The 72,089-nt window shown below is 42.4% G+C and overlaps 1 protein-coding gene across 1 annotated transcript; it reads left to right on the top strand.

Moving 5' to 3' along the window:
* The first annotated feature begins 24,241 nt into the window (after positions 1-24,241).
* Positions 24,242-70,706, top strand: pdia4 (protein disulfide isomerase family A, member 4). The gene is made up of 10 exons (XM_041185098.1): positions 24,242-24,489; positions 39,954-40,119; positions 42,222-42,427; positions 48,017-48,155; positions 48,442-48,647; positions 53,133-53,291; positions 59,165-59,316; positions 59,692-59,848; positions 62,867-63,100; positions 70,011-70,706. The coding sequence occupies exons 1-10, from the start codon at positions 24,402-24,404 to the stop codon at positions 70,424-70,426; spliced, it is 1,923 nt and encodes a 640-aa protein (XP_041041032.1). The 5' UTR covers positions 24,242-24,401; the 3' UTR covers positions 70,427-70,706.
* Positions 70,707-72,089: the final 1,383 nt, after the last annotated feature.

Genomic DNA, 72,089 nt, shown 5'->3' with positions numbered 1-72,089 from the left:
AAGATACATGGGTGAAGTCATACATGTGCAGGACATAAAGAAGGCTGTGAATGAAATAGGCACATTTCAAAATTAAATCCTCTTTGGTCGGAGAAGCTTGTTCTGGGATGGGAGAGGGAGTGGTGGAGAGAGATGTCTGTTCACGGTAAAACTGGAGGCAAAGGGCACACCAAGGCCAAGACTCACTCCTCCAGAGCTGGTCTCCAGTTCCCTGTTGGCCATATCCACTGGTTCCTGCACACAGGTCACTATGCCGAGCATGTAGGGGCAAGAGCCCCCGTCTAATTGGCAGTCGTCGTCGAGTACTTGATGGCCGAGATCCTTGAGTTGGCCGGCAACGCGGTCCAGGACAACAAGAAGACCCGCATCATTCCCCACCACCTGCAGATTGCCATCCACAATGATGAGGAGCTCAACAAACTGCAGGGAGGTGTCACAATAGCCCAGGGTGGGGTCCTGCCCAACATCCAGGCTGTGCTGATCCCCAAAGAAACCAGCCACCCCAGCAAGGTTTATGCCTGATGGGGTGAGATCAGAAAAAGATCTCCACAAGAGGTTGACAAATAATCATGGCCAGAATTGGAGTCTGTTGTGCAGCCTTTTCAGTATTCTTCTGTTTTTACTGATGATCCACATTCTCCACCCAAGTGTCTTCCTCCTCTTAGACTCCTTAATCGCAGAATCACAGAATTACTGCACGGTGTTAGGAAATAGAGATAGTTTAAGTAAGTTATATTGGTATTTGTATGTGTTCTAAATGAGTTTTAGCTTTAAAGTTTGATTTGTATTTCTGTATCTGTTTGTTAAGAAAGGTCACATTGAGTTTTAGTTTCACTTTAAAAGGGTGTTTGCATTTCTAATGAAGTTTTTTTTACAACTGTTGCAGCTAGATTAAGCAAACAAGATCAGAAGAATTGGGCTGTTGCCTAGCAACAGAGGGCCTGAGAGGCAGGTCCCTCCCACAGACACACACAGAAGAAGGACAGCAGTTTGTTTTGGAAGCTGTTTGAGTTCAGATGGTTTTAAAAGTAGCTGTCAAGAGAAGCTGGAGCAAAGGGGACAGATAGCCAGTCCCAACCTAAAGAAAAACTCCAAAATCCAGGGAAGAGGAAGAGGCAAAAGTCCAAACTTTCTAGTCAAAGAAAGAACAGGAACCTGGAAAAGGTCCTGTTAAGTGAAGTTAAGGGTGAGGAGCAGAGAGAAAGGCTCCAAAAGAGACAAAAGCTCCAGAAAGCAGAGTTAAAGCGAGAACAGTTTTCAAGAGGCAAAAAGGTCGAAAGAGACAACTGAAGATCTGTAACTCTTTGCTATGTGCACGTGACGCAGTGGTGTACTCTTGACAGCTGAGTCGGTTTTGGAGAAGAATCCAAGGCGAGTTCTTGGAAAGTGGGGATTGGAAACCCTCATGTAAAAGACAGAGTTCGGTGAGACTGGTTGGCTCACATTGTGACAAGCATCTGGGAGGAGTTGAGGAGAGATCTATAGCATCTGTTACTTAGTTTCAGAGTGATGTGCCTATTGGTACATGGACTGTGTACTTACTGTGGACATTAAAGTAAAAGATAGCTTTTGTAAATGGTGTTATCCTTACAACTCTGTATATATCTGTAAATGTATAGTTGTGGGTAAAGGAGTATTGTAATATAATTCATCTTTTCTTGTTTGATAAATGTTTTATTCTTTTGTTAAAAGTGCATTCGTTGACTCCAGTGACTCTGTTCAGTAGCCCTATCCATGTTTTTAAACAAACAAATAAAAGTTAGAATCTGTCAGGCTGGGATCAGGCTTGTCCAGGGGTAATCTCAGCTGGGGATCATAACAGCAGAAGAAGGCCACTCTGAATCAGCAATTTCCTTAGTGCCATTCTCCAGCCTTCTCCCCGTAACCCAGCATATTCTTCCTTTTCAAATAATAGTCTCATTCCTTTTTAATGCTTTAATTGAACCTGCCCCAACACACACTCAGGCAGTTCATTGCAGACCTGAACCACTTGCTGTGTGAAAACGTTTTTTCTCATTTGATTTTGCTTCTTTTGCCAATTAATTTAAATCTGTGCCCTCTCATTCTTGATCCTTTCATGAGTGGGAATAGTTTCTTCCTATCTACTCTGTCAAGACCCTTCATTTTCAATACCTCTATGAAATCTACTCTCAACCTTCTTTTCTCCAAGGAAAAGAGTCCTACCTTTTCCAATCTATTATGATACTTATTTGCAGAAAAAAAGTGTACAACTTGGAAAGTTTTTACAAGCATATTAACAGAAAGTTGGTGGCTAAGGTTAATGTGGACCAATGCAACTGATACTATAATTGAAAATCAGGAAATGACATACTTGCTAAATATTCACTTTGTACTAGCCTTCAGATTAGAAGATAACGTTGTAGTATCAGAGACAGGAGGCAGTGGTGTAGTGGTAATGTCACTGGCATTACCTGGGTCCAGCAACCCAGGCTGATGCTGTGGGGATATGGGATCAAATCCAACAGCTGGTGGAATTTAAATTCAATTAATAAATCTGGAATTAAAAGCTAGTCTAATGGTGACCGTGAAACCATTGTCAATTGTTGTTCACTAATGCCCCTTTAGGGAAGGATATGTGCTATTCTGGCCTATATGTGATTCCAGACTCACAGCAATGTAATTGCCAACAAGCCACTCAGCTGTATCAAACATGGGAGAAGTCAGATAGGCCCATGTCTGCCTCCTGGAGAGTGAATTGAGGGAGGGTGAGAATGACCAAGTGCAGTGAGGTGGTAGGGTGAGGGTTTGATAGAAGTGAGTGTGGTTGGTGGGGACCCTGGAGATGGGAAGGGGGTGAATGGGAATGTGGATGTGGGTGGGATTTTTAGGAAAGGCACATTCACCTGAACATCCCCAAAAGTAAAGGGTTGTGGCTGGTCAGTAATGGAGGGGAGGTGGAAGGTGATGCCATGCGGTTCAACTGTGATGAGGAGAGGAAATGGATGATGGGGGGAGGGTAAAAGATGGGGGAGCACACACTGTGGTGAAACCAGACCATGCTTGCTAAAGTGAAATGAGAGTCATGGTGGGTGAGATCATATGCTGCATGTGAATGTGATCAATGGGTGGAGATGCAGGTCAGCTCAACTGGACAACTGAAAGCAAACCCCAGTAGGCAGCGTTCAAAATGCTCAGGACATTGAGATGAATGTGAAGGTTACAGGTGCATGGAAGAGAGCTTGCATGAAGCTCCATAAGGGCCTACCACACACACAGTTTTCCCTCCAGAATCACTTGTGGGCAGGCTGTTCCCTCTGCGGTGACAGGTCTTCTGAGCTACTTATTTCCACCTCTTCACCCCTTGCCTGCAGATAAGGACATGGATGGAATTGAAGGAATGGCTAGCTGAGGGTGTTGGTCACTAGGCAGAGCTCCCTGTGAACCAATGTAGAGGTAAATAGTGCATGGCGCCAGATTCAAAAGCAGGAGAGAGAACATCCACAGTTGCGTTGAGAGAGGGATGATGTGGTGCGGGATCCTCACGAGAGTGTTCACCATCGCCACAGGCAGAGTCCACATCCTCACCAGTCAGCATGATGGCACGGTCCTCAAAGTGAGTGTGGGACCTAATGTGGGCCACTCTACCCCCAGTCTGGGACCTCTCCCTGCTGATGTGAGCAGGCTTCTCCTGCATGAAAACAGATGGAGAGAGTGTGAGCAGAACACATGGCACTGCATGGAATGTTTATGTGGTGAGCAGAGAAACGGACAGGAATGAGGATATGAGCCTGATGGAGATGTGAGGGTTGTGTAAGAGTTAGTGGTATTGACCTTTGAGGTGCAAGATCCCAGTGGATTTGTGTTGGGTTTGTGACTGTGTGAGTTGAGAGTGATGAGGAGAGAGTTACCCTGGTGGAATGGATGAGACCATTCATCCTGTAGTGGCACTGATTGGCTGTCCTCTTTTGCAGGACGTTGGCGCTGACCGCTGCTGCCATCACCTCCCGAGCCTGGTTAGTAACGCCGCTGCCCATCCTGCGGCCAGAGTGGGAGGTAGAGGATACCGCAGCGGGCCTCTACGGCACCTAAATGACATTCCAGTGATGCATCACTAAACCTCAGACTGCAGTCTTCTTGCCTTTTGTGGACATCTTCCCTGCAGTAATTGTGGCCTGGAAGCACTGAGATGTGTACACGCAGTTGGACTTTAAATATGGTGCCCAGCATGATGAAGTGGCAAAGTGATGGCGGACAGGTGAATGACAGCCCGCCCTCCGTGGAAACAGCATGTTTCCTGGGAATGTATAAATAATTTGGTGGGATTGCAACGATACGCCGTGAAAACCCGCCATCGCAGCCTACACCCGCCTGCTAATGCACTTAGTGCAAAATTGGGATGATTCCATCCAATGTCTCAGATGCCACCATCACCAGAAGTGGCAGCACAGTGGTAAACAGTCAGGAGGGAGTTGCCCTGTGAGTCCTCAAGAACGACTCTGGAATCCATAAAGATCCCAATTTTATTCTTTTGGTGTTAATTTTATGACAAAACAAAAAAAATCGCAGGAAGGTCTTTTGATTTGCTGCAAAACTATACTAACTACCCTAACGTAAAAGTAAAATATTGCCGATGCTGGAAATCTGAAACAAAAACAGAAAATGCTGGAAAAACTCAGCAGGTCTAACAGCATCTTGGAGAGAAAGAGAGTTAGCAGCATCTGTGGAGAGAAAGACAGACTTAGCATTTTGAGTCCATATGACTATTCTTCAGAGCTAAAGGGAAGTGAAAATGTGGTGAAATTTATACTGTTTCAGGGGGGTGGAGCAGGTGAAGCTGGATAGAAGGACAATGATAGGTGGAGGCAAAGGAAAGATTGACAAAAATGTCATGAACAAAAGGACAAAAGGGTGTTAATGGTAGTGGTACTATCTAAACGAGATGCTGATGGTGGCATAGGTCAGAAAGCAGAATGTGGTAATAGCAGGACAAGGGTAAGCACTCTGGACAGAACAGCATGAACAAGTGACAGATGGCCCTAGTGGGGTTTGGGTGGGGGAAGGGGACGGTGGTGGGAAAAAAGATCAAAAATAGGATAAAAGGTGGGGTTAAGACAATGAATAAAAATGGAAATAAATAAAGATAAATAAAAATAAGTGGATAAAAATGAAAAAATAAAAATGAATATTGCAAAAAGGGGATTGAAAAGGGGGTCTCCTCTATATTGGAGAGACCAAACACAGACTGGGTGATCACTTTGCAGTCTGTCCGCAAGCATGACCCAGACCTTCCTGTCACTTGTCATTTCAACACACCACCCTGCTCTCATGCCCACATGTCCGTCCTTGGCCTGCTATAATGTTCCAGTGAAGCTCAATGCGAACTGGTGGAACAGCACCTCATCTTGCGATTAGGCACTTTACAGCCTTCCAGACTTAACATTGAGTTCAACAACTTCAGACCATGAACTCTCTCCTCTGTACTAATCCCTTTTTGATCCCCCTTTTTTCAATATTAATTTTTATTTTTTTTATTTTTATTTTTTATCCACTAATTTTTATATATCTTTATTTATTTCCATTTTTATTCATTGTTTTATCCCCACATTTTATCCTATTTTCGATCTTTTTTCCCACCACCTTCCCCTCCCCCACCCCATTCCCACTCAGGCTATCTGTCACTTGTTCATGTTGTTCTTTCCAGAATGACCCTTGTCCTTCTATTACCACATTCTTCTTTCTGACCTTAATGCTGCCATCAGCACCTCCTTTAGCCTGTGCCACTATCATTAACACCCCTTTGTCCTTTTGTTCATGAAGTCTTTGTCAATCCCTGCTTTGCCTCCACCTATCACTGGCCTTCTATCCAGCTTCACCTGCTCCATCACCCCACCTTAAACAATATAAGTTTCATCACATTTTTACTTCTCTTTAGCTCTGAAGAAGTGTCATACGGTCTCAAAATATTAACTCTGTCTTCTCTCCACAGATGCTGTTAGACCTGCTGAGTTTTTCCAGCATTTTCTGTTTTTGTATACTAACTACCCTTCCTGCAGGGCCACATCGATGCAGAGCATTCTCAAGCTCCACCACACGTAGGGCAAAGATGCAGGCCCCGAATCTACCCCAGCCAAAACAGGGATCAAACCCCATGCTGTTGGCACCAATCGGAACCACACCAACCATCCAGCCAACTGAGCCAACCTGTCCCCCAAGGGGTTGGAGTTGCTGTGGCAACATACACCTTTACATGCATGGATAGTGACCTATGGATAGTGATGATAGAGGCTCAAATTTCTTTCAATCACATGGCTGAGCAGGAATCTCTTCCATTCTTACTGCCTGCTATTGTGTATGTTGGAAGCATTTACAAGATGATACCTGTTTGGCTTTATGAACGCATCTTTCTTGGTTATCAAGTCCTGGATTGGAACTTGAACCTGGAGCTACTGGCATAGAGGCAGGGACACTGCCCACTGTGCCACAAGATCTCCTACGGCAGTAACTCTCCTGAATAAAATAAAAGCTTAGAACACCTGGAGTTTCAGGAGGATTAGCTTACATGGTTCTCTCCCCATGTAAGTTTCTGCTGACATTTTCATTAAGTGAGGTCTCAGAGAAGTATTGATATCCTGGCATTTTCATTGGGAAATCGTCTTTTTATCAACATGCCCCTTTAAAATTTACATATAGTTTTACAACACAGAAATAGGCCAATTGGCCCAACAGGTCTATCTTGGTGCTTATACTCCACATGAGCTTCCTTCCACCTTACTGCACCTTGTCCCACCAACCTATGGAGTATGGGCATTTATTGCAAAGTAGGTCTGGAAAGTGTTTTTTGTCAAGATTCATCCTGAGCAGCTTCATAACATAGGACTCTGTGCTCCAAGGGTTGTTTCCAAGGACGCACACCAAGACAAACATCAGCTGCTACTGGAAGACTATCAACTTGGCGCAAGATGTTCTTTGACTGCCCAAAATTTGTTGGTCTTCCAACTGTCCACTACCTAGTACCGAGCTGTCCACAACAAAATGTGGCAAACTGGCATATCCCAAGATCTTAGAACAAGTGCTGAGAGATGTACCAAAGCTTGGAGCAACTGCCGCAAAGACTCAGGAGGGAAAGGCTCCAAGGCCTGCCCGCCATATTACATGTAGTATTAAGGTGTTCAGAATTGAAAGGATTAATGTGAGGGACTGGAAAAACAGTACCGCCCACATAATGATGTAAGAGACACATGACCAAGAGTTGAGTGGGAGAATGCTCATGACTTAGACTGAGTAATACCTAGGCCAGAATTCTCCAGCCCCTCATGCAGGTGGGATCTTCCAGTCCGGCCAATGTGAATGGAGATTTTAATGACTTGCTGGCCCAGCGGCGGGGGAACCCGCTACAGGGGGGCTGGAAAATTCCAGCCCTACGCCGGAATGCTCCAGCCCTCATGCCCGCAGGATCTTCCATCCCTGCTGATACAAATGGAGATTTCAATGGCTCGTTGGCCCCACTGCGGGGGTGCTGGAAAATTCAAGCCCTAGTTTTGTATATCTGTATATTGCTATGTTTATGCAATAAACCAGTTATTGTTCAGACGTACCTTTGTCTCACCAATTATTCTTTAGCCAGCCACAACCAACCTATAACAGTACACCAAAGAGCTGGACCGGATGCACCAGAGAATGTTTTACATGAAATGTATATTGTAAATTTAACCTGTAATTGTAAGTGTGGTGAGGCATCTCAGAGTGCCGCACACTGTATTGAAAGAAGTTGAATTGCAATGCGTTTTATGTAAGGTCAAAATTGTTCTGTTATCCAAAGTACTCTAAAAATTTTATGAACAAAGTATATCTTTTTGGGAAAAAATCCTATCCTAGTTGCCATAATGTTTAATTTTACAGTGGAATGATTTTCTAGACTTTTTCAGGAAACTGACATGTAAGTTTTGTAGGTTTACATCATTTAGGGCAATTCTATGAAGGACAATATTGAACCAGTTGGACTTTTAAGGCAGTTTATATAGTCATTTTTCTGGTGACAGTATAAAAACTACCAGATTTATTGAATTCAGAATCAAAAATTATTGTTGTAGATTGGACTGTTACGTACAGAGAAGTTCTGCAAGAAAATCAAAAGACATCTCTTTTCTCATTACATTGTACCTTTTTAAAAAGATAGAAAAACTAACTTTTAAAGAATAACATTATTATTTATTTAAATGGCAAAATGTTTATAACAGTAAAATATGGAGGAGATTTGACCCCCTAACATTTGGGTTATAATTGAGTGCCATTACCACTGTACTATCATATCCATAAATATGACCATCCAGAATTGCTACAGTCTTATTCATTAACATATATGTTTATAAAATATTCTGTCTCATGACCTCAAGAACTTGTATCGTGTTAAGTTTTACATATATTCCTTTTGGTTTTTTTCTTATTATCATGTAGGTATTCAGGCACTCGTGGAAAATGCAACAATACCACTGTTGCTAAAGTCATTAATACTAGTAGAATGGTTCTCATCAGGAAAAACTCCCAGCATTTGATTTTTTTGAAGAAGAGGTAGATCAATGGAGAGATGCAAGGAAGGTCGGCTGTATCAGGTATACTAACTGATGGTGCGCTAGCACAGAAGTGCATTAACCTCCACTTATTAGAGGGGCAAAGCACATCTGGGATGTTACTGAATTCTGCATGTGCTTTTAAGGGATCGTCAGACAAACTCATTGATACCAATTGTCAAAGTTACAACAGCCCTTAACTTTCTCACAATCATTGTAAGGTGTTACTCGGGATACCTTCAATATGATTAAATCCACAGTCAACTTAGTAGTGGCACTGTTAACTTTGAGTCAGAGGTTTGTGGGTTCCAAATCCCTGGGGGACACTATGTGTCACATCTAGCCAATTGGACCCAAATACCCACTATCCGTCATCTCTATTTCTTACCTCATAACATAACCCTACCCATGTCAATAGGTCGCCTCCAATTTCATGCACTTATTTTGTTAACAGTCTCTTATGCAGAACCTAACCAGTAACTTCTGGGAGTCCACATAAATAACATCCATAGGCAGTGATTTATCTACCACATTAATTATTTCTTCAAAAAATTCAATCAAGTTGATTAAACATGACTTAAGTCAATGCTGCTATCTCTGATCAGTTCATGTCCGAGTGCTCAGTCATGCTGGCTCTAATAACAAATGCTAGTAGAAAAGTAAAATGCTGTGGATGCTAAAGATCTGAAATAAAAACAGAAAGTGCTGGAAAAATTCAGCAGATCTGGCAGCGTCTCTAGAGAGAGAAACAAAGTTAAGGTTTCAAGCCCAAAATGACTCTTCTTTAGAGCAGATTCAAGTAACTTCCCCATATTAGACTAATAGACCTATAATTTCCTATATAATCTCTCCCTCACTTCTTAAACAATGGTGTAAAGCATCTACAATTTCCTTACCTATGTCTTTTAATTCCCTGAGTTTGAAACCATCCAGGTCCAGGAGATTTATCTATCCATAGTTGCATTATTTTCTCCTTTACCAGTGTTTTACGTATATTATGTCTAGTAAGTTTTTTTATATACATTCATGGGATGTGGGGTTTGCTGGCTAGGCCAGCATTTATTGCCCATCCTTAATAACCCTTGAGAAGGTGGCGGTGAGCTGCTTTCTTGAACCACTGCAATCCACGTGGTGTTGGTACCAAACACGTCTTCCCTTCACCCCCCCTCCCCCCCCCCAGTGGCATTCCGCAGAGATCATTCCCTCCGGTACACCCTGGTCAACTCCTCCATCACCCTCTACACCTCAACCCCCTCCCACTGCACCTTCCCATGCAACCGCAGAAGGTGCAACGCCTGCCCCTTTACTTCCCCTCTCCTCACCGTCCAAGGGCCCAAGCACTCCTTTCAAGTGAAGCAGCATTTCACTTGCACTTCCCTCAATTTAGTCTACTACATTCGTTGCTCCCAATGCGGTTTCCTCTACATTAGAGAGACCAAACGCAGAATAGGTGACCGCTTTGCAGAACACTTTTGGTCCACAAGCATTACCCAGACCTCCCTGTCACTTGCCATTTCAACACTCCACCTTGCTCTCATGCCCACATGTCCGTCCTTGGCCTGCTGCATTGTTCCAGTGAAGCTCAACGCAAACTGGAGGAACAGCACCTCATCTTCCAACTATGCACTTTACAACCTTCTGGACTGAATATTACATTCAACAATTTTAGATCATGAACTCTCTCCTCCATCCCCAACCCCTTTCCGACCCCTCCCTTTTTTTTCCAATAATTTATATAGATTTTTCTTTTCCCACCTATTTCCATTATTTTTAAATGTATTTCCATCCATTGTTTCATCTCTACCTTTTAGCCTTTTTTGATTCCTTCACCCCACTCCACCCCCACTAGGGCTATCTGTACCTCACTTGTCCTGCTTTCTACCCTTAATTAGCACGTTCCTTAGATAATATCACCACCTTCAACACCTTTTTGTCCTTTTGTTTGTGATATATTTTGGTTATCTCCACCTATCACTGGCCCTCTATCCAGCTCTACCTGTCCCCACCCCCCCACCCCCCAAACCCCGTACTTAAACCAGCTTATATTTCACCTCTCTTCTATTTTTACTTAGTTCTGCTGAAGGGTCATACGGACTCGAAATGTTAACTGTGTTCCTCTCCGCAGATGCTGCCAGATCTGCTGAGTTTTTCCAGGTATTTTTGTTTTTGTTTTGGATTTCTAGCATCCACAGTTTTTTGCTTTTATCTTAGTTGTTGAGTAGGGTTGCTTTTTGCAGATATGTAAATGCCAAAGACTGGGTGTGATTTTTTTCATTTGTTATTTCAATTCTTATTGCTTTGAAAATGACACCTATGTTTGAATTGTTCTGATTATATTGTTTCAGTGAATTTGAATAGATTATATAATGAGAGGCAATCAATTTGAGAGAGGCCAGTACAGTGAGAAGGCAGCTGAATGAGGGAGGGACTTTGGTCTCAACTAGAATATGGGTTTGACATGTAGGTGGTATGAAATTACTTTATTTGAGTTTCTGAGTTCTTTACTTTGGTTTATTTGCAGGACAGCGGAAACCAGTGTTGTGCAGAACTTGTATAATGTTTGCATGACAACCATAGATTTGAGAAGTGCTTCCAAGTGGACTGATTTAGCTTAAAAACAAAAAGATAAAAACAAAAAACTGCGGATGCTGGAAATCCAAAACAAAAACAGAATTACCTGGAAAAACTCAGCAGGTCTGGCAGCATCAGCGGAGAAGAAAAGAGTTGACGTTTCGAGTCCTCATGACCCTTCAACAGAACAGAACTTGTTTGACAAGGTGTTTACTAAAACCCACTTTCACAGCCATATCTCCTTTCTCAGTGACTGTCTCCGTCTCCGACTTACCCCACGTGGATTTCAACTGAAATTCCATCCCTCTTGTTTCGAACCCACCCAGGATTATAGATATCTCCGGGACATAAAACGTTTCTCGGACATAAAATGTTCCGTCACATTCTGAGATCCACACTCAGTGCTATGCACCGCCATATGAACACACTCGACCTCTCCCTCCAGCAGCACCGCCGCACCCTTTATCAAAGCTGCGCGTGCCCCCAGTTTCATTTTATTCTTCGTCTCATCCGACGCCTCAACAAGAAACTTTTTCTCTTTCTCTCAAGTGCTAAGGAACACAAGCTCCAACAACTCATCAACACCAACACCCATCTAGGACCGTCCACCCCTGCTTGTCCCTCCGTCCCCACCCCATCTTCCAATCCCAGCCCCAGCCATGTATTCACTATACCCCCTGACCTTCCCCTCTCCGACGCTGAACATTCAGTGCTCAGCAAAGGACTTAGTTTCATACCCTTACGCCCTCATCTCAATGAATTTCGGGCTCGGCACGATGCTGAATTTTTCTTCCTCCGTCTTCGTCTCCGTGCTCATTTCTTTGGGCAGGAGTACTCTACCCGTTCAACGGATCCTTTCACCCACCTCCAATATTCTCCCTCCACCTGGACACCTCCCTCTGGATTCTTACCTTCTCTTGATCTTTTCATTGAGAACTGTCGGCGCAACATTAGTTGCCTCAATTTCTCTGCTCCTCTCACCCATTCTGATCTGTCTCTTTCTGAACTTACTGCACTCCGTTCTCTCAGGTCCAACCCTGACATTGTCATCAAACCCGCTGACAAGGATGGTGCTGTTGTTGTCTGGCGCAATGACCTCTACCTCGCGGAGGCTGAGCGTCAACACGCAGACACTTCCTCCTACATATCCCTGGACCATGACCCCACCACTGAACATCAGGCCATTGTTTCCAGGACTGTCACTGACCTCATCTCCTCTGGAGATCTCCCTCCCACAGCTTCGAACCTGATAGTCGCCCAACCTCGGACGGCCCGCTTCTATCTCCTATCCAAAATCCACAAACAGAACTGTCCCGGTAGACCGATCGTGTCAGCTTGCTCCTGCCCCACGGAACTCATTTTTCATTATCTTGACTCCCTTCTCTTTCCCCTTGTCCAGTCCCTTCCCACCTACGTCTGTGATTCCTCTGACACCTTACGTCACATCAACAATTTCCAGTTCCCTGGCCCCAACCACTTCCTCTTCACCATGGACGTCCAATCCCTCTACACCTCCAGCCCCCACCAGGATGGTCTGAGGGCCCTTAGCTTCTTCCTCGAACAGAGGCCAGAACAATCCCCATCCACTACTCTCCTCCGTCTGGCTGAACTTGTTCTCACACTGAACAATTTCTCCTTCAACTCCTCTCACTTCCTCCAAATAAAAGGTGTGGCTATAGGTACCCGCATGGGCCCCAGCTATGCCTGTCTCTTTATGGGGTATGTGGAACATTCCTTGTTCCAGTCCTACTCCGGCCCCTTTCCATAACTCTTTCTCCGGTACATCGATGATTATTTCGGTGCTGCTTCATACTCTCTTCGGGACTTGGAAAAACTTACTAATTTTGCTTCCAATCTCCACCCCTCCATCATTTTCACATGGTCGTTCTCTGACACTTCCCTTCCCTTCCTTGACCTCTCTGTCTCAATCTCTGGTGATAGACTGTCCACCAATATCCATTGCAAGCCTACCGACTCCCACAGCTACCTCGACTACAGCTCCTCACACCCCGCTTCCTGTAAGGACTCCATCCCATTCTCTCAGTTCCTTCGCCTCCGTCGCATCTGTTCTGATGATGCTACCTTCAAAAACAGTTCCTCTGACATGTCCTCCTTCTTCCTTAACCGAGGTTTTCCACCCACGGTCGTTGCCAGGGCCCTCAACCGTGTCCGGCCCATCTCCCGCGCATCCGTCCTCACGCCTTCTCCCCCCTCCCAGAAACATGATGGGGTCCCCCTTGTCCTCACTTATCACCCCACCAGCCTCCGTATTCAAAGGATCATCCTCCGCCATTTCCGCCAACTCCAGCATGATGCCACCACCAAACACATCTTCCCTTCACCCCCCCGGCGGCATTCCTCCAGGACACCCTGGTCCACTCCTCCATCACCCGCTACTCCACAACCCCGACCTATGGCACCTCCCCATGCCCACGCAAAAGATGCAACACCTGCCCCTTCACTTTCTCTCTCCTCACCGTCCAAGGGCCCAAACACTCCTTTCAAGTAAAGCAGCATTTCACTTGCATTTCCCCCAACTTAGTCTACTGCATTCATTGTTTCCAATGCAGTCTCCTCTACATTGGAGAGACCAAACATAAACTGGGTGACCGCTCTGCAGAACACCTGCGGTCTGTCCGCAAGAATGACCCAAACCTCCCTGTCACTTGCCATTTTAACACTCCACCCTGCTCTCTTGCCCACATGTCTGTCCTTGGCTTGCTGCATTGTTCCAGTGAAGCCCAACGCAAACTGGAAGAACAGCACCTCATCTTCCGACTAGGCACTTTACAGCCTTCCGGATTGAATATTAAATTCAACAACTTTAGATCTTGAACTCCCTCCTCCATCCCCAACCCCTTTCTGATTTAGCTTAAGTTACTGAGTTTTAGAAAGAGCTGGATCCACTATAAGAGGCATAAGTATTCCTTTTTTTGTCTGTTCTCAAAATATAGGCAACTGGCAAAGTTACATTACTGTTTATCTCTAAGATGGTGGTGAGCTTTTGCCTTAAAAAGCTGTTTGCATTGTGATGCTGGTGCTCCCACAATGGTGTTAAGTAGGAAATTCCAGAATGTTGATATAGTGATAATAGAAGAAAGGCAATGTGTATTTAAGTTATGCTGTTGGATGATTTGGAAGAGCAGATGGGATGGTGATATCCTCATAATATTTCAACTTTTGTCCTTCTCGGTGGCAAAGGTTGCAATGGAGAGAGCTGCCAGTTGAGTTGGTGCAGTGCATCCGCAGACCATTAGTGACAGTGTGGAGGTAGGTATCAGGTTTTTGGTGTCTCAAGCAATCAAGGGATTTCGGGAGTAGGTGGGAAAATGGAGTTGAAGCTCAAGATAAACAATAATCATGTTGAATGGCAGAGCAGGTATGGTCTTCTCCTGCTTCTTCTGTTATTTAAATCTTGTTTAAATAAACAGGAGCAATGATCAAAACAATTCATTTTTAGAAGGTTTTGAGCTCTTTGTGTGTTGCTGCACCCATCCTCACAAATGGAGTTTTTCAATACACTCCTAAATTGAGCCATGGGAATGTTTTGAGAAGTAAGGAGGTGAGCCATTTGTCAGAGGGTAATCAGCCTCTGCTCTGCACTTAGCCACAATATTGGTATGGCTGGTTAAACTTCTAGTTAATTATGGCTCACACCACATTAATGGTGGATAACGCTGCATTTGTGGTGCAGTTGAAAGTCAAGAGAAAATGGTTAAGTTTTTACTTATTGGAAATGGTCATTAGGTGGCTCTTACAGAGTGCAAATAGTACCTGCCCCCTGTCAGCCAAGGCTGATTGTGCTTCATTCAGAGAAGTTGTGAATGTCGGATGTCTGGAATCGTCAGCAAACAGCCCCACTCTGACCTTATGATTGGGGGAAAATCATTGAGGGAGCAGCTGAAAATTGTTAGGTCAAGACACTTCCTTGCGGAACTCCCAGTGATGTATCAGGCTTGTGATAACTGGCCTCTTACAACTACATTGTTCTTTTAGTCAAGTATGACAATCTCCGGAGCGTTTCCCTCTCACTCACATTTTCAGGTTCACTAGGGCTCTTTAATGTCATAGCTAGTGGAATAGTGCTTTGGGGAGAGCAGCTTGTTAAGTGTGTGGTTTCTTTGTGGTTGTGATACTGGACTAACGGCTCAGAAAGCTTGAGTACGCAAGCCACTGTGGCAAATTGTGAACTTGAGTTCAATAAAACTAGTAATTTGCGAGCTACCTTCTGAAAAGTAATGATGAAAGCTTCAGACAGCTGTAAAAACCAAATGATTCACTGATATCTTTCAGAGAAGGAAGCTTGTCATCCCAACCATTCTAGCTTCAATGTGATTCCAGCCCCACACTCCATCCTGCCAGAGCAATATAGCTAGACAGTCACTGTGAAGTGGTTAGGGAACACACTTCCTCCAGTTCACTAGTTTTTGCAAGGCAGGGAAGGAGGTAATCTTCTATTAGGTGGGAAGGAGATCCCAGGTATAGGCAGTGCAGAAAATGCCTGTGGATCTGAAGACAATACAAGGTTGTAAGAACAAGCAATCTTAAAATGGTATTTTAATAATGGTCTTAAATAAAATTGATTGTAAATGTTAAATTGAGGAAAAGTGGTGCTATGTATGAATTAGTAAATTCCAACAGTGCTCTTGGAACAATAGCCATTTACAAATGATCAGATAGCCCAAATTACTGACTGTCATGACCAAGAACAAACAGTTCCACTGCCTGGAACAGATCTACAAGATCAGGAAGTACTCAAACTCTTTTATCTGGAGTGGTCTGGAATTGTTATTTAAAGCCAAGAAAATGAAGGAGTTGTTATGTAATAAGAAGGCCTTCTTCTTATCTTGCAACTAAGATTTGCTTATCACCAAAATCCTAGAACTTCCATTAAACGCCATTATGTGTGTACCTACATGTTTTTAGAAAGCCCTGGACAACGTTCAGGCTCAGGCTGATAAGTGGCAATTAACATTCATGCCACACAAGTGCAAAGAAATGACCATCTTCAATAAGAGAGAATCTAACCATCTACCCTTGACATTCAATGGCATCACCATTGCTAAATCTCCCCTATCTACATCCGAGAGGTTACCATTGACTAGAAATTGAACTGGGTCAGCCATATAAATACCGTGACTACAAGAGCAGGTTAGAGGCTGGGAATTCCGCAGAGAGAAACTCACTTCCTCACTCTCCAAAGCCTGTCCACCATCTACAAGGCACAAGTCAGAAGTATGATGGAATACTCTCCACTTGCCTGGATGAGTGCGGCTTCAAAAACACACAAGAAGCTTGACACCATCAGGACAAAGCAGCCCACTTGATTGGCACCCCATCCGTCATCTTTAACATCTACTACATCCACCACCGATGCACATTGGCAGTGTGTACCATCCATAAGATGCAGCAACTGACCAAAGTTCCTACAACAGCAACTTTCTTTATTAATTCATTCACAGGATGTGGGCTTCGCTGGCTGGGCCAGCATTTATTGTCCATCCCTAGTTGCACTTGAGAAGGTGGTGGTAAACTGCCTTCTTGAACCGCTGCAGTCCATGTGGTGTAGGTACACCCACAGTACTGTTAGGGAGTTCCAGGATTTTAACCCAGCGACAGTGAAGGAACGGCAATATATTTCCAAGTTAGGATGATGAGTGACTTGGAGGAGAACTTCCAGGTGGTGGTATTCCCATCTATCTGCTGCCCTTGTCTTCTAAGTGGTAGTGGTCGTAGGTTTGGAAGGTGCTGTCTAAGGAGCCTTGGTGAATTCCTGCAGTGCATCTTTGTAGATTCTTAACACTGCTGCTACTGTGCGTCGGTGGTGGAGGGAGTGAATGTTTGTGGACATGGTGCCAATCAAGCAGGCGTCCTGGATGGTTTCAAGTTTCCTGAGTGTTGTGGGAGCTGCACTCTTCCAGGCAAGTGGGGAGTATTCCATCACACTCTTGACTTGTGCCTTGTATATGATGGACAGGCTTTGGGGAGACAGGAGGCGAGATACTCATCACACAATTTCTAACTTCTGACTTGATTTTGTAGCCACAGTATTTATATGGCTAGTCCAATTCAGTTTGCCCTGGGCTATGAACCAGCAAATGGATGACACTTATTTTATTTAGCTGAAATGGGCACAATATGTGTAGATGTTCTTTCTGTTTGCAAAGCACAGGGCCCTATCTATTAATATATGCAGCTTCCAGTACACACAAATGTGCCACAACATATGCCCAACTGACAATCCTATTTAGGATTATTTCGCAAATGTTGTCCAATCGCAGAATCACATTTCATAGAGATAAAAACAAAAAAACTGCGGATGCTGGAAATCCAAAACTAAAACAGAATTACCTGGAAAAACTCAGCAGGTCTGGCAGCATCGGTGGAGAAGAAAAGAGTTGACGTTTCGAGTCCTCATGACCCTTCGACAGAACTTGAGTGAGTCCAAGAAAGAGTTGAAATATAAGCTGGTTTAAGGTGTGTGTGGGGGGGAGAGAGAGAGAGAGAGAAGTGGAGGGGGTTGGTGTGGTTGTAGGGACAAACAAGCAGTGATAGAAGCAGATCATCAAAAGATGTCACAAACAACAAAACAAAAGAACTCATAGGTGTTAAAGTTGGTGATATTATCTAAACGAATGTGCTAATTAAGAATGGATGGTAGGGCACTCAAGGTATAACTCTAGTGGGGGTGGGGGGAGCATAAAAGATTTAAAAATATTTTAAAATAATGGAAATAGGTGGGAAAAGAAAAATCTATATAATTTATTGGAAAAAAACAAAAGGAAGGGGGAAACGGAAAGGGGGTGGGGATGGAGAAGGGAGTTCAAGACCTAAAGTTGTTGAATTCAATATTCAGTCCGGAAGGCTGTGAAGTGCCTAGTCGGAAGATGAGGTGTTGTTCCTCCAGTTTGCGTTGGGCTTCACTGGAACAATGCAACAAGCCGATGACAGACATGTGGGCAAGAGAGCAGGGTGGAGTGTTAAAATGGCAGGCGACAGGGAGGTTTGGGTCATTCTTGCGGACAGACCACAGGTGTTCTGCAAAGCGGTCGCCCAGTTTACGTTTGGTCTCTCCAATGTAGAGGAGACCACATTGGAAGCAACGGATGCAGTAGACTGAGTTGGGGGAAATGCAAGTGAAATGCTGCTTCACTTGAAAGGAGTGTTTGGGCCCTTGGACGGTGAGGAGAGAGGAAGTGAAGGGGCAGGTGTTGCATCTTTTGCGTGGGCATGGGGTGGTGCCATAGGAGGGGGTTGAGGAGTAGGGGGTGATGGAGGAGTGGACCAGGGTGTCCCGGAGGGAATGATCCCTACGGAATGCCGACAGGGGGCTGAAGGGAAGATGTGTTTGGTGGTGGCATCATGCTGGAGTTGGCGGAAATGGCGGAGGATGATCCTTTGAATGTGGAGGCTGGTGGGGTGATAAGTGAGGACAAGGGGGACCCTATCATGTTTCTGAGAGGAAGGAGAAGGCGTGAGGACGGATGCGCGGGAGATGGGCCGGACACGGTTGAGGGCCCTGTCAACGACCGTGGGTGGAAAACCTTGGTTAAGGAAGAAGGAGGACATGTCAGAGGAACTGTTTTTGAAGGTAGCATCATCGGAACAGATGCGACGGAGGCGAAGGAACTGAGAGAATGGGATGGATTCCTTACAGGAAGCAGGGTGTGAGGAGCTGTAGTCGAGGTAGCTGTGGGAGTCGGTGGGTTCGTAATGGATATTGGTGGACAGTCTGTCACCAGAGATTGAGACAGAGAGGTCAAGGAAGGGAAGGGAAGTGTCAGAGATGGACCACGTGAAAATGATGGAGGGGTGATGATTGGAAACAAAATTAATAAATTTTTCCAAGTCCCGAAGAGAGCATGAAGCAGCACCGAAGTAATCATCGATGTACCGGAGAAAGAGTTGTGGAAGGGGGCCTGATTAGGACTGGAACAAGGAATGTTCCACATACCCCATAAAGAGAAAGGCATAGCTGGGGCCCATGCGGGTACCTATAGCCACACCTTTTATTTGGAGTTGAAGGAGAAATTGTTCAGTGTGAGAACAAGTTCAGCCAGACGGAGGAGAGTAGTGGTGGATGGGGATTGTTCGGGCCTCTGTTCGAGGAAGAAGCTAAGGGCCCTCAGACCATCCTGGTGGGGGATGGAGGTGTAGAGGGATTGGACATCCATGGTGAAGAGGAAGCGGTCGGGGCCAGGGAACTGGAAATTGTTGATGTGACGTAAGGTGTCAGAGGAATCACGGATGTAGGTGGGAAGGGACTGGACAAGGGGAGAGAGAAGGAAGTCAAAATAATGAGAAATCAGTTCTGTGGGGCAGGAGCAAGCTGAGACGATTGGTCTACCGGGACAGTTCTGTTTGTGGATTTTGGATAGGAGATAGAAGCGGGCCGTCCGAGGTTGGACGACTATCAGGTTGGAAGCTGTGGGAGGGAGATCCCCAGAGGAGATGAGGTCAGTGACAGTCCTGGCTTGATGTTCAGTGATGGGGTCATGGTCCAGGGAGAGGTAGGAACAAGTGTCTGCAAGTTGACGCTCAGCCTCCGCGAGGTAGAGGTCAGTGCGCCAGACAACAACAGCACCACCCTTGTCAGCGGGTTTGATGACAATGTCAGGGTTGGACTTTCTGTTTCCCCCTTCCTTTTGTTTTTTTCCAATAAATTATATAGATTTTTCTTTTCCCACCTATTTCCATTATTTTAAAATATTTTTAAATCTTTTATGCTCCCCCCACCCCCACTGGAGCTATACCTTGAGTGCCCTATCATCCATTCTTAATTAGCACATTCGTTCAGATAATATCACCAACTTTAACACCTGTGTTCTTTTGATCTGTTGTTTGTGACATCTTTTGATGATCTGCTTCTATCACTGCCTGTTTGTCCCTACAACCACACCAACCCCCTCCACTTCTCTCTCCCCCCCCCCACCCACCCCCCCACCCCCCCCCCCCCCCCACCCCCCCAACCACCCCACCCCACCCAAACACCTTAAACCAGCTTATATTTCAACTCTTTCTTGGACTCACTCAAGTTCTGTCGAAGGGTCATGAGGACTCGAAACGTCAACTCTTTTCTTCTCCGCCGATGCTGCCAGACCTGCTGAGTTTTTCCAGGTAATTCTGTTTTAGTTTTGGATTTCCAGCATCCGCAGTTTTTTTGTTTTTATCTCTGTGTTTAATTGACTGCCACTGCTCTTCAAGAAATGCCTACCTCCTTGAAGAAGTTCTGTTCGTCTCTGCGACAAGATTTCCGTATCTCTCTTTTGCCTTACTCACCTTCATTGCTTTCCATTTCTCTCCTGGTGTTTGACAAGGTGTTTACTAAAACCCACTTTCACAGCCATATCTCCTTTCTCAGTGACTGTCTCCGTCTCCGACTTACCCCACATGGATTTCAACTGAAATTCCATCCCTCTTGTTTCGAACCCACCCAGGATTATAGGTATCTCCTAGGGACATAAAACGTTTCTCGGACATAAAATGTTCCGTCACATTCTGAGATCCACACTCAGTGCTATGCACCGCCATATGAACACACTCGACCTCTCCCTCCAGCAGCACCGCCGCACCCTTTATCAAAGCTGCCTAGTTTCATTTTATTCTTCGTCTCATCCGACGCCTCAACAAGAAACTTTTTCTCTTTCGCTCAAGTGCTAAGGAATGCAAGCTCCAACAACTCATCAACACCAACACCCATCTAGGACCCTCCTCCCCTGCTTGTCCCTCCGTCCCCACCCCATCTTCCAATCCCAGCTCCAGACGTGTATTCACTATACCCCCTCTCCAATACTGAACGTTCAGTGCTCAGCAAAGGACTTAGTTTCATACCCTTATGCCCTCACCTCAATGAATTTCGGGCTCGGCATGATGCTGAACTCTTCTTCCGCCGTCTTTGTCTCCGGGCTCACTTCTTTGGGCAGGAGTCCTCTCCCCGTTCAACGGATCCTTTCACCCACCTCCAATATTCTCCCTCCACCTGGACCCCTCCCTCTGGATTCTTACCTTCTCTTGATCTTTTCATTGAGAACTGTCGGCGCAACATTAGTCGTCTCAATTTCTCTGCTCCTCTCACCCATTCTAATCTCTCTCTCTCTGAACTTACTGCACTCCATTCTCTCAGGTCCAACCCTGACATTGTCATCAAACCCGCTGACAAGGGTGGTACTGTTGTTGTCTGGCAGAGGCTGAGCGTCAACTCGCAGACACTTCCTCCTACCTCTCCCTGGACCATGACCCCACCACTGAACATCAAGCCATTGTTTCCAGGACTGTCACTGACCTCATCTCCTCTGGGGATCTTCCTCCCACAGCTTCCAACCTGATAGTCGCCCAACCTCGGACGGCCCGCATCTATCTCCTACCCAAAATCCACAAACAGAACTGCCCCGGTAGACTGATCATCTCAGCTTGCTCCTGCCCCATAGAACTGATTTCTCGTTATCTTGACTCCCTTCTCTCTCCCCTTGTCCAGTGCCTTCCCACCTACATCCATGATTCCTCTGACACCTTACGTCACATCAACAATTTCCAGTTCCCTGGCCCCAACCGCTTCCTTTTCACCATGGACGTCCAATCCCTCTACACCTCCATCCCCCATCAGGATGGTCTGAGGGCCCTTAGCTTCTTCCTCGAACAGAGGCCAGAACAATCCCCATCCACCACTACTCTGCTCCATCTGGCTGAACTTGTTCTCACACTGAACAATTTCTCCTTCAACTCCTCTCACTTCCTCCAAATAAAAGGTGTGGCTATGGGTACCCACATGGGCCCCAGCTATGCCTGTCTCTTTTTGGGGTATGTGGAACATTCCTTGTTCCAGTCCTACTCCGGCCCCCTTCCACAACTCTTTCTCCGGTACATCGATGATTATTTCGGTGCTGCTTCATGCTCTCGTCGGGACTTGGAAAAATTTATTAATTTTGCTTCCAATCTTCACCCCTCCATCATTTTCACGTGGTCCATCTCTGACACTTCCCTTCCCTTCCTTGACCTCTCTGTCTCAATCTCTGGTGATAGACTGTCCACCGATATCCATTACAAACCCACCGACTCCCACAGCTACCTCGACTACAGCTCCTCACACCCTGCTTCCTGTAAGGACTTCATCCCATTCTCTCAGTTCCTTCACCTCCGTCGCATCTGTTCCGATGATGCTACCTTCAAAAACAGTTCCTCTGACATGTCCTCCTTCTTCCTTAACCGAGGTTTTCCACCCACGGTCGTTGACAGGGCCCTCAACCGTGTCCGGCCCATCTCCTGAGCATCCGCCCTCACGCCTTCTCCTCCCTCACAGAAACATGATAGGGTCCCCCTTGTCCTCACTTATCACCCCACCAGCCTCCACATTCAAAGGATCATCCTCCGCCATTTCCGCCAACTCCAGCATGATGCCACCACCAAACACATCTTCCCTTCACCCCCCTTGTTGGCATTCCATAGGGATCGTTCCCTCCGGGACACCCTGGTCCACTCCTCCATCACCCCCTACTCCTCAACCCCCTCCTATGGCACCACCCCATGCCCACGCAAAAGATGCAACACCTGCCCCTTCACTTCCTCTCTCCTCACCGTCCAAGGGCCCAAACACTCCTTTGAAGTGAAGCAGCATTCCACTTGCATTTCCCCCAATTTAGTCTACTGCATTTGTTGCTCCCAATGTGGTCTCCTCTACATTGGAGAGACCAAACGTAAACTGGGCGACCGCTTTGCAGAACACCTGTGGTCTGTCTGCAAGAATGACCCAAACCTCCCTGCCACTTGCCATTTTAATACTCCACCCTGCTCTCTTGCCCACATGTCTGTCATCGGCTTGTTGCATTGTTCCAGTGAAGCCCAACGCAAACTGGAGGAACAACACCTCATCTTCCGACTAGGCACTTTACAGCCTTCCGGACTGAATATTGAATTCAACAACTTTAGGTCTTGAGCTCCCTCCTCCGTCCCCACCCGCTTTCTGTTTCCCCCTTCCTTTTGGTTTTTTCCAATAAATTATATAGATTTTTCTTTTCCCACCTATTTCCATTATTTTAAAATATTTTTAAATCTTTTATGCTCCCCCCACCCCCACTAGAGTTATACCTTGAGTGCCCTACCATCCATTCTTAATTAGCACATTCGTTTAGATAATATCACCAACTTTAACACCTGTGTTCTTTTGTTCTGTTGTTTGTGACATCTTTTGATGATCTGCTTCTATCACTGCCTGTTTGTCCCTACAACCACACCAACCCCCTCCACTTCTCTCTCTCTCCCCCCCCCCCACCAAACACCTTAAACTAGCTTATATTTCAACTCTTTCTTGGGCTCACTCAAGTTCTGTCGAAGGGTCATGAGGACTTGAAACATCAACTCTTTTCTTCTCTGCCAATGCTGCCAGACTTGCTGAATCACATTTCATGTTGGGCACTGTTTTGAGTTTTGCAAGCACAGGGTGGTTGGGTACCAAAATGTCTCTTTTTTTCAGCAACTCTGTACTACTAAAAAAACTCTCAATATTTAGTTTCCCACCATCTAAAAATGCTCCATTTTCTATTCTTCCTAACAAGGTGACTAATCACATACTTACATTATACTCCATCTGACAATTCATGCCCATTCACTCAATCTCATTTCCCTTTGCAGCCAGGAACTCTCAGCTTACTTTTCCACCTTACATCAGCAAACTTAAATACATTACACATCTAAGCCATTAATATATACATGCTAATTGAAATCACCCAAGTCTGTATGATTGTAATGCATGAATTTGCAGTGTGGCCTATCCAGCAGTTGAACTGCAGTGAATAACCTGTTTTATTTCTTGATATAACTGACAAGTCAAGAATTAAATGGCTCATTGGAATTTTGTACATTATCTAAATTGTTGGCTGAAAACGTTTTTTACATCTACAGGTTGCTCAGATCGATTTTAATGTAGTCACTCAGAAATACCCACACCATAATCCAACAAGACTCGCCCATTCAAATCAATGCAGCCCTGGCCCGCCCACACCACTCCGCCACTCACCAACACCCACGTGGCGCTCTGCACCGGCAGCACTGCCTCCCTGACGTACAGAGTGGCACCGTCCCATTGGACAGCGCGACTGACCAATAGGAAGCGGGCAACTCAGAGATGCTGTCCAATGAAAGGGTAGAAACGGGAAAAGTCTATAAAAAGACGTGTGCTTTCCGCGCACGCGTGCCCGTTCACGGATAGACCCGCGAGATAGAGGAGGGGGCGGTTGAATAGAGAGACACAGACAGTTTGAGGGGTAAATAGCTCGAGCTTCTCCGGGCCTGGAACAGCATTAAGCTCGAATGGAGTTGAAGAAAGTATCGTCATCGCTGCTGCTGCTGCTTCTCTTCGCACAGCTCGCCCTGACCGAGCTGGCCCAGGATAAGCCGGGTAAGCTCTACACGGCCCCCATCACCTCCCCGGGGAGCTGCTAGCTGCACGGCCCAATGCGCGCAGAACTTGCGGGCGGTTTGAGGTTTAATTTTGGACTCTCTGCCGTGACAGTCGGTCCAGGTATTGAAGCACTACGACACCTACAGGTCCCAGGGCTTGACTTTGAAGTTCCTCCGAAACAAGAAATAAATCTGACCCTTTCGGACTAACAACAGAAGAAATCGAGAATTTCTTTTAAGTGTGTTGTATGAACAAAACCTCAGCACGTTGTAGGCAAAGTGCAATATAGGAGTAGACTATTCGGCGTCGAGCCTGCTCCACGATTCAATTAGATCATCCACCTCTACAACACTTTTCCTGCACTATCCCCTGATGTCATGTGTCACCAGAAATGTATCAGTTTCTGTTTTGACCATGCTCAGTGATTGAACTTCCACAGCCCTCTAAAGTAGACAATTCCAAAGATTCACCACCCTCTGAGTGAAGAAATTCTTCCTGATATTAGACTTAAATGGCTGTACCCCTTTTTCAGAGATTATGTCCCCTGGTTTTAAACTCACCAGCCATGGGATGCATCTTATCTATATCCACCCTGTAAGAATTTTGTAAATTTCAATGCGGTCACCCCTCATCCTTTGAAATTCTAAGGAGCACAAACCCAGTCTCCCCAATCTCTCCACATATGACAACAATCTTGCCATCCCAGTGATTAATCTGGTGAACCTCTGCTGCACTCCCTCTATGGCAGGTATATCCCTCCTTGAATGCGATCATCAAAACTCTATGGTATTCCAGGTGGGGTCTCACCAAGGCTCTATAACTGCAGTAAGACCTCTTTAGTCCTGTGCTCAAATGCCCTTGTGATGAAGACCAACACACCACTTACCTTCCTAATTGCTTGCTACACCTGTTAATGCATTGGGAAATAATTTGATTTGCAGAAAGAGATTGTTTTCTGTTCAATTTAGTTGTATGTTTACTAACCTGAAGTATTAGCTAACTTGTTCTAACGATACCACTAAACACAGGCATCTGTCCACTCTGACGTGTAATTAGTAGTGAATGTAACAGACATGTGAAACATGGGTAGTACTTTAGCATACAGGAAGCAAATAAACTTTTTTTGTATTAATCTCTGATGCTTTTAATTTTGATTGAGATGCTGTAGAAGTAACTTGTAGCTGTAGTGGTTGATGTTTGCTCACATTTGGGATCTGGGTTTGAATTCAGACAACATTGATTGGGTGAAATTAATCTTCGGTCTCTTATAAAATTAGCGTTGGGAGCTTTGGAAGTATTCCTAAAGAATAAAAGGGGTTTTGTTCTGCATTTGAGTTAATGGCAGTGCTTGTTGCTTAATTACTTTATTCTGGTCTCAAATAGCATTTGGATATAAATTTTTCTGATGTAAGAAATGGGAACATACCTTTAAAGCAAAGTTGTGAAATATAATTTTTTTGTACTTTAGCAAGCAGTGTTCCAAGTTCACACAAGAATGCACTGCAAAATTTAGCTGATTTAGGTTACAAATTCTTTTATACCTTAAAGTTGGTTAAATGCCTCGAGTTGATGGATGTGGGCAGCACAGCTGGTCATGTATTAATGTGACATTAGCATTTGTCTTGTGCTCAGTCCCTGCTTGCAACTGTTCAATTTCTGCATATGTCCCTGTGGTTGTTGCTGATGTTTTTTGTTGTTTGTTTCTATAGTCAAGGCAAAAAAAAATGGGGAGAGAAAGAATGGATAACCTTGTTTGCTGACTTCCTGGATGTAGTCATTATACTTTGGAATTGGGGTGTGAGTTATAGGGTGTGCTCAAATTCCTGGAGCCTTGCCAAATATTCTGTCAGGCCCCAGTGCCCCAAACCACCCCTTGGCCATCCAACATCCACTCAGCTGTATTCCTTGCTTCTCTAGTTAATCTAAATATTTTCTTTGAACTGCCTCCAGTAATTTTAATATTCTTAAATTGGAGAAACCAAACTGTGTGGTATTACTCAAGGCTGGACATAACTTGAGAAAAAATTCTGAACTTATGCACCTAGCTTTATATTACAAATCATTTTTCCTAATTGCCTTTGAGCACTGTACAGCTGTATCTAGTGACCAAAATTCTGCCATCTTTTTCCTGTTACAACACCCCAAGCACATTCCCCTTGAATATCCAATGCATCCTATACCAAATCTCAGCACTAAGTGGCTTCTGCAACCAATTGGCAGTAAATTAAACATGTGGCTTTTCTAGATCCTTTTCCATTGATCATTTCCCAATGTGTCTAATTTGGTGCGCTCTGCCAATTTAATCACCATGGACTCCATTCCATACTCCATAATAGGTGCAGTACCAACCTCAAGCACTATGTGGACAAGTGGCTGCTACTTGGGTACTTCTCCATGCATTACAGCTTACTGTTGATTGAACAGTCTATTTCTAATTCAGTCCATGCTGTGATTTGTGGAATAATATCAAACATGTTTCTGATATCCATTTATAAGACATCCACTATCTTGCCTGTATCTCCTCGGTCGTAACCACTTCCAAAGAAATCAAATGGGTTGGTTAATCACAGCCTGCTGCTTCTGCACACTGTTGAATACCTCTTAACACATGAGGATATTCTCTTATCCTTCATCAGTTTCAAATAATTTCTCATGAGAGGTGGCTCGTAGGACTAATTTGACAGTTCATGCTCACTTCCTCAAAGGCCATTTGTTACTTTTTGAACCTCCAGATTTTAGCCAAGCCCAGTGATGTCTGGAAAATACTGGTGACTGGACTCTAATCCTTAGAGTTATCATCTTGTAATTTTACAGGCTTCTATTGATGTTTACTGTTAACTGTTTCTTCAAGTTTGACTTTTCTCTATTTCAAAGTAGTGATTCACTATTTTAGTAACTACACTGTCCTCACTTACACCATGGTTGTAAGTTTATTAGTGGTTCAACACATCTGTATGTCTTGTTTGCTTCTAATGTGGTTTTGATCTGTTTTGGGTGTTTTGATCCGATTTGTTCTGTAGCTGCATTTAGCTCATGTTCTCAAAGCATTGCATTTTTCCAAACTTCCTAGCTTGCCTTTACAGACCTCTTTCCTGAACATTATGTACACTTTATTTCCTTCCAAATGCAATCCATTCTGTATTATTCATGCAGCATTTACTTTTGCTTCACCCAGGATGTGCTTCAAAGATAAACTGTGGTCTCATTTTTCTTTTCAAAATACTTTGGATGAAAAGAAATGGGAACATTTTTCCTATTATTTCCTCACATTTTAATGTATGCATGCATCCAGCTTACCCTTTCACTTTGTCTAAAACTAAGCTTTATAGTGGACTTCCTTCTTTGTTCTGTGATCTCTACCCTGAAAATTACATTATGGTCACTAGACCCCAGGCATTTTATTTCTTAACTGTTAATGTCAGGTGCATTACTGCACTCTTCCTTGGTATGTAGCCTCATATTCAGTTTTAGAATTGAGTCCTTTATGATTTCAATAGATTTCCTGCTCACATGAAAACTGTCCCCGTTGTACGGCTGATTCAAATTTGAAAAGTATCAAATCTATAATCGTCATTGAGGACCTGCATTCATACATTTAATGGCCTCTTGTGTAAGTATATTTACTTTTTGGATTGTTAGAAAAGCACAGCACGCCAAGCGGCAAACTTGCCCTTTTCTATCCTAAATTTACTGTTGCCCAACTACGTTTTGAACAGTTTTTTATATTTAATATTCCAGAACAAATTTGAAAAACCATATAAAATTCTGAATTGCAAGAACAGTCTGGTGAGTGCAGTGAGTTGATAATACTACACTAACCAGATGAGGTTAATAGCAGCATGTTGTCATACTAATTTTAGTGATGCTTGTATTTATTCAGCACCCTAACACAGCCAGGGAACCCCAAAGCATTTGACAACAATGGATCACAAGTACAGCAACCAATTGGCATACAGCAAACTCCCACAAACACAAGGTAAAAGCAAAATGCTGTGGGTGCTGGAAATCTGAAACAAAAACAGAAAATGCTGGAAAAGCTCAGCAGGCTTAACAGCATCTGTGGAGAGAAAAACAGTTAACGTTTCGAGTCTCCAATACTCTTCTTCAGACCTTTCAGCTCTGAAGAAGAGTGGTAAGGACTCAAAACCTTAACTGTTTTTCTCTCCACAGATGCTGTTAGACCTGCTGAGTTTTTCCAGCAATTTCTGTTTTTGTCCCACAAACAGAAAATGAGCGAATGTTGGCCAAGACACCAGGGGAGCTCCCTGCTTCTCTTTGAAAAATGCCATGGAATCTTCATCTGCCTGAGCAGGCAGATGAAGCATTTGTTCATCTCACTCGAGCATCATATAGCATTCTCTCTAGGAGCCCTAGATTATGTGCACAAATATATAGTGCAGTTTAAGCCTATAACATTCAAATGTAGAATGATGCCAACAGATCATAAAAAGAAGTTTTATTGTAGAAGAACTAAAAGGACAAGTGGAAATGCATGAAAATATTAGAATGGAAAACAAGCTGAATATAAATAGCAAACACAACTTCTTCTCTAGATTTTTTGCCAGTTTCTTTTTAATCTTTCACCTGGTTCTTGACTAACTTGTCAGAGGGAATCGTTTTTATTGTGAAAACCTCTATTAGGTCTTAATGTTCCAGGGAGAACAATCCTAACTTAACAAACCACCTAATAACTGAAGTCCCTCATTTATATAGAGTTCATCATTCTGTACCCTTTCTAAGACCTTTTGCATCTTTCCTGAACTGTGGTGCTCAAAATCGTCCACAGTGTAAGGCGTATCCAATGATTTTATAAAGTTCTGGAATGATCTCTTATGTTTTGTTCCTCTATTTATAAACCAAAGTAACTTGTAGGCTTTTTTAACCAACTTATCGACTTGCCCTGTCATCTTTAAGGATTTGTGTTGTTCCAAATATCTAGTTTGTAATTCATATGTTTTGGAATATAACTTTTAGGAATTAAAATTTCAACTATAGATAAATGAGGTATCTGGTTAAGAAATTGGTAAGCATCTCAAGTGAATGCACCTCAAACAAGCTTGGACCTAATTGCAGTTAAAAGCTTAACCTATTTATCTTACAAGGTCAGAGGTTGAAGTGCAAAGCTTAAACAAAGAATGGCGTATCCCTGGCCCTGTAATGGAACCAAAAGATCTACCCTTACTTCAATAAAAGATTTAAATTGTTTATGTAGTTCCCAGATGAGAAGAGGAAATTGAAAGCTGGTTGTGAACACCCTCTTTGATGGGGACAGAAATGCTGGAGAAAGTTTCTTAAACTCCATTAGCAATATGACTTATTCATATGCAGTACAGAATCAAAGAATTGTGTTGAAGGTAAAATATTTTTTGTTTCTGTTTGAATCAATCCAAAACATGCCACATTACCATAGAGGTAGTGATTCAGGGTGGAGCCTTGGTTAGAAGGTTTTTTTATTTAAGCTATCTGTGTGTTTGCTGACAAAAGCAAGCTGTTCAGTTTGGGAACAGACGGACAGCTGCATGTAGACTGCGTCTCATTAGATTGAGGGAAACAACAAGGGAGTCAGTTAAGCCTGCCCTTTAAGCAGAGAAAATACTAACTTCATTCACCAGGTGGGATGCAGGTTGAGCTCAATCTCTTTGGATTTCATGAGGGAAAAGCAGCTAGAAGATTTGCTCTAACTGACAGCCAGTGGAAGGAATCTACAGTGCTCCTCACAGACTTGTGGCAGAAAGCAGTCAGCAGATTTAGCTTGGAAAACAGTGGGAAGGCAGTTCAGTATCTACTGGCAACATGAACAAGGAACCCAGCATCCACAGTCATGAGGTCTGTAAAGAAAAGATGGAGGGTCACGTAGACAAAAAGCTGATGGAAGGATTCCCATAGAATCTTATCTAGAGGAATAGCTGGTATACGGAGGAGAATTAGTGAATTCTGGAGAGCTGTGGTGTACTTTTGGTTTGTCCCCAAAAGAAGTGAATGAACCTTTAAGATTGTTGTAATGTATAAAGGAATTCTGGGTCTGGGTGAGAGGGTGGATGGAGTAATATGTAGAACTGAGTTTATAACATAGGTCTTTATACGCTACAATGTTAGTTGTGCTTGTTTAATTTCTCTACATGCAGTAAAGTTTGCTTTTGTTTTAAAAACATGAAATCATGTGGTATAGTCCTGTTGGTTAATTGCGTGTTTGGATTTCTTCTTAAAATGTTAATGTTCCTTGACAGGATTGCAACAATATGTATGACACCAAAATTGCTCACTACACTTCTCAAAATTACATATCTTTCCACACGAGTCCTCCCACTTCACTGCATTGAAATCTGTATGCCATGTTTCTATCCATTTTGCTATTTACCATTCTGAAGCCTATGAACTATATATTAAGGGAAAATCAAGCAAAATACGCACCTTGGCAGTTTTGACAAGCATACATGGGCAGTTTCTCACATTGTCAGGTAGATGCCAGGGTTGTACTAGCTTGACCAGTACAGTGGCTAAATTCTGGAGCACAAGTCTTACAGCACTACTGCCAGCGTGTTGTCATGGTCCATGTTTTTTTTTTGTTGTATCCAATCATTTCTTTAACGTGGAGTAAATGGAATAGGCTGAAGATGAGATTGTAATTGAGACCTTAAGAAGTAGTAATGAAGCATCCACTTGGCACTTCTGGCTGAAGATTGCTGCGAACATTTGAACCTTGGAGATGTATATAGATCAGCTACCTCCCACTAGTTGTTTAATTGTCCACCACTATTTAATACTTGTTATATCAGGATTGGAGAGTGATCTGTGAAATTATGTAGCTCTGACTAGCAGGACTTTCCAAACCGTGGGTTGCGATTTCCAGTTGGGTCGCAAGCTCTGAGGCAGCAATTCCTGCTGTTGTGGTTTTTTTTTAAGAAAAAGCCCTGCAGTTTAAACAATTTCCACCATGCTGATTACTGATTGTGGTGGAATAGAACTGCTGCTCCTGGTCACTTCTGAATGCCCGGTTTTGAGATGCTCGATCTATTGAGTCTATTCCATTTAACATGGTGGTAGTGCCACACACCACAATGAAGGGTGTCCTCGGTGTGAAAAGTAAGTTTCATCTCTACAAGGACTGTGGTGGTAACTTCTATCAATACTGTCACGGAGATATGCATCTAGGATGGGTAAATTTGAGAGAACAAGGCAACTCGTGTTGGTTCTCTCGTCACCTATGTCCTTCAGGTATGACCAGCTCAATCAGTAGTGATACTACTATGTCACTCTTAATGATGAATGTTGAAGCCTTCCATCCATCCTGTGCTCTTGCTACTCTCCATGCTAGTTTTTAAGTGGTGGCCAATATAGTGGGTACTGATTTATAAGCTGAGGTAAGCGATAATCAGCAGTTTCTTTGTCTGTGTTTGACCTGACCCATGACAATTCGAAGTCCAGAGTCATTGTTGTGGATTCCCAGGCTCACTCTGTCCTGACTGTATACCACCATCCTGCCAACTCTGGTTGGTCTGCTCTGCCTGTGGGATGCCGAGTCTGGGGTGTTATCTGAAAGATTATGGGCTGAATCTTCCAGTTGGCGTGCGGGGCGGGCCTGACACGCCAATGCATAAACTGACGCGCGATGATGCATGGCGTGCGTCATCTCGATACTTCGTTCGGCAGGCACGCATCAGAGACAGCTGCACGCCTGCTGAAATGTCAGCGGCCTATTAAGGCCATTAAGAAACTAATTGAACTAGTTAAGAACACTGCCCATCCAACCTTATGGTTGGCTGGCAGGCGAAGCGGCCTTTGCGTTTTTCAGGAAATCTTATCCACGGGCAGGATGAGGTTTCCTGAAGCTGTTATAAAATAAAATTTTCCAAACTTTGCAAACATGTCTCAGCTCATGTGAGAGGAAGTGTTTAAATACATTTTTACTTCATTTGTTTAAATATTTTATAAGCTATTCAATCTCCCCAAGGCAGCTCCATGCCTCAGGGAGATTGCTGTGCTCTTTTGCACGCATGTGTGAAAGAATGCAGGCTCTGATTCCAACCACCCCCCCCCAGCCTTTCCGCCTGCACAGGTCATGCTGAGCTACCAACCACGCGTTATGCTGGGTGGGCCTTCATTGGCCAGCCCGCATAAAATGGTGGCGCACAGCTGATTGCAGGCGGTGACCTACTTTGCTTCTGCCTGCCATAGGAAAATTCTCCCCCATGATACTGTGATTGCCTGCCAGAATGTTACTAGTCTGTAGAGAAGCTCTCCCAATTTTGGCACAAGTCCTCCGATGTTATTGAGCAGGATTTGTAAAATTGACTGGGCTAGGTGCAGCTTTTGAAATGTTTGAATCTGCCCTGTAGTCTTTCTGGCTTTATTCTTATACCCATATGCTTGTAGTCATTTGATACTACTGAGTGACTTGCTATGACATTCGAAGGGCAGTTGAGAGCCTGCTATACTGCTGTCTGTCCAAAGTCTCATGTAGGCCATAGGAACATAGGAGCAGGAGTAGGCCATTCAGCTCATTGAGCCTACTCTGCCATTCAATAAAATCATGACTGATCATCCAGTTCCATGCCTTTTTCCTACACTATCCCCATATCCCTTCATGTCATTGGTATTTAGAAATCTGTCAACCTCCTCTGCTTTAAACATACTCAATGACTGAGCTTCCACAGCCCTCTGGGGTAGAGAATTCCAAAGATTCAAAATCCTCTGAGCTTAAAAATTCTCCTCATCTCGGTCCTAAGTGGCTTTCCCCTTATTATGAAATTGTGTCCCCTGGTTCTAGGCTCTCCAACCAGGGGAAACATCTTACCTGCATCCACCCTGTCTATCCCTTTAACTGTTTTGTAGGTTTCAATGAAAGCACCTCTCGTTTCTTCGAAAACTGAACGAATACAGGCCCAGTTTACCAATCTCTCTTCATAGAACAGTCCTGCCATCCTGGGACATTCCATTGCCTTCCTAGTTACTTGCTGTACATGCAAGCTAATTTTGTGATTCATGTACAGGGACAACCAGATCACTCTGTATTGCAGCATTCTGCCATCTCTCCATTGAAATAATATTCTGCTTTTCTGTTCTTTGCACCAAAGTCGGTAGCTTCATACTTTGCCACATTCTATTCCATCTGCCAAACATTTTCCCACTCAATTAACCACGTCAGCAGATTTGGCTACAATACAGTCAATCCTTTCATCCAAGTCATTAATACAAGATCATAAATAGTTGAGGTCCCAGCACTGTTCCCTTTGGCACTCTATTCATAGTTTATCAACGTGAAAATAATCTATTTATCCTGGCTGTTTCCTATTAGTTAGCCAATCCGCTATCCATTCTAATATATCGCACCAACACCATGAGCTCTTGTGCAGTAAATGGCACCCTATTGAATGTCTTTTGGAAATTTGGTAGCCCTTTATCCACCCTGCTGGTTACATGAATTTGTCAAAAATTATTTTCCTTTCACAAAACCATGTTGACTCTCTGATTTTCTGGATATCCTTCAACTACCTCCTTATTAATGAATTCTAGTATTTTCCCAAGGACAGATGTTAGGCTAACTGGCCTATTGTTTCTATCTCACACCTTTCTTGAACAGATGGTTTGCGGTTTTCCAATCTGCTGAAACAGTTCTAGAATCTAGGGAACTTTTGGAAGATTGCATCCACTATCTCTGCAGCCACTTTAAGACTGAGGATTCAGGCTATCAGTTTCTGGAAACTTGCCAGCCTTTATTTCTGATAGTTTTCCCACTACCTTTTCCCTAGTGATTGTTTTAACTTCCTCCTGCCCTTTTGCTGCTTGATTTTCTCCTATTGTTAGGATGCTTTTTCTATCTTCTGTGAAAACAAATACAAAATATTTGTTCAGAGTCTCTGCCACTTTTAGTATCCCAGCCTCACCCTCGAAGGGACCAAAGCTTGATTTGGCTACTCTCCTTACTCTACATACTTGTGGAAGCTTTTCTTTTATTTCTTGCTAATTTTCTCCAATAGTCCAATGTCTCCTTTTTAATAATTATAGTCATCCTTTTGCTGCTTTGTAAAATTTTCTTAATCTTCTGGGCTATCACTAATCTTGAAGCCTTGTATGTCTTTTTCTTTCATTTAATACCATCTTTAACTTCCTTTGTTAACCACTAATGATGCATTGTTCACACACCCTATTTTCTTCTCAATAGAATAGATCTTTGAAAATTATGAAATATCTCCTTAAATGTCTGCCACTCCTTTACTGTCTTAAAATTCCACTCTAGCCAACTCTGTCTTCACACCTTTGTAATAAGTTTAAGACTCTTGTAATGAACCCATGTTTCTTACTTAATTATAAATACACTCATGTTATAGTTCTTACCCAGAGGATCCTTTACTAATAAGTCATTCAATAATCTTTTCATTACACGTTATCAGGTCTAAAATAGCCTGTTCCTGGGTTGGTTCCAGAACATATCGTTCTATGAAACTCTGCCACATACACTCTATGAACTCCTCCTTCAAACTATTTTTGCCAATTTGATTCATCTAATCTATGAATATTAAAATCATCCGCATTTATTGTAATACCTTGCTTACAAGCCCCCATTATTTTGTGATTTATACCTTATTCTACAAAATAGCTACTGTGGTTGGTGGGAGAGCAGGGGGTGCTATAAATTACACCTGCCAGTGATTTCCCTTTATTTTTAATCTCCACCCAAATTGATTCTACATCTTGATCCTACAAACCAAGATCATTTCTCATTACTGCACCGACTCATCTTTTCATAACAGAGCCACCCCACCAACCTTTTCTTTTCCTCCTTGTTCTTCTAACAAGTCAAATAACCATGAATATTCAGGTCCTAGCCCTGGTCACTTTGCAACCATATCTCTGTAATGGCTATCATATACTCATATTTATTTCTATTTTTGCTATAAATTCATCCATCTTGTTACAAATGCTGCATGCATTCAAATAAAGAGCTTTTAATTCTGCCTTTTCACCATTTCCCCCACTCTGACCTTATGCACTGTCTTCCTGTCACATTCTGATTATCATTATCTGTGTCACTACCTTCTACTATTGCCTTGTCCTTTCTCTTCAACTTTCCAAATCTCCCCTCACATGAAACCCCACCCCAACTCTATGACCCTAGTTATGCAATTTGTCAGGACACCAGTCCCAGGGTGGTTCAGGTGAAGGCCATTCCACAGATACAGCATTCTCTTTCCCCAATACTGGTGACAGTGCTCCATGAGTTGAAACCCATTTATCCAGGTATAATCCAGAGATTATGACCTTTTTTACTCCTTCAGCAGAATGTCTTAGTCCTACCTACCTAAGATACTTAGATGGTGTCACCACTGGATCCTTTCCCTCCCAGCGCTGAGGAAATTTCCTTGCCCTTGGCATTGGACAGGCAACACAGCCTTTGGGACTTGGTCTTGGCTGCAGAGAACGGTACCTATCCCCCTAACTATACTGTCCCCTACTACAAATACATTCCTTTTCCCAACCCTCCCTCCCCATCCTTCTTGCTGTTCCTGCTCTCGTCCACACAAGTTGCAAGAACCTCAACCCTGTTGGACAATTGCAGGGACTGAGGTGCCTCCATTGCTATCTTCCAGATCCCCATACATGCCTCTCTTATTCATACCCATTGTCCCTGACCATGGAGCAAATCTGAAGTACCTAACCTAAGGAGTGTGGCTGTCTCCACTGCAGAAGTCTGAAGCTTGGTCTCCAGCCCATCAACTGAGCTGAAGTTCCTTGAGTTGCAGATGTGGTTGCTATAGATTGCGCAGGTGCGTGCTGCAGCTGAAATACATCAAGTGCTTTGCAATCTTTATTTGGTTTTTATTTAACTAATGAGGTTTCAAGTTTAGAAATATCACTCAACAATTATCCATGGTTATGTTTTGGAGTTTAATTAAACTTTAAATTTAGTACAATACTTCTATCTCCCCAATACCAGTTTAAACTACTACCCCAGTTTAGAAAGAAGGAAAAAGCTTAAACCTCACCAATCACCTAGCTACTTAAGACCATAAAACATAGGAGCAGAAATTAGGTCATTCAGCCCATCGAGTCTGCTCCGCCATTCAATCATGGCTGATAGGTTTCTCAACCCCATTCTCCTGCCTTCTCCCCGTAACTTTGATCCCCTTACCAATCAAGAACCTATCTATCTCGGTCTTAAATACACTCAATGATCTGGCCCCCACAGCCTTCTGTGGCAATGAATTTGATAGATTCACCACTCTCTGGCTAAAGAAGTTTCTCCTCATCTCGGTTCTAAAAGGTCTTCCCTTTACTCTGAGGCTGTGCCCTCGGGTTCTAGTCTCTCCTTCTAATGGAAACATTTTCCCCACGTCCACTCTATCCAGGCCTTTCAGTATTCTGAGAGTTTCAATCAGATCCCCCCCCTCATCCTTCTAAACTCCATCGAGTATAGACCCAGAGTCCTCAAACGTTCCTCATGTTAAGCCTTTCATTCCTGGGATCATTCTCGTGAACCTCCTCTGGATTCTCCCAGGGCCAGCACATCCTTCCTGAGATACGGGGCCCAAAATTGCTCACGATATTCTAAATGTGGTCTGACCAGAGCCTTATAAAGCCTCAGCAGCACATCCCTGCTTTTATATTCTGGTCCTCTCAAAATAAATGCCAACATTGCATTTGCCTTCCTAACTACCGACTCAACCTGCAAGTTAACCTTAAGAGAATCCTGGACTAGGACTCCCAAGTCCCTTTGCACTCCAGATTTATGAATTCTCTCCCCATTTAGAAAATAGTCTATGCCTCTATTCTTCCTACCAAAGCGTATGACCTCACACTTCCCCACTTCTTTGCCCATTCTCCTAACCTGTCTAAATCCTTCTGCAGTCTCCCTGCCTCCTCAATACTACCTGTCCCTCCACCTATCTTTGTATCATCTGCAAACTTAGCCAGGATGCCCTCAGTTCCTTCATCTAGATCATTAATGTATAAAGTGAAAAGTTGTGGTCCCACCACTGACCCTTGCAGAACTCCACGTCACCGGCCGCCATCCTGAGAAGGACCCCCTTATCCCCATTCTCTGCCTTTTGCCAGACAGCCAATCTTCTATCCATGCTAGTACGTTGCCTCTAACACCATGGGTTCTTATCTTATTGAGCAGCCTCCTGTGCGGCACCTTGTCAAAGGCCTTCTGGAAGTCCAAGTAGATAACATCCATTGACTCTCCTTTGTCTAACCTACTCGTTACCTCCGCAAAGAATTCTAACAGATTTGTCAGACATGACCTCCTCTTGATGAAACCATGCTGACTTTGCCCTATTTTACCATGCACTTCCAAGTATTCTGAAATCTCATCCTTAATAATGGACTCTAAAATCTTACCAACGACTGAGGTCAGGCTAATCGGCCTGTAATTTCCTGTCTTTTACCTCATTCCTTTCTTAAACGGGGGTCACGTTGGCAATTTTCCAGTCCTCTGCAACCCTCCCTGACTCGAGTGATTCCTGAGAGATCACCACTAATGCCTCCACTATCTCTTCAGCCATCTCCTTCAGAACTCTGGGGTGTAATCCATCTAGTCCAGGTGATTTATCCACCTTCAGACCTTTCAGTTTCCCTAGCACCTTCTCCTTGGTAATGGCCACCATACTCACCTTCTGTCCCCCAACTCTCTTGAACTTTGGGGATGTTACTCGTGTCTTCTATTGTAAAGACTGATGCAAAGTACCTATTCAGTTCCTTCGCCATTTTTTTGTTCCCCACTACTACTTCTCCAGCGTCATTTTGCAGTGGCCCAATGTCCACTTTTTCCTCTCTCTTACCCTTTATAAATCTAAAAAAAACTCTTGCAATCTTCTTTTATATTACTAGCTAGTTTATCTTCATATTTAATCTTCTCCCTCCTTATTTCTTTTTTAGTTGTCCTCTGTTAGTCTTTGTAGACTTCCCAATCCCCTGGCTTCCCAATGCTCTTCGCTGCATTGTATGCTTTCTCTTTAGCTTTTATTCTGTCCCTGACTTCCCTTGTCAGTCATGGTTGCCTCGTCCTCCCTTTAGTATGCTTCTTCCTAGGGATGACTTTTTGCTGTGTCTCCCAAATTACTCCCATAAACTCCTGCCATTGCTGTTCCACTGTAATTCCTGCTAGGCTCATCTCCCAGTCAATTCTGGCCAGCTCCTTCTTCATGCCTCTGTAGTTACCTTTATTCAACTGTAATACCGTTACATCTGATTCCAGATTTTTCCTCCCAAATTGCAGGGTAAATTCTATCATATTGTATCATTGCCACAGAAGGCTGTGGCAGCCAGGTCATTGAGTGTATTTCAGACCGTGATAGATAGGTTCTTGATTGGTAAGGAGATCAAAGGTTATGGAGAGAAGGTGGGAGAATGGGATTGAGAAACTTATCAGCCGTGATTGAATGCTGGAGCAGACCCGATGGGCCGAATGACCTAATTTCTGCTCATATGTCTTATGGTCTTATATTGTGGTCACTTCCTCCTAAGGGTTCCTTCGCCTTAAGCTCCCTTATCAAACCTGCCTCATTACGCATCACTAAATCTAGAATTGCCTGTTCCCTAGTGGGTTCCACTTCAAGCTGCTCCAAAAAGCCATCTCATAGACATTCCACAAATTCCTTTTCTTGGGATCCACGACCAACCTGATTTTCCCAGTCTACCTGCATATTGAAACCCCCCATGATCACTGTAACCTTGTCTAATTACTGCCTCTGGGCCTCAGCTCTTGGCCTCCTGCTCGCTCCAGCTTTCTTTCTTAGACCACTCCTTTGTTTGCAAAAGAGCAGAATAGTAGTTTGTCCCTCAGTCCACCAAACTCAAGAGTTAAGCACTCTGTCTCGCTGCACTCTCTCTTGAGGATTTGTGCTACTTGCTTTGTGCATCTGCTAAACCACCTGTATTTATACTAGCTGAAATTCCAGTGACCTGAGCCAGCCACTGCTTGAAAGCTATTATTGAACCTGCTCAAGTTCAGGATCTTGTTTATTTTAACAGCTTACTGACTTGTTTTGCATTATGGATTATGAAATCTGTCTCAAACTTGTAGATCACTCTGTAAAGTGGTTGTGGGATTAACTGTAATGTAGGAAGTTACCAGCCAATCCTTGCATTCTTCAGAGCTAAAAGCAGTGAATATTAAAGCAATACTTATAGTGATCACTGGATTGTGGATATTAAGTGGTTTGCCTTGGTCTAATCTTGTTATGGTGGGCCCATGGCTTTATTTTCAAATCTTGATTTTTACTGTACAGTGACAACCCCACCTCCCCAGTTGTTCAACATATTTGTATTCACAATTATTAAGCATTGTAACATGTATTGTGTGCCCATTTGAATACAAAAATGTAGTTAATAACTGGCAACTAATTTTTATATAAAAGTTGGAGTTGGAAATTAGCTTTTAGGCTAAAGTAGAGCAAATAACATTTAAAATGCATATTTAGTATCCTTACACGGTGCTAAAAGCTGTTTACTATTTCTAGAATCTGATGGAGAAGAGGAGGAAGGGGCTGATGAAGACGATGAGGAGGAAGAGGACGATGCTGAGTCTGTCAAGGAAGAAAATGGGGTTTGGATTTTGACGGATGCAAACTATGATTCCTTCATTGCAGACAAAGAAATTGTGCTGATTGAATTTTATGCCCCTTGGTGGGTATATACTTTAATGAAACCTTGTTTATTGATGCAAAGAAATCTGATATGAGTATGATTTTTCTTCATGTAATAAAAATGTTGCAAATAATTTGACCATAATGCTACTTCGTAGAGTTATACAACACAGGAAGTTATTCGGCCCTTTGTGTCTGGGGCATAGGGTACAAGAGATTGAAGGTTATGCTGACTTTATATAAGACACTCGTTAAACCCCAGCTGGAGTATTGTGTACAGTTCTGGGTGCCACATTATAGGAAGTATGTGAACACATTGGAGAGAGTGCAGAAGAGGCTTACAAGAATGGTTCCAGGGAAACTTCAGTTACGAAGTTGAATTGGGGAGGTTGGCACTCTTCCCCTTGGAGAGAAGGCGGCTAAGAGGAGATTTGATAGAGATGCTCAAAATCATGGCGCTGGACAGAGTAGATAGGGAGAAGCTGTTCCTGGTCGCAGAAGGATCAAGTACAAGCAGGCACAGATTTAGTGAGTTGCAAAAGAAACAAATGTGACATGAGAGAGAACCTTTTCACACAACGAGTCATTCATGTCTGAAATGCACTGCCTGAAAGTGTAGTGGAGGCATTCAAGAGGGCATTAGATGATTATTTGAATAGAAAGAATGTGCAGAGGTATGGGGAAAAGATAGGGCAATGGCACTAGGTCATGTTGCTCATTTGGAGAGCTGGTGCAGACACGATGGACCGAATGGCCTCCTTTGCTGTTAAAATTTTGTCTGTGCCTTCTCTCTGATACAACTATTCCATTAGTTCCACTCCCCCTTGCTCTTTCATCATAGCACTGCAAATGGTTCCTTTTGATAGTTACTGTTGAATCTGCTTTTCAGGCAATGCATTCCAAATCTTCACACTTTTTTTAAAAAACTCATGTTCCCCTTGGTTTTTTTGCCAATTATCTTAAATCTGTATCCTCTGATTACTGACCATTCTGCTGGTGGAAACTGTTTCTTCCTATGTGCTGTCTATTCTACCAGCACCCCTCATAATTTTGAACACCTTTATTAAATCTCCCATAACACTGTTAGCTCTCAGCAGACCAATCCAAGCTCTCTGGTCTCTCCAAATAACTAAATTCCCTCAACCCCTGGTTCCATTGTAGTAAATCTCCTCCATACTTCAAGGTTTTGTCATCCTTTCTGAAGTGTGATATCTAGAATGGCATGTAATAATCTATCTAATGTCTATTCAATAATTTATAAAGTTTACCATAAATTCATTTTGTACTCTGCTTCTATCTACAAAACCTAGGATCCCATATAGACTTTTAACAGATGTATCAACTTGAACCTACAACCTTCATGCTAGATTTTTGTTTTTGAGCCACCAGGTCACTGGTCCTATACCCATTTAAAATTTAACAGCTTAATTTATACTACCTGTCTTCATTTTCCATTCTAAAATGCACCACATCACACTTCTCTACATTAAATTTCATCTGCAATCCACTTGATGGTTTTTTAAAAGAATTAGCTGTTTTGTGTAATTAATGGAACATGAAATGGACATAGAAAATGAATCTGGCTAGGGTAGACTACATTCTTGAATTATGTTTTGAGGCTCCAAATGTCAGCCATAGCTGAGTGGGTAGCACTCTTGACTCTGTCAAAACATTATGGATTCGAGTCTCATTCAACATTCCTAGCGCAGTACTGAGGGAGTGCTGCACTGAGATGCCATGTTTCAGATCTTGGCCCCCATTTATTCTCAGATGTACATTAGAAATCCCACAGTACTATTTGAAGGTGAGGGAAGTTATCCTTGGTTTCTTGGTCAATATGTATCCCTCAATCAACATAATTAAAACAAATTATTTGGTCATTATCAAATTTTTGTTTTGGGGAGCTTGCTGTGCGCAAGTTGCATTTCCTACATTCTAACAGAGACTGTTCTTAGAACTTTGGGGCACCTTGAGGTTCTGAAAGATGCTATGCAAGTCTTTTTCATATACTTTTTGGTGTTTTAAAATGTTGCCAACACTTTGGAATGTTAATGCCATGTGTGCATTAAATTTTGCAATTCTGCCAGATACTTAGCATGAGATTAATCTATGGATTCATCAATTCTTTTTTTTCTTCTGTAGGTGTGAACAGTGTAAGCAGTTTGCACCAGCATATGAAAAGATTGCCAGTGAGTTGAAAGAATATGATCCTCCTATTCCTGTTGCCAAAGTTGATGGCCCATCACAATCTGACTTGGGTCTTCGCTTTGACATTGCTATGTACCCCACATTCAAAATTGTGAAAAATGGGCAGCCAATTAACTACAAAGGAGCATTGGTGAAGGATGGTAAGACAATTTTCTAGTTACTTGTTAAATAAAAGCTTCAAATAATAACATGCAGAATAGAATTTTGCTGCAGCAAACTGAAGCTTATATATGTTGGTTAACCATCTTACCAATCCTAGAATTTAATTGAGCCATTGCCTGTAGCTCTAATTAGAGGCAAGCCTTTGTTACCTCATGCACCATGACAAAACAGTGGTTATTTTGTACGGTACATTTTAGAAGTATACTTATGGTCTTAAAGTAGCACGCTTCCATAATAAACCACTGCCATTTTCCAAACAGAGGCATTTAATTTTATTGAACTTTCATCAAAGCCTCAGCACACTGGATTAGGGCTGTCAACTCTGATTGAGGCAGTCCAGCAGGCTTTATCACATAACATTCTGGGCATATGCCCAATCTGCCAAATGTTATTGTATTTATCTTTATGAATATTGACTCTCCAATATTTGGTTATTTTTGATTGTGGTTTCATGCCAACAGTTGTTGTATATCCAAGTTTCAAGAACCAGGAGACTATCCAGGAGCAGGGAAGAAGGAAGCATAGGAGCAGGAGTAGGCCGTTCGCCCCATCGAGCCTGTTCCATCATTCAAGTTAGATCATGGTTGATCATCTATCTCAATGCCACTTTCCTGCACTATCCCCATATCCCTTGATGCCATTAGTCTCCATAAATATATTAGTTTCTGTCTTGAACATGCTCAATGATTGTTTTCACAGCCCTTTGGGGTAGAGAATTCCAAAGATTCACCACCCTCTGTGAAGACATTCCTCCTCATCTCCAAACCTAAATGGCCTACACTTCATTCTGAGACTGTGTCCTCTGGCCCTAGACCCACCAGCCAAGGGAAACATCTGATCTGCACCTATCCTGTCACACCCTGTAAGAATTTTGCAAATTACGATGAGCTCACCTTTCATTCTTCAACTCTAGAGAATATAGGTCCAGTTTCCTCAATCTCTCCTCATACAACAATGCTGCCATCCCAGGGATTAGTCTGGTGAACCTCTGTTGCACTCCCTCCATGGTGAATGTATCCTTCCTTGGATAAGGAGACCAAAACTGTGCATCGTTTTCCAGGTGTAGTCTCAACAAAACTTTATACAATTGCAGCAAGACATCTTTACACTTATACTCAAATCCCCTTGCGATAAAGGCCAACATACCATTTGTCTTCACAATTATTCATGTTATATTCCATCTGCCATGTTCTTGTCCATTCACTTAGCCTGTTCAAGACCTATTGAAACCTCCTTGACTCTTCCTCGCAACTTGCATTCCTGCCTGGTTTTGTGACATCAGTAAATTTGGAAATATTACATTTGGTCCCCATTTCCAAATTATTTTGTTATTCATTCATGGGATGTGGGCATAGCTGGCTAGGCCAGCATTTATTGTCCATCCCTAATTGCCCTTGAGAAGCTGGTGGTGAGCTGCCCTCTTGAACCGCTGCAGTCCATGTGGTGTAGGTACACCCACAGTGCTTTTAGGAAGGGAGTTCCAGGATTTTGATCCATCAACAGTGACGGAGTGGCCCTATATTTCTAAGCCAGGATGGTGAGTGACTTGGAGGGGAACTTCCAGATGGTGGTGTTCCCATATATCTGCAACCCTTGTCCTTCAGGATGGTAGTGGTCGTGGATTTGGAAGGTGATGTCTAAGGAGCCTTGGTGAGTTCCAGGAAAGATTATGAAGAGCTGTGGCCCCAGCACTGATTCTCATGGTAACCACCTAGTAACAGGCTGCCATCCTGAGAATGACTTGTTTATTTTTTGTCTGTTAACAATTCTCAATCCATGGCATTATATTACCCACAATCCCATGTGCTCTCATGCTGCTTACTAATCTGTGTGCAACCTTACCAAAAGCCTTCTGAAAATCCAAATACGCCACATCTACTGGCGTATATCTATGCTATAGGTAACATCCTCAAAAATCTCCCAAGTTTGTCAAATCTAATTTCCATTTCAAAAATACATGTTGACTCTGCCCAATCATATTATTTTCAAGTGTCTAGTTATCACATCCTTTATACTGTAATAAATTCGTTAACATTTTTCCTACTTTTGACATCAAACTAACAGACCTATAGTTCTGGTTTCTCTTTCCCTCCCTTCTTAAATAGAGGGGTTACATTCACTACTTTCCAGTCTGCAGGAGCCTTTCCAGAATCTATAGAATTTTGTAAGATAACCATCAATGCATCCACAACTCTATTGGCACTTCCTTCAGCACTCTAGGATGAAGCTCATCAGGCCCAGGGGGTTTATCAACCTTCAATCCAATTAATTTGAGTACTACCTGCTTATTAATGCTAATTTCTTTCAGTTCCTTATTTTCACAAGCCTCTTGGTTCCCTAGTATTTTTTGACATTTTCTGTATCTTTTTCAGCATAGAAAGGCAAATTAATTGTTTAGTTTCTCCACTCTCACCCTATTCTACATTATAAATTCTCCTATCTCCACCTGCGATGGGCCCCACATTTTTCCTTGCTAATCCTTTTCCTTTCACATATCTAAAAGACGATTGCAGTCTGCTTGTTCCTCACTAGTTTGTATTCATATTCTCTTTTCCCTTTTGTTTTAGTTTCCTTTGCTGGATTTGAAATTGTTCCCAATCCTCAGCCTTAATACTTTTCAGGCATCCTTGTAAGCCACTTCCTTTGATCTACCTAATGCAGTCTTTAACTTTTTTTAGCCACAGTTGATTCACTTTTCCTGTTGGATTTTTGTATCTTAGAGGAATGTATGTTTGTTGTAGACCATGTAATACTTCTCTAATACTGCCTGACTACTGTCAAATGTTTGTGTATTTTCCAAATCCACCATAGCCAACTTGCCCTTCATACCTTTATAGTTTCTTTTGTTCAGGTTTAAGATCCTAGTTTCAGTATGAACTATATAACTTTCAAACTTAATGTAAAACTCCATATTATGGTCACTTTCCTAAAGGCTCCTTTACAGCAAAGTTAGCCCTTTCTCATTACATAATGCTAAATCTGAATAGCCTGGTCTCTATTTCATTCATCAACGTACTGCTCCAGTTACCCATCTCGTACACACTCCAGGAATTCACCCCTCACAGCATTAGTGGTGATTTAGGTTTATTGAGTCTGTATGTAAATTGAAGCCTCCGATTATTACTGTATTTTCTTTGTTACATGCGGCTCTAAATTCCTGATTTATACTCTACCCAATATTACCACTGCAGCTTGGTGGCCTACAAAAACTCCCATCAATGTTTACTACCCTTGCTGTTGCTTAGCTTCACCCAAACTGATTCTACATCTTGATCCTTCGTTCTAAGAACCCCTCTCTCAAATGTACTGTTCTTGTCCCTTATTAACAGTGCTACCCCACCTCTTTTTGCCTATCCTTCCTAAATCCTGAATATCCACTTCCTGCTTTGGTCACCCTGTGGCCAGATGTATCTAATGACAATTAAATCATACTCCTCACCTCCTGAGCCTTCAAATCATCTACCTTATTGTGAATGCTGTGTGCATTGAGTGCCCTTAACCTAGTCTTTATATCATTATTCCACATTCTGATCCTGTTTGCTTGCCTTTGCTTCATCTGCTTTCTAATTTCATTATTACCTTCCTACTTCCCATTACCAGATTTGCTTCCTTCCAGTCTGAGTTTCCTCTCACGTTCCCATCCTCCTGCCAATCTAGTTTAAGCCTCCCGCAACAGCACTAGCAAACCTTATTTACTCATCAAAGCACTTCATGATTTTGAATACCTCATCAAATCTCCTCTTAACCTTCTCTGCTTTAAGCAGAATAAGAACAGCTTCTCCAGTCTCTTCACATAGCTCATGTCCTTCATTCCTGTTACCATTCAAGTAAATCACTTCTGCACCCTCTTTATGGCCTTGACATCCATCTGTAATGTAATGCCCAGAATTGACTGTGCTACTCCAGCTGAAGTCTAACCAGCTAAACCTGTCAACTCAATGAACACTGGTTCAGGTTCCAACTCTGAATTGCAGAACTCAATTAGTTCTGCAAGTCCTGTACTTGGACTTCACTGATCAAAACCAGGTGACATGCGACTGACCTAAATCAAACCAAAAGATTGCACGTAGGGCAGCAGGGTCAGTGTGGCAGCTTTCAGAGCACATTGTTCAAAATTTAGCTCAGCACCAACATTCCTAAACCACTTGAAAGAATTTTTTTTCGTACAATTCAGCTTGGGGAGGCCATTCTGCCCTGATGCTGATGTGCTGTGCTATCCTGTAACCCCATGCCATCGCGCATCTTCTCCCCACTCAAAGGTGTCACTAGGCAAGTTTAAATAGCTCACCTTCCGGGCTACTGGAAGCGCAACTTGAGTTATGCCCCATTGCAGGAAATTCCCGCTTACTCCAGAATAGTTGGGCACTGTACATTGGATTCATGGTGCTGCAATTGATTTACACTTTTGTCAATCTATTAACCATCTGTACAAGACAGTATTGTCCAGTTCTTCTGTTACCTTTGTGATGGGCAAAGGAAAGTGGAGGTTCAGAAAAGACTGCAGTCTATTTCACCAGTCCCAAAAATTTCCTTAACAAACACCTAATCACATGGCCAAATCTCTCTTACTGATCTGTAATGATTCAGTGTAAAACCATTTAATTAATTAATTCCATGATATGAGACATTTGTGGATGAAAACAAAGATATTGTAGCAGATAAATAAGAATGAGAGCAAATGGACTGAGTGATGCACTTGTTCATCACTTAGTTCCACCTCCATAATATTGCCTGGCTCCATTGCTACCTCAGCACATCTGCTGAAACATTTCAACATTAGCTTTCAACACAGGGGAATGGCACTGGGTGAATTGCTCTTACAGAGAGCCAGCACAGATACAATGTGCTGAATGGCCTCCTATGTCTGACTATTTGTGTTCTTTCGTTTTAGGTCTTGGGTTTGGCTTTTGGCATCATAATTTTGTCTCTTATGAATGTGGGGATCTTATGTAAAATTAATTTACAATTGCAACTTGATGGTTGTAAAACACAAGCTGATTCACAATTTGCCATTAAAATGGAAGAAACTATTGAAGGGAAGCTGAAATATTACTATTTGTAATAGTGGGTATTTGTCATGAAGGCACATTGGAGCAAAATTTGCCCAGCATCTAAAATGTGGCACATATGACCTGAAAGAACTTGTTGCTCTCTGCAGAAGCTTGTTTGGGCCATCTTTTTTTACACTTAATGTTCAATGCTTAGCTTTAATGCAGAATCTGAAATGTATATTGATTTATATTTTGTGAAAATTTTGAGAAGCAATTGGAAAACCTCATTTATGAAGCACAACAGCCTAGCAGAGTCTGCACCTTCTTGAAATTCATTTTTGTGATGAGCATTGTACATTTGTCCACTTAAACATATCCTGTAAATTTTTAACACAGCTGTAGAATTAGGCACAGAAATAGTTTACATGATGTATTTAACTACATGAACAATTTAGCCTAGCTAGCCCCACCCCTGCTTGCTCCCCATATCCTTAAATATTTGTCGTCTTCAAACAACTGTCTAATTCAGTTTTAAAAGAATCATCCTTAGTTTTAATATTTTAAACCTTTCAACAGAACTTTTATCTAAAGTGAAAGAAGTAGCTTCCCCTGACTGGATTCCACCACCTGAAGCAACCATCGTTTTGACAGAAGATACCTTTGATGATGTGGTGAATGATGCTGATATCATCCTAGTGGAGTTCTATGCTCCTTGGTCAGTACACAAACTTTTTTTAAAAATTTATCACGTGTCTGAAAACTGAGTGCTACCATTGTTGGAAATTGGTGTGTGACACAAAGGAGTTAGAAGATTAGACAATAATAAAGCATTATTTTACGATATGTTATGAAGTAATTGCTATGCATAGTTGAAGGAAGCTCTACCTTATTAGCTTGTAAACACTACCAAAAACAAATGTAACAAGCATGTACATTTGTGTATTTCTGGTATGATTTTATAATATCAAATGCCAGTTGTATTGACTCCCATTTTGTTACAGGTGTGGGCACTGTAAAAAGCTTGCTCCACAATACGAGGAAGCTGCCCAGGAGCTTGGCAAGCGTTCTGTGCCGATTTTACTTGCTAAAGTAGATGCCACTACTGAAACAAAGCTTGCTAACAAGTACCAGGTCACTGGCTATCCTACCCTGAAAATTTTCCGCAAGGGTAAACCTTTTGAATATAATGGACCAAGGGATACAGAAGGTAATATACTATTTGATTGTCCATTCATACCTATTACTTTATAGAGTATCACTATTAAATATGTTTTCTGCAACTGTATAAAAAGAAAACCACGCTGGAGTGGAGCAGTGACTATACTGTTCACTGTGGAGCAGGGTCAGTCCTATGGGGTGCCCGATGACTGGCCCTAATTCAATATTCACACTAGCTTCCACTTTATACTGAGCCCACTACAAGGGGATTAGGAAATGATGAGAGTCAGCCTTAAGAGAAAAGTTGAAGGGAAAATACCCATGTACAATGTCAAAAAATATTTCCACCTTTCTTTTGTATTTTTCTGACTTAGATATGGCCAGAAAAAGCCTGAAAGTGAAATAAGTGGAAAGGCAGGGAACAGTCTATCAGCAAATAATGTGGTGCAATATTTGATCACTAATGTAGGACTCATGGGATTGGGGTATTACATTAAAATGGATTCAGGATTGTTAATGGACAGAAAACAGCAGGTATAAATGGGACTTTTCAGGTTGGCAGGCTGTTAACAAGCAGGATACTGCAAGGAATCTGTACTTGGGCTATAGCTATTTGCAAACTGTGTTCATGACTTCCATGGTGGGGGGTGTGGGGGGCTGCATTTAATGTAACCAAGTTTGCTGATGATGCAAAGTTAAGTGGGAAAGTAAGCAGTGAACAGGATGCAAAGGGGCTGCAGAGGAATATAGGCAGGGTGGGTTGGCAAGAAAATGGCAGGTGAAAAACAGTGTAGCAAAATGTGATATTATCCAGTTCGCTAATAAAAAGCAGAATCAGTATTTTTTGAATGGTGAGACAAGGCAGTGTTTGCATTCAGAGAGACTTGGGTGTCCTTCGTGAATCGGAGTTAACATGGTACATCAAACAATTAAGGAAAATTATATACTCTAATCCCATTATAAATAAAGGTACCAAGAATAAAGAAATTTTGCTACAATTATCAAGGGCATTGAGGCCACGTTTAAAGAGTGGTGTGTCTAGTTTTGGCCTCCTTACCAGAAGGGTACATTTGCCCTTGAGCGAATGCAGCAACAGTTCACCAGACTGGTTCTTGGAATAAGGGGATTGTCCCGTGAGGAGAGAGTGAGTAGTTTGGGCCTATATTTCCTGGATTTTAAAATAAAAGATGATCTACTTGAAACATTTAAAATTAAGTGGCTTGACAGCAGATGCTAACAAAATCTAGCCCTGGCTGGGGAATCTCAAATAGGGTGTCGCAATCACCAAACAAGGAGTCAGCCATTTAGAATTGAGCTGAGGAGAAATTTCTTCGCTCAGCATTGTGAATCTTTGGAGCGCTCTCACTCAGTGCTTTGGATGCTTGGCTATTGAATATATTCAATGCAGAGGCCAATTAATTTTGGGGTACTAAGGAAATTGGGAAATATGGGGATTGTGCAGGAGGATGAAGTTGAAGATCATGGCTGATCTTGTTGAATGGTGGGACAGGCTTGAAGTGTCAAAACGGCATGCTTCAGCTCCTATTTATCTTCTGAAGTAAGAGGTCATGAATCAGCTATATGAGATGTGTGTTTGATTTCCTGGAGGTAAAAAGAGAGGATGACTTTGATGGGCGATGCTGTTCCTTTTACATAAGTCAGCTGCAGTTTTCCTTGCAACCAGTGGCACAGATTGGCAAGTGGTTTAGTTGACTAAGAGCCAGAGCAGTTCCCCATGATTGTTGCCAAATATAAATCAAATAAGAAATGATGCTTTAAAACCAACCTCCACTTGGATATCTTGAGGCCTGAGAAGTTGATACCATAAGAGCCTTTTGCACATTGCGTCCTGTAATGCTGCACAGTGTGCTTACACTGGAGCTCCACTATTGGGTTAATAAGTTACTGTATTTTATGGAACAGCACTGAATGTGGACCAGAGATGTCCTCTGTTTGCTCTCCAGCTTGTGATGTGTTAACTAATCGTACTATGGGCAGCATTAAAATTTGCCTTCAATCCCCCAGGATTGGGAGGTGAAAATCAACTAAGTTTACACCATGATTACTATCCAGTGACCACTGGATAGAAACACAGTAAATTTACAGTACAAACGGGGCCATTCAGCCCATGTCTGTGCCAGCCAAAAAAGAACAATCCAGACCAATCCAACTTTGTAGCCTTTGGCCTGTAGCCCTCTAACACTTCCAATTGCATCTGCAAGGTTTTTAAATGTAGCAAGGGTTTCTACCTCCATCACCCTTTCAGGCAGTGAGTTCCAATTCCCTTGCCCTCTGAGTGAAAAGAACTCTCCTCAACTTCCCTCTAATATTTCTTCCAATTACTTAAAATCTATGCCCCCTAGTTATTGACTCCTCTGCCAAAGGAAATGGGTCCTTTGTATCTACTCTATAGGCCTTTCATTTTATTTTTTGAATAAAATTTTATACAACTTAATTAAATTTCCTTTCAACCTCCTGTGTTCCAAAGAAAATAACCCTAACCTATCCAATATTTCCTCATAGCTAGAACTCTCCATTCTCAAATCTTTACTGTTCGCTTTCTAATGTGACTACATCCTTCTTCTAATGCAATAACCAGAACGGTACACAATACTGTGGTCTAACTAGTGTTTTCCATGGTTCTAACATAATCTCCCTGCTCTTATACTCCAGGCCTTGGTCAATAAAGGATTGTATCCCATCTGTTGCCTTAACCACTTTACCCTCTTGCCCTGCTACCTTCAGGATCTATGAACATGCACTCCAAGGTCGGTCTTCCTTCACACTTTGGAGTTCCACCATTTAGTGTGTTTCCTTTCCTTGTTTGCTATCCCAAAATGCATTACCTCACACTTCTCCAGACTGAATTCCATTTGCCACTTTTCTGCCCACCTGACTAGATTATTGGCTCCTTTCTCATTGTCAATCAGGGTCTTTAATTTTCTGATCAGTCCTTGTCAAAAGCCTTGCTAAAATAGACTATCTTGCACACTACTCTCATCCACCCTCATTGTTGTCTCCTCAAAACATTCAATCAAGTTCAACACAAACTTCCCTTAACAGATTCATGCCAACTGCCCTTGATTAATCCATGGTCCTCTGAAACCCAATTTATACCATCTCTCTGAATTTTTTCCAATAACTGACCCACCGCTAAGTTTAGGCCTAACTGACCCGTAATTACTGTAAGGGCTAACTCTTCCTCTTTTTGAACAACAGTACAACATTAGCAGTCCACCAGCACCTTGCCAGAGAGGATTGAGCAATGACAGTCAGAGCCTCTGATAAAGCAGTCTGGGGTACATTTTCAAGTGGGTGTAGTGGTTTTCCCATTTTCAAAGATGCTAAACACCTCAATATTTCCTCCCTCTGTCTATCCTACCCAATATCTTCACACTATTCCATTACAGCATTTGCTTCATCCTCCTGTGAAAAAGGATGCAAAGTGTTCATTAAGAACCATGCTTGTTAATTGTAATTAATTGTATGCAGTTGGTGGACATTAACAGAGGATTCATGCATGCCCCCATAAATTGGGAACACAAACTGTGGGTTAGGAGCATATTTTATGATTTCTCTATTTATTTATTTATTTATTTATATATATTTATTTATATATTTATTTATTTATATTTATATATATAAATGCTTCACCTGGCATTCTAGAACATAACGATGTCCACGTCTTCGACCACCACATACGTTACCTTTTTGGTTTCTAAGCCCTACTCTTTCCTCGGTTATCTTTCGCTCTTTTTGTATTTGTAACACATCTTTGAGTTTTCCTTGATTTTGCTCATCAATATTTTGCCATGCCTTCTCTTGACTTTGCTAATTTCCTTTTTAATTTCATCCCTGCACTGTCTTATACTTCCCTAGGCTTTCTGCAGTGTTGAGCTCTTAACATCCAACACATGCTTTCCTTTTTTTGCCTATCCTGCTTTTATACTCTTTTGACATCCAGCAGGGGCTGGTGTAGATTTCGGAGTCCCACGCTGCTTCTCAGTGAGAACATATTTATTCTAAATCCCCTCTATCTCTTTTTAATGCCTCCCACTGCTCTGACACTGTTTTACCTTCAAGGAGCTGTTTCCAGTACACTTTTACCAAATCACATCTCAACTTAGTAATATTTAACTCTCCCCGATTTCAAATTTCTACTCTTGGCCTTTCTTTATATTTCCCTGAATTATGATTAATAACATTGAAATGCTATCCCACTGATGTTCTTTCCACCTTCCCAAATTAATTCCCTAAAACCAAGCCCAGAACTGTCTCTTCTCTTGCACGTACTGGCTAAAAGAAAAAGTTTGCACTTGGGCTTGGGTTCGACTTTCTCTTAATTTAAAATGCTCATTTTTGTGTTTTTCGGCAAGGCACATGATTGTTATTGTACAACAAAAGTCAGTATCTCCACAAGGCGTGGTTATTCTAGCAAGAGGTTTAGAAAGAGTACTTTATAACACTTGAGCACTCTGTTACCATAATGTTTTGTAATACTAAAACTCATGTTTACCTTTTCTTTTAAACTTAGGTATTATTGAACATATGATTGAACAGGCTGGCCCACCTTCCAAACAAATTCAAGCTCTTAAGCAAGTTCAAGAATTCCTTAAGGATGGTGATGATGTGATAATTATGGGAATTTTTAATGGCGAGCAAGACCTAGCTTATCGTACCTATCAAGATGCCTGTGAGTAGTTTGCAATGCCATAGAACTAGGTAACTGTACTTGCTGTGGGTGGGGGACAGGTAGAGCTGGATAGAGGGCCAGTGATAGGCGGAGATTGCCAAAAGATGTCATCCAATATGATGCCACCACCAAACACATCTTCCCTTCACCAACGCACGCCCCCCCCCAACCCCCGTGGCATTCCACAGGGATTGTTCCCTCCGGGACACCCTGGTCCACTCCTCCATCACCCCCTACACCTCAACCCCCTCCCATGGCACCTTCCCTTGCAACCGCAGAAGGTGCAACACTTGCCCCTTTACTTCCTCCCTCCTCACCATCCAAGGGTCTAAACACTCCTTTCAAGTAAAACAGCATTTCACTCGCACTTCCCTCAATTTAGTCTACTGCATTCGCTGCTCCCAGTGTGGTTTCCTCTACATTGGAGAGACCAAACGCAGATTGGGTGACTGCTTTGTGGAACACCTTCGGTCTGTCTGCAAGCATGACTCAGACCTCGCTGTCCACCCTGCCCACATGTCCGTCCTTGGCCTGCTGCAACTTTCCAGTGAAGCTCAATGCAAACTGGAGGAACAGCACCTCATCTTCCGACTAGGCACTTTACAGCCTTCCGGACTGAATATTGAGTTCAACAACTTTAGATCATGAACTCTCTCCTCCATCCCCACCCCCTTTCCGACCCCCCCTCCTTTTTTCCAATAATTTATATGTATTTTTCCTTTCCCACCTTTTTCCATTATTTTTAAATGTGTTTCCATCCATTGTTTTATCTCTACCTTTTAGCCTATTTCGATCCCTTCTCCCCCACCCCACCCTCACTAGGGCTATCTGTCCCTTGCTCGTCCTGCTTTCTACCCTTAATGTCACCATTAGCACATATCTTAGCTAATATCACCACCGTCAACACCTCTTTGTCCTATAGTCTATGACATCTTTTGGCAATCTCCACCTATCACTGGCCCTTTATCCAGCTCTACCTGCCTCTCTTTCCCACCCCCCCCACAATTGAACCAACTTATATCTTACCTCTTTTCTATTTTTCCTTAATTCTGATGAAGTCATTCAAACTTGAAACGTTAACTGTATTCCTCTCCGCAGATGCTGTCAGACCTGCTGAGTTTTTCCAGGTATTTTTATTTTTGTTGAAGAGGGAAAAGCTTACTTGACTCCATCCTCACCAACCTGCCGCTACAGCATCTGTCCGTGACAGTCTCGGTAGGAGTGACCATTGCACAGTCATTGTGGAGATGAAGCCCCGACTTCACAGTAGGGATATCCTCCATCGTGTTGTGTGGGCAGTACCACTGTAAAGTGGGATAGGTTTCAAACAGATCCAACAACTCAAGACTGGGCATCCATGAGGTGCTGTGGGCCATCAGCAGCAGCAGAATTGTACTCAAACACAATCTGTAACCTCATGGCCCAGCATATCTCCTACTCTACCATTACCATCAAACCAGGGGATCAACGAAGAGTGCAGGAGGGCATGCCAGGAGCAGCACCAGGCATACCTAAAAATGAGTTGTTAACCTGGTGAAGTATAACACAGGATTACTTGGATGCCAAACTGCTTAAGCAGCAAGTGATACAGAGCTAAGTGATCCCATAACCAGCAGATCAGATCTAAGCTCTGCAGTCCTGCCACATCCAGTCGTGAATGGTGGTGGACAATTAAACAAGTCACTGGAGGAGGCAGCTTCACAAATATCGGCACCCTCAATGCGGGAGCCCAGCAGATCAGTGCAAAAGATATGGCTAAATCATTTGCTACAATCTTCAGCCAGAAGTGCCAAGTGGATGATCCATCTCAGCCTCCTCCAGAGGTCCCCAGCATCAAAGGTGCCAGTCTTCAGCCAATTCAATTCACTCCATGTGATTTCATGAAACAGCTAAAGGCCCTGGATACTGCAAAGGCTATGGGCAATGACTACATTCTGGCAGTGGCACTGAAGACTTGTGCTCCAGAACTTGCCGCACCCCTAGCCTAGCTGTTCCAGTACAGCTACAGCAATGGCATCTACTTGGCTTTGTGGAAAATTGCCCAGGTGTGTCCTGCGCACAAAAAAAGGATAAATCTAACCCAGCCAATTACTGCCCCATCAGTCTACTCTCTATCATCAGTAAAGTGATGGAAGAGGTCATCAACATTGCTGTCAAGTGGCATTTGCTTAGCAATAAACTGCTCACTGATGCCCAGTTTGGGTTCTGCCTGGGCCACTCAGCTCCTGACCTCCTTGCAGCATTAGTTCAAACATGGACAAAAGAGCTGAACTCGTGAGGTGAGAGTGACTGCCCTTGACATCAAGGCTGCATTTGAACGATTGAGGCATCAGGGAGCCCTAGCAAAACTGGGGTCTATAGGAATCGGGGAAAACTCTCTTCTGGTTGGAGTCATAACTAGCACAAAGGAGAATGGTTGTGGTTGTTGGATGTAAGTCATCTCTGCTGCAGGACATCATTGTGGGAGTTCCTCAGGGTAGTGTCCTAGATGCAACCACCTTCAGCTGCCTCAACAATGACCTTCCTTCCATCATAAGGTTAGAAGTGGGGATATTTGCTGATGATTGCACAATGTTCAGCACCATTCGTGACTCCTCAGATACTGAAGAAGTCCATGTCTAAATGCAGCGAGACCTGGACAATATCCAAGCTTGGGCTGACAAGTGGCAAGTAACATTTGCACTGCACAAGTGCCAGGCAATGACCATCTTCAACAAGAGAGAATCTAAGCATTGCCCCTTGATGTTCAATGTCATTGCCATCACTGAATCCCCCACTATCAACATCCTAGGGGTTACCATTGACCAAAAACTAAACTGGACTAGCCATATAAATACTGTGACTACAAGAGCAGGTCAGAGGCTAAGAATCTTGCAGTGAGTAACTCACTTCCTGACTCCCAAAGCCTGTCCACCATCTACAAGGCACAAGTCAGGAGTGTGATGGAATACTCCCCACTTGCCTGGATGAGTGCAGTTCCAACAACACTCAAGAAGCTTGACACCATCCAGGACAAAGCAGCCAATTTGATTGGCATCCCTTCTACAAACATTCACTCCCTCCACCACTGACATGCAGCAGCAGTGTGTACCATCCACAAGATGCACTGCAGGAATTCACCAAGGCTCCTTCAACAGCACCTTCCAAACCCATAACCATTACCATCTAGAAGGACAAGGGCAGCAGATAGATGTGAACACCACCACCTGGAAGTTTTCCTCCAAGGCATTCACCATCCTGACTTGGAAATGTATCGCTGTTCTTTCACTCTTGCTGGGTCAAAATCCTTTAACTCCCTCACTAACAGCACAGTGGATGTACCTACACCACATGCTCTGTAGTGGTTCAAGAAGGCAGCTCACCACCACCTCAAGGGCAACTAGGGATGGGCAAAAAATGCTGGCCCAGCCAGCAAAGCCCTCATCCTGTGAAAGAGTTTTTTTAAAAATCCTAGGAATCAATCAGGCAAACCTCTAAACTGCTTCAAATGCTATTATACCCTTTTTCAAGAAAGACCAAAATTGTACACAGTCGTCCATGTGTAATCTCACCAATGCCCAATACAAATATAGCAAAACTTCCCTATCTTCTATATTTGATTCCCTTGCAATAAGTGACGACATTCAATTTGCCTTCCAAATCACTAGTTGTACCTGCATACTAATTGTTTATGATTAATGTGCAGGACACACGCATCCCTCTACTGCCAAGTTTGGAAGTTTTATTTTGGTACTTCATGACATTTATGCTGTGCTAACATTGTGATGTTGTTTTTGCTCAAGATCATTGGCCCCAAGCCAATGATCACATCGAAAATCCCAAATGTGTATCTTGTACAAGTATCCAAAAACAACAGAAGTGTAGTTCTGGATTCTGCAACAAGTCTGTCTTCACTGCTTAACTGAGATGCACCTAAAATAGCAGTGCTTTGAAAGGTTCAGTATTGGCATGATACAGTACTATCTCTGAACTCAAATGGCAAGATAATGTAAAGTCCCAACTGTCCAATTTCTTTAGAAAAATGTGAAATGCTGTATGGCCTTTTTTTAAAAAGTGCCCTGTCGTCATCTAATGTATTTTGGAGACAAAATATTTCATTCATTCTTCTATAATTTGTAAACTGCAAGTTCTATTTTAGTTTGCCTCACCAAAATAAATGTGGTTATAAAAATGGGAGGCGATGTTTGCTTTACTTAAAAATCATAGGGCAGAATTTTGCCCTTGGTGGAGGCAAGCAGGAGCAGTCGGGAGGCCGACCGCCGCCCACAAATAGCACTGCAATTTTATACGGGCAAGCCAATTAAGGCCTGCCCAGCGTGGAACACGAGCGGCAGCGTTTAGCGCTGCCTGTTGGGGGGGGTGGGTGGGAAAGAGGGCGAGCGGACCTAGCGTGAGCTTCACACATGCGTGCAATGAGGTTTCCTAAAAAGTGCAAAGGCCTGCCCGCCGACTATAAGGGCAGCCTAAATTTGAAATTAGTTACCTTGTTAATAGCCTTAATAGGCGTTTTCATTGTCGGTGGGCATGCTGCTGACTCTGGTGCACGCCCACTGAACAAAATATCACAGGACTACACAATGACATTGGGGCACGTGCCTGAAGTTATCACGCGTCATTTTACACTTGGCTGAGTCAGTTGCGCTCCTGCTTGCCAAGTTCAATATTCTGTCCATAACTTTCTTTATCCCAGAGATGGAGAGGGAATATTTCCATGTAACAATCCCAGTTGTGCTGTAGTGTAGTACGGCTGAAATAATTGAAATTTTATTTTTGGTGATGCACTTCTGTGTAACAATGGATGGAGAAATGGAGGAAAATGGTCATGAAATGACTGTTAGGCCAGATGTAACTCTAGGAAAAATGCCTTCCTTTCAAATTCAGTTTATTAGATTTTTAGGGAATTGCAACTTCAGTCAGTTCATCCTAATGCTAAAAACAATTTGCAGTGCTATAAATACTAAATTTAAACATGCATATATGTTATAACAAATGGATCATTCAAACCATCTGTTTACCCTCATGGAGCAGCTCGCTTTAATTACATGGACCACCCTGTACCCATATCCCTTCAATCCCTTTTTCTTTATCCATCTCTGCAGTTTCTGCCACAATCACTAACTTGGTGAATTTCACATTCTCGCAACTCTTTGACATTAAAGTTCTATTCCTCTTTTTTTTCTGAATCCCCTGCATTTGACCTTATACCTATGGTCCCTTCTTGACCCTCCAGCCACTGGCACAGGCAGATAAAAGCAATTTTTTTCCTGCCTAAACAGCATATTTCATCATCCAGTGCGCAAATCCACTTAATTTATGGAAACAAATGTACCTGCCCTGTATATGCTTCAGTAACTCTTTATTGATGCCAAAAAAATCTTGACCAACAAATAAGCATTGATCCAAAGTACTCCACTTTTGCTTTATTAAAAAGATGGAACTAAATCATGCACTTAACTGATTTGTTTTTAATAAAACATAAGTTTTCTTGCTACTATGAAGACTTCCAGTGCCAGCAGTTCTAAGGGTAAATAGCAGAGGGTTGCAATTTCAAAGTGGCTTCTGAGCTGCCCAACTCCAAAGAACCCCACTGCTGGCTGGTAGATTTAAAACTGATGCTTTGGCCCTTCACTGACAATATGTAATAGGTCATACAGGGCATGTTTGTGTAACTTACTTGGAGCCACCTAGTGTACCACTTTTAAACCAAATTTGCAATGTTTATTTCCTTCTATAAAAGGAGTCAATTGAACAAGATGACTTCCCTTCCTCTGTAATGATGGCGATTGATAACCAGCTGGTCTGACAAGTGGCTGATTACATATTTTACAATAATCTCTTAGGATATATGTGATGATAACTGTTTTTCCTTTTAGGTAACACTATCCGAGAAGATTACAGGTTTCATCACACTTTCAGCAGTGAAATACAAAACTTCTTAAAAGCATCTCCAGGACAGCTAGTTATGTTGCAACCTGAGAAATTTAATTCTCCATATGAGCCCAAAATGCAAATTTTGACTATCAAGGTATGTGTTTCTCTCTGATTCTCTCCTCAAAATCTGCTGGCTTTGTCCCATCCACACTTGCCTCTAATTCTAGATATTAGTTTCATAATGCTCCAGGCTAGCTCCATCCTCCCCATGCATGTGTCAACTTCATCGTACTACAGGACTTTTGACTTTGAGCTCCTATTGCCGCCTCTGATGAGAAAAAATTTGATTTTCTGTTGTCTTTAAATCAGGTTCTCAAGACTAAATACTGCCTTCGCGCTTTCACATTTATTGTGAAGCCCAAAACTGTATTCCATTTTCCAAGAATTTTAGTTGAAATATTAATCTTGTATTGTTGCCTTATGGATTGACTTGCATTTATGGATCTTGATCCTCGGTTTATTGTTGCAGGACACATTATCTCATTCTGAAGTGGCAGATTTCATTACAAATAATGCTGTGCCTTTGGTTGGGCATCGTAAGCAAAGCAATGATGCAAAACGATACAGCAAGCGTCCATTGGTGGTGGTATACTATGGTGTAGACTTCAGTTTTGATTATCGTGTGGGTGAGTATAGTGCACAGCATTTTGAAACAAATCTGAGTAAGTTTTTGGCTCTTTTCAATATTGGCATTGTTTCAAATAGTATCAAAATGCTCACAATGGCAATCAGTTCAGTAACTTTGATTTACTTCATTAATAAACTTAGTACTTGCGGTTAGTTCCTTTCTAATCAGTATACTTGAGCATGTGCCCCCATGAAAACTAGAAATATCCCAGGTTTGATTATTGACCTGGGTTCATACCACAGTTTGTCTTTGGCTTTTCTGGATAAAGAAGAGAACTAACTGGTGCTGCTCCCAGTCACCTCTAGTGAAAATGCATGCTTCAATGTTGGATGAAAACTTTATTGAGCTCTCCTTTGACCCATAAAGCCAGATAGTCCACCATGTCTAGATGGTTGTATGAAGAATAGCTGCTGGAGCTGTAGCACACCATGGTTTAGAATCGTTACAGCCTAGAAGGTGGCCATTGGACTTGTGGTGTTGGTGCTGGCCTTCCTAAGAAGCAATTTGTGTACTGTGCCCACCCCCCCCCCGCCCCCCGCCCCCCACCTCCCCCAACCTCCCTTCACATTCCTCCCTTTCAGATATTTAAAAAATTCAAAATGTAGAAACATTTACAGTGCATAAGGCAGCCAACATAAAGGGGAATATATAAAGTGGAGTCAGGCCGATTAGGGACGTGAAAAGGAATTTACACGTGGATGAAGGGGCCATGGCTGAGGTGCTGAATGAATACTTTGCATCCGTCTTTACCAAGGAGGTAGATGCTACCCAGGCCATGGTGACAGGTGAGGAAACTCTGTCACTAGAAGGGTTCAAAATTGATAAGGAGGAAGTGTTGGGTAGACTGACGGTACTTAAAGTTGACAAGGTACCGGGACTGGACGAGATGCATCCAAGGATATTGAAAGAAGAAAGAGTAGAAATTGCAGCTCTCTCAATGCTCATTTGGAGAGGCAGTGTAGACATGATGGGCTGAATGGCTATAATTTTTCAGTCTTCCTAGACTTGGGGGAGGTGCCAGAGGACTGGAGAATTGCAAACATTACTCCCTTGTTAGCAGAAATTACAGACCCAATCAGTTTAGCTTCAGTGGTGGGCAAGATTCTAGAAACGATTAGTTGGGATTGAATTCGTAGTCACATGGGGAAATGAGTTGATAAGGAAGAACCAGCATGGATTTCTAAAGGGGAAATCTGGTTTAACCAACTTGCTGGAGTTTTTTTGAACAGGTAACAAGGTCAATGAGGGTAATGCTGTTGATGTGGTGTACATGGACTTTCAAAAGGCATTTGATAGTGTTGTACGACAGACTTTAGAAAAGTTATTGCTCATGGAATAGGAGGGACAGTACCAATGTAGAAACAAAATTGGCTGAAAAACAGGAAGTGGAGAGTAATGATCAAGGATTTTCTTGGGCTGGAGGAAGGTTTGTAGTGGAGTTCCCAGAGGTCAGTATTGGGAACCTTGCTTTTACTGATATATATTAATGTTCTAGATCTATGTGTGCAAGGGGCAATTTCAAAGTTTGTGGATGATACAAAACTTGTGTTGTAAACTGTGAGGAAGACCGTGTAGAACTTCAAAAAGACATAGATAAGTTGGTGGAGTGGGCAGATAGATGGCAGATGAAGTTCAATGCGGGGAAGTGAGAGGTGATGCATTTTGGTAGGAAGAACATTGGCAGACAATGCAAAATAAGGGGTGAAATTTTGAAGAGGGTACAGGAGCAGAAAGACCTGGGTGTATATGTGCAGAGATCATTGAAGGTGGCAGGACAGGTGGAGAGAGCAGTTAATAAAGCATATAGTATGCTGGACTTTAATAGGGGCATAGACTGCAACAGCAAAGAGGTTATGCTGAATTTATATAAGACACCCGTTAGACCTCAACTGGAGTGTTGTGTACAGTTCTGGGCGTCATGTTAGGAAGGATGTGAGCACATTGGAGAGAGTGCAGAAGAGGTTTACGAGAATGGTTCCAGGGATAAGCTTCAGTTACGAAGATAGATTGGAGAGTTTGGGACTGTTGTTCTTAGAGAGAAGACAGCTAAGAGAAGATTTGATTGAGATGCTCAAAATCATGAGGGGGCTGGACAGAGTAGATGGGGAGAAGCTGTTCCCAGTCAAAAAAAAATCAAGAATGAGAGAGCACAGATTTACAGTGATTTGCAAAAGAATCAAATGTGATGTGAGAAAAAAACTTCTTCACAAGTGGTTCGGGTCTGGAATGCACTGCCTGGAAGTATGGTGGAGGCAGGCTCACTCAAGGCATTCAAGGGGACATTAGATGATTATTTGAATAGAAAGAGTATGCAGGGATATGGGGGAAAGGCAGGGCAATGGCACTAGGTCATAATTCTCGTTTGGAGACCCAGTGCAGACACAATGGCCTCCTGTACTGTTAAAATTCTGTAATTCTCAACCTATCTGCTGCCTTTGTCTATTAGTTTATTCTTCTTCACTGTTCTTAGCATAAAGCTACATTCTTGTGATTTCTATTACTGTCTCACCTAAAGTTTCAAATGGTGAGCCTGCAGTTACTAAAAGAAAATGCTGTAAAGGTAGTTGTCGTAAGCTGAGTGAGATGGTGCAGAACTTTGTTTTTCTTAACACAGACTGGCTAGGAATGAAATTCAGTCTATCAACACTTTTTTATTCCATCTGTGATATTGATGGTTTCCTTCTATTTTGTTCCTTCCAGCACCTCTGATAGATATGTAATGGTCTTCCTTAATTCCATTGCTTCATGTAGAAGCACTCCCTACCCAAATCCTCGCATTCCACCTGTTCTTGTCCTATGCAACTCCTTCTCCTGCTCCCTCTTTCTCCAGGCTTTATTTCCTCAAGTGCATTCAGGTGAAAAACACTCCTCGATTGTTTTCATATATAAAAAAAGTGGTTGCTGCAGTTATTTTTGGGAGTGTCACACATGACAACTTTTCCACATTAAATGGAATTTACTCAACATTAAACATTTTGTACTTAAGTTAATTCTTGAATGTTGCTTGTACTTTCAGCTACACAGTATTGGCGGAAGAAAGTATTGGAGGTAGCGAAGGATTTCCCTGAATATACTTTTGCAATTGCTGATGAAGAGGATTATTCGTCAGAACTAAATAGCCTGGGTCTGGCAGACAGTGGTGAAGAAGTGAATGTCGCAATTCTGGATGTAGCTGGCAAGAAATATGCAATGGAACCAGAAGAATTTGATTCTGATACGCTGAGAGAATTTGTAATGGCATTTAAGAAAGGTACAATATCTTAAATCATATACAGATTATGGGAGTACGGAGTGTAATGCGATAAGAGTGCTAACCTGGGAATTTGACACAGCTTGGAATTCCTCTAAGTTTTTCTTGAGCTATAATTTAGATTAGCAGTCAGATTCTGACTTAGAATTTTAAAACTGCAAGCTGCTTAAAAAGCCTAGTTAACCAAAATTGCCAGGCAATGATAGTTATCTATCAACTAAGTGTTTAGCTGTTAATGACTGCAGCAGAAAGCTGACTTAGCAGTTGCAGTGAGCCATCAGCTCTCTAGAAGTAGGCAGGTTTTGCTATCACAGTGCAGGAGCAGTGTGACGAGACCAGAGTACGGCAAGATCTGAGTGCTAACATGAGAAGGTGGTAATCCTTCTGGTAAATTTTCTCAAGCTATAATTCAGATTAGCAGAAAGAGGTTCTCCTTGAGCAACCAAGAACTAAATTTAAAAAGCAGAACCACAAAGATGGTAATCTCTGCACTACTATCTGAGGATCTTTCAGGAATCACTGGAGTCAGGGAGGGTCCCAGAGGACTGGAAAATCGCTAATGTAACCCCCTGTTTAAGAGGGAAAAGATGGGAAATTACAGGCTGATTAGCCTGACCTCGGTTGTTGGTAAGATTTTAAGGTCCATTATTAAGGTTGAGATTTCAGAATACTTGGAAGTGCATGGTAAAATCGGGCAAAGTCAGCATGGTTTCATCAAGGGGAGGTCTTGCCTGACAAATCTGTTAGAATTCTTTGAGGAAGTAACGAGTAGGTTAAACAAAGGAGAGCCAATGGATGTTATCTACTTGGACTTCCAGAAGGCTTTTGACAAGGTGCCGCACAGGAGGCTGCTCAGTAAGATAAGAGCCCATGGTGTTAGAGGCAATGTACTAGCATGGATAGAAGATTGGCTGTCTGGCAGGAGGCAGAGAGTGGGATAAGGGGGTCCTTCTCGGGATGGTGGCCGGTAACTAGTGGAGTTCTGCAGGGGTCAGTGTTGGGACCACAACTTTTCACTTTATACATTAATGAACTGAGGGCATCCTGGCTAAGTTTGCAGATGATACAAAGATAGGTGGAGGGACAGGTAGTATTGAGGAGGTGGGGAGACTGCAGAAGGATTTGGACAGGTTACGAGAATGGGCAAAGAAGTGGCAGATGGAATACAATGTGGGGAAGTGTGAGGTCATGCACTTTGGTAGGGAGAATAGAGGCATAGACTATTTTCTAAATGGGGAGAGAATTCATAAATCTGGAGTGCAAAGGGACTTGGGAGTCCTAGTCCAGGATTCTCTTAAGGTTAACTTGCAGGTTGAGTCGGTAGTTAGGAAGGCAAATGCAATGTTGGCATTTATTTCGAGAGGACCAGAATATAAAAGCAGGGATGTGCTGCTGAGGCTTAATAAGGCTCTGGTCAGACCACATTTAGAATATCGTGAGCAATTTTGGGTCCTGTATCTCAGGAAGGATGTTCTGGCCCTAGAGAGGGTCCAGAGGAAGTTCATGAGAATGATCCCAGGAATGAAAGGCTTAACGTATGAGGAACGTTTGAGGACTCTGGGTCTATACTTGATGGAGTTTAGAAGGATGAGGGGGATCTGATTGAAACTTACAGAATACTGAAAGGCCTGGATAGGGTGGACGTGGGAAAGATGTTTCCATTAGTAGGAGCGACTAGGACCTGAGGGCACAGCCTCAGAATAAAGGGAAGACCTTTTAGAACAGAGATGAGGAGAAACTTCTTTAGCCAGAGAGTGGTGAATCTATGGAATTCATTGCCACAGAAGGCTGTGGAGGCCAGGTCATTGTGTATTTAAGACCAAGATAGATAGGTTCTTGATTGGTAAGGGGATCAAAGGTTACAGGGAGAAGGCAGGAGAATGGGGTTGAGAAACTTATTGGCCATGATTGAATGGTGGAGCAGACTCGATGGGCCGAATGGCCTAATTTCTGCTCCTATGTCTTATGGCCACTTACAAATTGACACAGGGTAAACAAGACCAGAGTTGAATGCGTGGCTCAAAGATTGCTGTGGGAGAAATAGATTGATTCATGGTGTCACTGGAGAAAGAGGGAGCTGTACCATTGGGACAGCCTTCACCTGAACTGTGCTTGGGACCAGTGTACTAGCAAACCAAATAACTAGGGCTGTAGAAAGGACATTAAATTAAATGGGTGGGGTGTGGTGTTTACATGAAGGGAAAGTTGAAGAGAAGGGAAAGGACCAAAGGAAAAGTGCAGAGTCACTATACTGATAATGGTAACCAGTGTGACAAGAAGGGACATAAACCAACAAATTAAGTTAGAGTAGGGAAAAATGGTAAAAAGATAGTCTTAATTCCATCTGAATGCACACATTGGTTGAAACAAGATTGCTGAATTTATAGTACAAATAGAAACAAATGAGTATATGATAGACTTTACAGAGACATGGTTGCAAAGTGACCATGGCTGAGACCTGAATATTCAAGTATATTCGCTATTTTAGAATGACAGGTTGAAAGGAAAAGGAGGTGGAGGTGGCTTTGTATAAATCAAGAAATCATATGAGACTTGAGAAAGATGCTGCAATAATCATGGGTAATTTTCATCTTTTTGGACAAATTGGTAAATGTAGCATGGAGGATGAGTTCATAGATTGTATTTGGGACTGTGGGACAGTTTTTTAGAAATATAAGTTCTGAAACTAGCCAGGGAACAGGCCAATTTAGCCCTGGTTATGTGTAATGAATCAGAATGAATTAATGACCTCAAAGGATCCTCCAGGTAGAATTTCACATTTAATTTGAGGGTGAGAAATGTGGGACTGTATTGTCTTAACCCTCATGGTTGCCTTTATTGAGGACAGAATTGGCTAAATTGGAATGGGATAATGCCTTAAAAGGCAAAACTGTAGAGAAACAAGTGACAGACATTTAAGGAGGTATTTCATAATTCCCAATAAATTAAATTCCTTTGAAGGGGGAAAAAAAGACCCTCCAAGAGCAATGCAACATCCATGACTAAGGATGGTATCGAATTGAATGATATCAAATTGAAAGAAAAGACTTAGAACACTGAAGATTAATGGTAGCCCCAGAAGAGTGAGAATTTTAGAAACTTGCAAAGGATAACTAAAAAAAATTAATGGGAGACATTGGCGTATGAGAGAAAACCAGGAAGAAATATAAAAACAGACAGTAAAAGCTTCAAGTATATAAACAAAGTGAGTAGCTAAAGTTAAGTGTTCCTCCTTAAGAAGGTGAGGCTGGGATATTAATAGGAAATCAAGGAATGGCAGAGGCTTTGAACAAGTACTTTGTATCTGTCTCCACTACAGAAGGCAAAGAAAACATTGCAAGAATAGTAGAAAAACAAGATACAGAAGGGAAGGAGGAACTTAAAGCAATCACGATCACTAGAGGAAAATGTACTAGGAAAACTAATGGCACTGAAAGTTGACAAGTCCTCCTGGACCTGATAGCCTGCATCCAAGGTTCTTAAAACAAGTGCTGCAGTTAGTGGATGTATTGATGCTCCAAAATCCCCTAGTTCTAAGAAGGTCCCAGCAGACTGGAAAACTGCAAACGTAACATCTCTGTTCAAGAAAGGAGATAGACAGAAATAAGAAAATGATAGGTCTGTTAGCCCAACATCTGTCATCTGGAAAATGCTAGGATCTATTTTTAAGGAGCTACTAAGACATTTAAAAAATCATCATACAAGCAGACCGTCAACATGGTTTTGTGAAAGGGAAATCATGTTTGTCAAATGAATTGACATTCTGAGGGTGTAACAAGCAGGGTGGATGAAAGGGAACCAATAGATGCTGCACATTTTGATTTCCAAATGGCATTCAATAAGGTGCTGCATAAACAGTCACTGCACAAGATAAGAGCTCATGGTTTGAGGGTAATGTATTAGCATGGATAGAGGATTGTCCAACAGAAAACAGATAAATGGGTCATTTTCAGATTGGCAAACTGTAACAAGTGGAGTGCCACAGGGATCGGTGCTGGACCTCAAGTATTTACAATCAATATTAAATACTTGAATGAAGGGACAGACTGTATTGTAGCTAAACTTGCTGATAAAGATAAATAGAAAGTTGTGAAGAGGTTACAAAGAATTCGCAAAGGGATATAAATCAGTTGAGTGGGCAAAAAATTGGTAGATTGTAAGATCATAAGAAATAGGAACAGGAATAGCCCATTCAATCCCTAAAGCCTGCTCCACTATTCAGTAAGATCACGGCTGATCTGATTGTAGCCTCAACTTCATTTTCCTGCCTGTTTTCCCCCTAACCATCAACTCCCTTGTCGATCAAAAATCTGTCTAAATCAGCCTTGAATATATTCAATGACCTGGCCTGCACTGTTCTCTCTGGAAGAAATCTCCAAATAATAACATCCCTCAGAAGAAATTCCTCCTCATCTTAGTCTTAAGTCGGAGATCCCTTATTTTCAAACTGTGCCCCCAAGTTCTCTATTTCTCCACAAGAGGAAACATCATCTCAGCATCAACCCTGTCAAGTCCTTTCAAAATCTTATGTTTCAATAAGATTACCTCTCATTCTTCTAATGAGTTTAGGCCCAACTTGCTTAAGCTTTCCCCATAAGACAACCATTTTATTCCTGGAATCAGACTAGTGAACTTTCTCTGAATTGCTTCCAATACAAGTATGTCCTTCCTAAAATGAGAGCAAAACTGTGCAAAACAGCCTAGGTCCAAAGTACTCTAGGTCACCAATGTCCTGTACAGTTACAGCAAGACTACCCTACTTTTATACTCATTCCCCCTTGCAATAAAGGCCAACATTCCATTTGCCTTCCTGATTACTTGCTGTACTACATGATCACTTTGTGATTCATGTACAAGACACCCAGATCCCTCTATTGCAGAACTCTGCAGTCTCTGTCCATTTAAATAATATTCTGTCTTTAACTGTCCATCCTTGCTGACTGTTGTGGGCTCTGACTTTCCCCCACTCCCTATGCCTCAAGTGTAAAATTCATAACTTTTTAATTCTCCTCTGACAATCTTTTCCAATGCTGATCCCTTAACTCTCCATATAAGAACATAAACAGAAGCAAAAGTAGACTGTATGGCCCTTCAAGCCTGTTCCAGTATACAATAGGATCATGGCTGATCTTTGGCTTCAACTCCACTTTTCCTGCCCCTTTCCTTTAACCCTTGATTCCCTGAGACGAAAAATTTGTCTTTCTCCACCTTGAACATAATCATGGAACATAAATTCTGTGGGGCAGACAATTCCAAAAGTTTCCAACCTTTTGAGTAAAGAAATTTATCCTCATTACAGTCCTAAATGATTGACCCTTTTATCCTGAGACTGTGCTCCTGTTCTAGATTCCCCAGCCTGTTGAACAACCTCTGTACCCTGTCAAACCCCTTCAGAATCTTGTATGTTTCAATGAGATCACCTCTTGTTCTTCTAAATGGATAATATAGAGCCAATTTACTCACCCTTTCATCATAAGACAACCTTCTTTTCCCAGGGACCAATCCAGTAAACATTCAGTTTACTGTCTTACGTGCGAGTATTTCCTTCCTTAAATATGGAGACCAAAACTGCATACAGTATTCCAGATGTGATCTCTCAAGCTTTGTGCAATTGTAGTGATTCTACTTTATTCTTGTACTCAATCCCCTTGCAATAAAGGCCTCCATGCCATTATCTTCCTAATTGCTTGCTGTACCTGCATGCTAACTGTGTTCCTTGTACAAATACTCAAGTCTCTCTGAAGATTAACGTTTACAAATGTTGCACGTTGTTTAAAAAAAAATCTGATTTTCTGTTCTTGCTACTGAAGTTACCTTACACTAGCCCACATTATACTCCATCTGCCTTGTTGCCCATTCACGTAACTTGTCTATATCTCTTTGTGTCCTCCTCGCGGCTAGCTTTATATTGTCAGCAAACCAATGTTATATTCTGTCTCTGCATCTAAATCATTAATATATATTGTAAACAGCTGAGGCTCTAGCACTGATCCTTGTGTCACTTCTAGTTATAGCCCGCCAGGTAACTTGAAAATGCACCTTTTATCCCTACTCTGCTTGCTGTCTATTAACCAATCCTCTCTCCAAGCTAATATATTATCCCCAACTCCATGAGCCCCTTAGCTTACATGTAAGTTTTTGTGTAGCATCTTATCAGATGCCTTTTGAAAATCCAAGTGTACTACATCTGCTGGTTCCTCTTATCTACCCTATTGGTTGCATCCTCAAAAAAACTAATCCATCAAACATAATTTCTCTTTTGTAAAACCATGTTGACTTCGTCTGATCGTGTTATAATTTTCAAAGTGCTTTAAGACTTCCTTTAATAGTAGATTCCAGCTTTTTCCCTGCAGTTGATGTCAGGCTAACTGCCTGTAATCCCTGTTTTCTTTCACCCTCATTTCTTGACTAGTGGTATTATATTGCTAACTTCTAATCTTGGACAGTTCTAAAATCTGAGAAAATTTAGAAAATCATAACCAATACAGTACTATATTTCCAAGCATTTTTAGAACCCTAGGATGTAGGCCATCACATCTTGGAATTTGTTGGCTTTTAGTTCCTAAAGTTTCTCCAGTGCTTTTTTTCTGCTGATACTAATTATCTTAATTTCCTCACTTCTGTTGTCTCTGACTTTTGTGCATCTTTACTTCCCTTCACAGCTAGTATGGGTTATCATGCACTCTAGAATTCCTCCCTAAGCTTCTGTCTTTCATCTTCCTTTTAAGCAGGGTTTTAACCTCGTTCAAGCTTTTTGTCACCCCCTAATATCACCTGTCCTTACTTGCTCCTTTGAAGCATCTTAATATTTTTTGTTTAAGGTGGCATATAAATGCTTGATAGCTAGTGTTCTGAATTGATTTATTTTCTCCATACAAGTTATGTATTCACAAATACCTTTTTTAAACAGGTAAATTGAAGCCTATTGTCAAGTCACAACCGGTCCCGAAGAGTAACAAAGGACCAATAAAAGTGGTGGTGGGCAAGACCTTTGCTGAAATAGTTATGGACAAAAAGAAAGATGTCTTAATAGAATTCTATGCACCTTGGTGTGGCCATTGCAAAAAACTGGAACCTGTATATTTGGAACTCGGTAAAAAGTACAAAAATGAAGAGAATCTAATCATTGCAAAGATGGATGCAACAGCAAATGATGTACCAAATGATAAATACAAAACTGAAGGATTCCCTACCATTTACTTTGCTCCAAGTAATAATAAAGACAATCCTATTCAATATGACAAGAGTGAGCGAGACCTTGACTCTTTGAGCAAATTTGTGGAAGAACATGCAACCAAGCTATCAAGAAGCAAAGATGAACTATAAGGATTCTTAACTTTATTCAGTTATAGGGGACCTTCGAAACTTCCAGCCATGCAGTTTGGATTTAAGGTGAAATGACCAGTTTCAAAACCTTAATTCCTAAAAAAAAATCACTGGAAATAAGAGATTAGACTTCTGCCAGAGAAGTTTTGTATCTACCTGTGTAATCGAGGTATTTACCTAGAATGTGTGAAATCACTTTTGTGAAGTTTGTATGGTTTGTCATTCAATTTATATTTTGGTAAAAAAAAAACCTTCAAATAAAGACAACCTAAGGAATTAATTTGTGCAGATTTATTTCTCAACTGTTTTCTTTCCCCTCTCCTTTCTATTAGCTGGATCAGTTGATTGTTATTCTTGGCAACTCCTGTCTGTTTCAAGTATAACCTCAGATGAACGGGTTTTTTCCCCTGAACAAAATGACTTAACACTCCTTCCAGAATTGAGTTTCCTATTTCAGCTGTCATTTCATGTTCTAATTATGGCTGATGTAATTCTGAAGGGTAGTTACAGACTATGTACTTGCACCCATTGGAGGCTGTAGAGATACTTTAAAAGTCTTCAATTCAAACTGTTGACAGTAGGTTTGCCTTTAAAACCAGATTCCAGAAGCAAAAGCAAAGACTATTGTAGACCATTGCACTGCCACATTGTGAACAATTTTCCTCACTACTTTCAGCATGTTTCCAGGCTCGCTTTTATGGTCTGAGGTTCTCATCATAAGCCTACACCATCTTCATGGGTTGCCACTTTAAGTGCATCAAAGCTGTAGCTCCTTGTTTTATATTTGAAATGCTGCAATTGTGTCTATTGCAGGTTCAGGCCTTGCTGTGTCCTGGGTAGTTATAACACAATGAGGCTAAGGTCAGGGCAATTTGGCCCCAATAATTTTTTCATTTATAGTGGAATGACTAACAATATAACTGAAACCTACCTTAGTTTTTCAGCAAATTTGACAGGTATTTGGCATCTTGTTTTTTTCAAAACAAAGTGCATAAGAAAAAAAGCGCATAAAGTATATTAGCTCCTGCATGTTTTCTAAATCTTTTTCCATTGTGCCATGTCTGTCCCATTGAAAAAATTCCGTTGCAGTGACTCCATCCCAATTACCTGAGGGTAGGTGCTGCTGTTCTACACTGTGCCACCTGCCTCTGCTCCCAACTTTGGACCATAAGACAGAGGAGCAGAAATTAGGGCATTCAGCCTATCGAGTTTGCTCTGCCATTCAATCATGGCTGATAAGTTTCTCAACCCCATTCTCCCACCTTCTCCCCGTAATCTTTGATCCCCTTACCAATCAAGAACGTATCTCGGTTTTAAATACACTCAATGACCTGCCCTTCACAGCCTTCTGCGGCAGTGAATTCCATAGATTCACCGCTCTCTGGCTAAAGAAGTTTCTCCTCATCTCTGTTCTAAAAAGTCTTCCTTTTACTCTGAGGCTGTGCCCTCGGGTCCTAGTCTCTCCTACTAAGGGAAACATCTTCGCCATGTCCACTCTATCCAGGCCTTTCAGTATTCTGTAAATTTCAGTCAGATCCCCCCCATCTTTCTAAACTCCATCAAGTACGGACCCAGAGTCCTCAAACGTTCCTCATACGTTAAGCCTTTCATTCCTGGGAGCATTCTCGTGAACCTCCTCTGGACCCTCTCCAGGGCCAGAACA

The sequence above is a fragment of the Carcharodon carcharias genome, chromosome 3 (assembly GCF_017639515.1).
Source record: "Carcharodon carcharias isolate sCarCar2 chromosome 3, sCarCar2.pri, whole genome shotgun sequence".
NCBI lineage: Eukaryota > Metazoa > Chordata > Chondrichthyes > Lamniformes > Lamnidae > Carcharodon > Carcharodon carcharias.
Note: the sequence above shows the minus strand (reverse complement) of the source record. Positions and strands in the feature narration are given on the sequence as shown.

Excerpts from the sequence above, each read along its gene's own strand:
- pdia4 (XM_041185098.1), top strand. The coding sequence starts at position 24,402 with ATGGAGTTGAAGAAAGTATCGTCATCGCTGCTGCTGCTGCTTCTCTTC. Across the intron at positions 40,120-42,221 it reads ATTGAATTTTATGCCCCTTG|GTGTGAACAGTGTAAGCAGT; the intron begins GTGGGTATATAC and ends TTTCTTCTGTAG. Across the intron at positions 48,156-48,441 it reads GTGGAGTTCTATGCTCCTTG|GTGTGGGCACTGTAAAAAGC; the intron begins GTCAGTACACAA and ends ATTTTGTTACAG.